Source organism: Pyrus communis, chromosome 8 (genome assembly GCF_963583255.1).
Source record: "Pyrus communis chromosome 8, drPyrComm1.1, whole genome shotgun sequence".
NCBI lineage: Eukaryota > Viridiplantae > Streptophyta > Magnoliopsida > Rosales > Rosaceae > Pyrus > Pyrus communis.
Window position 1 is genome coordinate 11749206 of NC_084810.1, and position 72089 is coordinate 11821294.

At 39.3% G+C, this 72089-nt stretch overlaps 4 protein-coding genes and 1 long non-coding RNA gene across 6 annotated transcripts; 3 read left to right on the forward strand and 2 right to left on the reverse strand.

The window, feature by feature from the left end:
• Positions 1-272: 272 nt before the first annotated feature.
• On the reverse strand, positions 273-719 carry LOC137742961 (serrate RNA effector molecule). The gene has a single exon (XM_068482891.1). The coding sequence runs from the start codon at positions 717-719 to the stop codon at positions 273-275; it is 447 nt and encodes a 148-aa protein (XP_068338992.1).
• Positions 720-26264: 25545 nt separating this feature from the next.
• On the forward strand, positions 26265-26978 carry LOC137741571 (uncharacterized). The gene is made up of 3 exons (XR_011069316.1): positions 26265-26472; positions 26556-26719; positions 26820-26978. It is a non-coding gene; the product is annotated as an uncharacterized lncRNA (long non-coding RNA).
• Positions 26979-31629: 4651 nt separating this feature from the next.
• On the forward strand, positions 31630-35155 carry LOC137742048 (uncharacterized). Of its 2 annotated transcripts, XM_068481788.1 has the most exons (4): positions 31630-32034; positions 33651-33695; positions 33816-33978; positions 34619-35155. In XM_068481788.1, exons 1-4 carry the CDS (start codon positions 31887-31889, stop codon positions 34824-34826), a joined length of 564 nt encoding a protein of 187 aa, XP_068337889.1. In that variant the 5' UTR covers positions 31630-31886; the 3' UTR covers positions 34827-35155. The 2 variants fall into 2 exon arrangements, with proteins under 2 accessions (XP_068337889.1, XP_068337888.1); XM_068481787.1 differs by having other exon boundaries at positions 31635-32034; positions 33651-33978.
• Positions 35156-37320: 2165 nt separating this feature from the next.
• Positions 37321-42040, forward strand: LOC137742313 (uncharacterized). Its single transcript, XM_068482154.1, has 6 exons — positions 37321-37627; positions 38147-38343; positions 40142-40222; positions 40860-41099; positions 41364-41441; positions 41516-42040. Exons 1-6 carry the CDS (start codon positions 37513-37515, stop codon positions 41756-41758), a joined length of 954 nt encoding a protein of 317 aa, XP_068338255.1. The 5' UTR covers positions 37321-37512; the 3' UTR covers positions 41759-42040.
• Positions 42041-42114: 74 nt separating this feature from the next.
• On the reverse strand, positions 42115-49520 carry LOC137742312 (probable apyrase 6). The gene is made up of 8 exons (XM_068482153.1): positions 48777-49520; positions 48581-48693; positions 48359-48472; positions 47749-47803; positions 46621-46779; positions 45871-45968; positions 43306-43502; positions 42115-43007 (listed from the first exon to the last, which is right to left on the reverse strand). Exons 1-8 carry the CDS (start codon positions 49342-49344, stop codon positions 42737-42739), a joined length of 1575 nt encoding a protein of 524 aa, XP_068338254.1. The 5' UTR covers positions 49345-49520; the 3' UTR covers positions 42115-42736.
• Positions 49521-72089: the final 22569 nt, after the last annotated feature.

The following is a 72089-nucleotide window of genomic DNA, read 5'->3' on the forward strand; positions in this document are numbered from 1 at the left end:
GCCAAAAACTATGTTCCTGTAACATTTTTGTATGATGCAGTCATCAAATGCAATTATGGGTCTTACAAATAGAAATAATTGGGGACAAAATTTGGTTTACATCCTCAAATCTCCCTCCATGTTCAAATTCGCGACGAGGTCAAAATGCAATGCTTCAACTTCTCCACCCACTAACTTATTCCCTCGTATTCTCTCAGAACACAATCAGAAAATAAAAGCACAAAATCATCTGCAACCAGTAGTAAAACTCAAGAAAAACCAACAAAACTCACTCACCTCCTATCCCCAGGTCCAAACCCTCCTCTGGGACTCCCTCTCCTGCCATCATACCCTCCATCTTCCCTCCTAGACCGCTTGAACGGAGGTGGAGGAGACCTCCGTGGCGGAGAGTGCCTGCGGTCCCTAAAAGGGGGTGGAGGACTGAGGCTGCCCCGGCGCTTATAGTCCCTCTCTCTATCTCTATCCCTCTCTCGAATAGCAGGAGGCGGAGGGGAGCGATTTCGATCGTAGTAATCGGGGCGGCGACTGGGAGGGCGGTCGAGGTCCCTATCGTCTCTGCCTCTGTCCCTTTCGTCCCTGTCGCGCCTTCGCGAGGGTGCGGCAGGCGGAGGCGGAGCTGGTGCTTCTTGCGGCGGGGATTGGGGATCTTCGGAGGACTTGTCTTTGCGATCAGAACGACGGTCTAAGGAGTCGACGGGCATGTTCATGATCTCGGCCATAGATTTTGGGGATTTGTAGAGCCCGAGAGTGAAGAAACAAACCCTAGAATAAAATGAAACGCCGGAAACGACTAATGACTCATGAGAGGGAGATGGGACTCAATTCCACTTTTTCTTTTTCTTTTTCTGTTTCTTTTTTTTTTTTTCACCCTGCCGAATGAGTCAAGGGTGTGAACAGATGATTTCAATATAAGGCTATCTCCAACCGAAGAGTTCAGATGGTCAGAAAATCGAAAATAGTCCGAAAACCATCTTCAACTAGGGGTTAGGGCAGAGGACTATGGAATCTGAGAAGGCCCCACAGAATCAGAGAGGGCTGGAGGGCTGGCTGCATGGCAGGCCAAAATTCAAACCAATCATGTCGATTAAAACTGACAGGAATACATGCATATTATTTAGATTTGTATTACTGTCGGTTCCAATATGCATGTATTCCTGTCGATTTTAACTTACAGGATTGATTTGAATTTTTTTTTTTTACAGTTTTATTATTATTTTTTATTTACAAAATTTTCCCTATAACTTCTATTTATTTTTTTTTAAATTCTATTTTTTTCCTATAACTTTTATTTTACAAAATTTGTAGTTTTTAACAACATATAACAGATTATTAAAAAAATTCTAGTTTTTCATATTTGTTAAAAAACATTTAACAACATTTAAGTTGTAGTTTTTAAAAAATAAATTATTTTTGGCCCTATGGTCCTCGGTTGGAGACGATTTTTTGTGGTAGGCTAGAACGAGCCCTCTGACCCTTTAGCCCTCGGTTGGAGACGGAAGTAAATATGGTCTTGTACTGTTCATTAAAATATTAATATCTTGGAGAATCTTGGAGGGCCAGAGAGCTAAAACGAGCCATCTAGCCAACCATCGATTGGAGATGGCCTAAGAGCATCTCTAACGCTTGGTACAGGGCAATAGCAATTAAAGAGGAAGGGCGATGAAATTCGGCTTATTATATTAACACCTTACATGTTGTTGGATACACCTTCATATACTAATGCACTTTACAATTGCTTTTTCAATTAAAAATTATCTTAAAACACGCCAAATAAACATTTTCTACATACGGTATGCACATTTTCTTTGAGTTCTTCGAGCAATCCTACACCAACTAAATTATGCAACATTGATTAGTTAGTAGTTGGTACCTATTGACAAGCTCAAAACCCTCTCTGAGCAACTGAGATGACCATCTCAGAGCCAAGGAAGACCATTTCAATTAGTTAGTAGTTAGTACCTATTGCAATTCCATATATTTCCAAAGTGCGGTTTAGACATATTTTCATTGTTGTGGTCTTAAAATAATGGTCATCTCAGAGCCAAGGAAGACCACTTCAAAGTCAAGTAATGGTGATCCACCGAGGAGGTGGAGCATCATAAAATGGCGACAAGAGAAGGGAACAGAAAACTACCACTTATAGCTTTAATAACAGAGGTATTTTGGGAAGCAAAAGTAGGCTTAAATAAATATTGATGTCGTTGAAGTCACTAAAATAATGAAATATGAAGTCTTACTTCATGTGAAGCTTCTGAAACATTGATCTTGTATTTCAATCAACGTATTTGTAGTTTCATTGGTTATGATTTTGTCCTACAATGGAGGTGATAGTGTTTTGAGAATTGAATAAACTAAATAATACGTTTGTTTGGGCCCAAAATAATATCGTTGGGCTGAGTATTTGTCTATGCTCGGCCCAAAGCCGTGTCAAAAGTACTATAGGCTGCCTGGTGATTCCGGGTCATTCAGCAGGGATGGTTGAGTCCTATCACAAGGAGTAGTTCAGATAAGCAAAGAGGGTCAAGGAAGTCCTGATGCAATTAGGATTCTCGACCAACAATGAATAAAGCCCCGAAAAGGGGTGAGTTCAAAGTCCTAATAGGAGTAGGATTTTTCGAAGCAAAGTTGGAACGAAACAAGAACTCCCAATCCAGATAGGAGTTTAATTTGATCTCAAAAAGGAGTTGGTGCTATAAATACAAGAAATCATACAACAATTAAGGACCTTGAATTCAACACACAATTGCCCTGCGCAAAACTTCTCAAACAACTTGAGATTTTTATTTTCTTTTTCTCGTCGACACACATTCAGTTTGGATAAACAGCACTGTGGAGGCAACCGGCGAACACCTTCAGTTTGGATAAACAGCACTGTTACCGTAGAATTAGCCGATCGAGGAGCACTTTCAGTTTGGATAAACAGCACTGCGTCGAGGCCGACTGGTTACCTATCCAAGTCTCGGCCGAGAAGGGTTTTCGAATCCTTGTTGGCAGAGGTCATCTTATTAGCCTTCTCGGCGAAGTAAGATGTTACTAGCTACGACATTCGGCGTACTGGACGCTGAGTGATTTTATGATTGAATACTCACAAGTGAGTTTCAGAGTTCGGCATTCTAACGGCCGAACCACATTCACCATCAAGACATACATCACCTTTGAATATTTGTGTCCATATAGTCTGGTGTCGATTCGACATGCTTATACTCTTACGAATATAATCATAGTGGCCGAATCGGGCCCCAACAATTTGTGAACTTCGCAGAACTAGCAGCCTTATCTTCAAGCTCAAGAACCCGAAGATTGAAAGTGTTCCTTCCTTGGTCGCAATCGCAAGGTAAAGAAGTGAGCAATGCACTTAACCCAACATCAACAAATTTTACTCCTCAGCCGAGCTTGGCCGACGAGTTGGCACACCCCGCATTCAACCGAATGACTTAGTTAGCTTATTAGTTGCTCGGCCTGCGCGCCGCGTAGGTTTTTGTAATTTTTAGGGTCAACATTTTGGCACGCCCGGTGGGACTTTGTGCTAGACCTTCGAAGTTCATGACCATTGAGACACGGTCCGTAAAAAAGAAAACAATCATGGGAAAGTCAACAACTGACTTACCAGTGCAAGGCATTGGGCAGGATTTGCCTCAAGCAAAAAATCAGATCATTGTTACGCCGCCCGAGGCTACAAGTGTGACACGCTATGATAATGAAATCTGTCTCGACGGACAGCCTTGCAACCCAGAAGTTCCCAACCAAACGGCAGGCATTTTTGTTGAAAGAATAGTGGAAGATACGACGAAGATGGTGGGGAGGGTTCAGATCCGCCAACTAGGTTATTTCTTCGAAGACAACTCGATGAACAATATCAACAGGTCGAGCAGACGATTGGCCAAAAAATGAATGATTTGCTAGACGCAATACGAAGCAACAGTGACACACAGACCATGATGCTTGAACTATTAGTCAGTAAAGCCTTCGAAGATGGCCATATTGGCCAACCTCGGCAGCCTTCTTTTACAAATATTCCAGTACAAGCCGAGAAAGGGTCCGCTCAACTACAACCAATTGACTTAGAGAAAAGAGGTGGATCAGGTAATAGATCTAACGGATCGAACCAAGAAGAAGAAACAGCGTCCGTCAATATGACCGAGGTCTAAAGAATGATCGACTCGGCCCTAAAAAAAGGGTCGAAGTTCCTAAAGTTCATCCACCCGTACCCAGCTTATGAAGAAAGGTTCGAATACCCTAGAGGCTTCAAGAGCCTTGATTTCAGTCTGTTCGCCGAAGAGTCGTCCTTGTCCTCGTTAGAACATGTGGCTCGATTCACGGCGCAATATGGATGCGTCAATAGTGACTTCCATAAACTACGGTTGTTCAACTTCTCACTGACAGGGTTAGCTTTCGCTTGGTACATTAATCTCCCACCAAACTCTGTCCAGAGTTGGGAGGAATTGGTCTAGAAATTCCATGAACAATTATATCGACCAGGGATGGAAATGTCCGTTTCATCATTGGTTAGGATGGCTCAAGCGTCCGACGAATCCCCAATGGAATACCTAACAAGGTTCGAGTCAGCCAGGAATTAGTGCCGAGTACCTCTTCCTAAAGTTGAATTCGTTAGAATCGCCCTAAACGATTTGGACATGGAATACAAAAAGAAGTTTCTGAGGGCAAATATTCGAGATGTGTACGAACTTGCTCAACACGTGGAGTAGTATGATTATTTGCTCCGAGAGGAAAAAAATATCAAAGTCACCATCCCAGGGAACATTATATAAAAATCCCACGATTAGCTACGCATTGGCCAAAAGCGAGGACTCCCAGTATGCCAGTGTGGACGCGGCTCAAATAGTGATAGATAAACCTTACGTTTGCAAGGCGTTAGCTCAAGTTAGTCCCAAAGACGCCAAGACCCGCTCGGCCACCAAGGAGATGAGTAAAACATTGAAAGTTTACACCTTCGATATCACCAAAGCCGATGCAATTTTCAACCAGTTGTTGTTAGCAAAGATCATCAAACTTCGGCCAAGACACAACATCCCTAAGGCCGAAGAATTAAAGGGCAAAACATATTGCAAGTATCATAATTCAAACAAGCATGCTACCAATAATTGCGTTGTGTTCCGAGACGCGATTCAAAATTGGATCGAGAAGGGTAAGCTAAAATTCCCGGAGAAACAGATAGCGGTCGACGTCAATCCCTTCCCCTCGACAACAATTGGTATGGTGGATGCTCATCTCCTTAAAAACAAGGGAAAAGGGAAGGCCGAATACGTCCGGTGCAGCATGTCCGTAAGTAGAATGGTCAACCAAGATTGAAGATTGATTTATTTTCAAATGCACCACCTATAAAGCCCTTAGGGCCGACCATCGATGAACCCATGACAGGTTCTAGTTCCGAAGAAACTCATGAATCAATGGTTTTATGCGACCACTGTAAAACACGAGTTGAACCTAAAAAGAGGGAATCTTCGACACCAACTTCAGGCTCACCATCCACGACCGCTACAAAACCGCCAAAGGAACTTGGCGCCGGTCCACGACACCAAATGTTTGAGAGACTCGGCCCACAGGTACAAGCAAAAAGCCCAGCCCCAGTCAGACGGCGTCTTGACTTTGAGGCACCATTTTATAATGAAGATTATTACTCGCGCAACTCCAGCAGTTCGAGTTCGTCAGTTGATCGAAAAACCTTCAAACCGCCCAGGCCACGAGTCCAACAGTGGTACAGTTACAATTCTCCAACTGGCCTATATACGGCGTTATCTAAGTCTTAAAAATGTTGTTGCCAGCGGATAGATTGCATGGTTGGACGACAAGAACCGCAGGCCAACTCGGCTACCCGGTAACAGCCAAAAGAGGCAGTAGGAAGCGGCGACGATCAGCCGACCCCGACTATTATGACCGAATTACTTTGAGGGAAAAAGGCAGCTGCTCACAACTTTGAAACCACCATTGAAGAGTCCGAGAAACGCATCAAGCTCCTTCTTCGGCCTGGGGAGACAAGAGCTCGTCTAGAGCATTTTAGATAAAGGGTCGAAAAAAAACTGTCTCCGCTACCGCTACCTAAACCGTTAGTCAAAATACGGCATAATCTGCACCTTCTATTCCTCAGTGAATCCCCTGAAGTACATGCGGGAATTTCATAAGAAATATTCCGCCAATGACTCATACGAACTACCCAAGGCATATCAGGAAGCCCTCAACCTAGCACTAACTTGCCCTGATGCCGAGCAAATTATCCAAAAAATTCCGATCCAGCAATGAAAGCTAGGTTCCAGCACATACGTGAGGCTCAGGTCCTCGGCTTTGAGGTCGACCCTTACACAGATATCGACACCGTCGAATTACCCTTTTTACTCGACGACCTTCAGCATTTGCGATACAATTTCGAGGTTTTCTCGACCGTATCTCTTTTCGGCCTTACGGCTGATGAGGAAAATCTAGTGGCGCGTTTAGACGCATACTTGGACACAAGGAACGCCCGCATCGCCTACGAAGAACGTGCCCGTAACGTACTACAAAAATGAAATAAATCTTCGGTAGTAAACGCGCTCGAGGAAGATAAGCAGGATAGGATAGATTCAGTCCATACGCCTCAGAAACAGGTCCATATTGAAGCTCTAAATAGTTCAATTGAAAACGTTCCAACGACCGATGCTACATCTACTAGTCTGGAAGACAACGACCAAGACCCAATGGACTCTTCGGTCCTCGAGCATATGGAGATCAGTATGGTCCATGTCCTACCAACTGAGTTTTAACCAAGCACCCATCAGTTGAATTTCTTGGATAGGGATGTCGTTGCCGAAGAAGCAACACAAGTGGATTTCATCGCTACTAACGACGATGGAGAAGTCAATAAAAGCGAAAACCTTAAGGCAGCCTTGGCTAAATTGTTTCCCTCTTCCCCCTGGGTTAATCTCCAACATCTAAAGTCGTTATACTTCACGGCTCATATTCAAGGATATCCTATTTCTAACGTGTTTGTCGATTGCGGAGCCACAGTCAACATTATGCCGATTTCCGTTATGAAGGCATTACGCCGTTCCAATGACGAGCTTATCCCATCAGGGATAATGATGAGCAGCTTCATCGGCAACAAGTCTCAAACCAAAGGAGTGCTCCCGTTAGTAGTCAACATTGCCGGTCGTCACCACATGACGACATTCTTTATAATTGACTCAAAGTTTGACTATAATGCATTGCTCGGCCGCGATTGGATCCACCAAACCAGTTGCATTCCTTCCTCACTATACCAAGTTCTCATCTTTTGGGACAGCAAATCGGTCATAATGCACCCAGTTAATAATCAGTCATTTGAGACCAACATGATTCAGGCTCGCTATTACGACGATCATGTCGGCTATATCACCCTTCAGGGTTTTAACGAAGATGGATGGCCGACCAGAATTTCGATACAAAAAGTTATCAAGGTAAGCGCCGAGACTGTATAACAGGATTCGACGAGACTCGGCTTGGCAGATCTAATTACCAATGTCGATGATTGATGCCACCAAACAAGAAAGGCGTCGAGCCACGGTTTCGTTGACCATGGAATGTCTGCTGGCCCATTGGTACGCCATTGCCAAGCAACCAAATTCCGGCATAAACTTAATCGAATTTCTAGCCGAAGCAGATAACGGCCCCGTTCTATCTTTCAACAAAGTTCAGGCCGCACTGGCCGAACTGGAAAACAATCTGCCCCAGGTAAAGGACCTATTGGAAGCAATCAATGTTGGCACAGCTGATGAGCTTCGACCACTATTTATCAGTGCGTTATTACCACCTTCTATGAAGAACGGGTTTTGCAAGTTGCTCCACGAATTTAAAGATTGTTTCGCGTGGAGTTATCATGAGATGCCAAACCTTGACCAAAACCTCGTCAAGCATGAATTACGCATTAAATAAAGGTGTAAGCCTTTCCGACAATCCCCACGACGGTTCTCAACCAAAGTATAACTCGGCATAAAGCACAAATTAGTTCGGCTTCTGAAAGCCGGGTTTATTCGGATTGCCCGGTACGTCGAATGGTTGGCCAATATCGTCCTCGTGTTAAAGAAAAGTGGAGCCCTCCGCATTTGCATCGATTTCCGTAACTTAAATTTGGCCACTCCCAAGGATGAGTACACAATACCAATCTCGGATTTACTAATTGATGCCATAGCCAATCATGAAGTGTTGTCCTTCATGGACAGCCATACCGGTTATAACCAGATTTTTATCGTTGAGGCTGACGTCCACAAGACCGTCTTCCATTGCCCGGGGGCACTCGGTACCTACGAATGGGTTGTCATGCCCTTCGGCCTCAAGAACGCCGGTGCCACATATCAGTGAGCCATGAATACGATATTCCACGACTTGATCGGTATGGTCGTAGAAGTTTATATCGATGATGTGGTAGTGAAATCAAAAAGTCGCCGAACACACCTGCATGATCTTCGGCAAGCATTCCTCCACATGCGCCAACATAATCTCAAAATGAACCCGGCCAAATACGCATTCGAAGTATCGGCCGGTAACTTTTTAGGGTTCTTGGTGCACCATCACGGCATTGAAGTCGACGAGAATAAAGTTCGCGCAATCATTAGCGCTCCACCCCTGACAACCAAGAAACAACTCCAGTCATTGCTCGGGAAGATAAATTTTCTCCACCATTTCATCGCCAATTCGGCAAGCAAAATGAAAGCATTCTCTACGTTCCTTAAACTTAAGGACTTCGACAAGTTTGAATGGCGCGAAGAACACCAAATGGCTTTTACGCAAACCAAGGTGTTCCTTTCCACGCCACCGGTACTAGTTCCACCTTGTCACGGTAAACCTCTCAAACTATACATTTTGGCAGCCGCTGAATCCATAGGTTGTCTTCTCGCGCAAGATAACGATGTCGGGCTTGAACAAACTATCTTTTACCTCAGCCGTAATCTGAATTCGTCGGAGCTCAATTATTCACCCGTCGAAAAACTTTGCTTAGCTCTGTTTTTTGCCGCATCAAAATTTCAGCACTACATGCTCCCATCCGTCACGCAGGTCATTGCCCAAACAGATGTTATTCGTTACATGCTCACTCGGCCTATCGTCAAAGGCCAAATTGGGAAATGGACAATGGCTTTATCAGAATTCAGTTTGCAGTACGTACCCTAGAAGACCGTTAAAGGCCAAGCTCTAGCCGATTTTTTGGCCCAACACCCTTCTCCTTATGGCTTTAGGGGCAGCGACGTCGACATCGGCTTAATCACAACACCCGACAGCCACTGGACGATGCATTTTGATGGTTCCAGTACCTCGACCTCGGCTAGTGTTAGTATTGTCATTCAATCGCTCGACTACTACTGCTGGTATTTTTCTCTCAAGTTAGATTTCAATTGTACGATTAATCAAGCCGAGTATGAAGCTCTTATCATCGGCTTTCACGTCCTACACGATTTAAGAGCAACCCGTGTTCTCGTCTTAGGTGATTCTGAACTGGTGATTAACCAACTCAACGGCATTTTCCGTTGCATGAGTTGTACTTTGGCGCCCTATCACATGGTCGCCACCTATTTGGCCGAGTCGTTTAAACGGATCATATTTGAGCACATTTCTCGTATTCGGAACACTAACGCCGACGAACTTGCCCAAATCGCCTCTGGAACACAACTCACGGGGGGCAAGCTAAGCCGGGTAACACCCACAGTCCTGCGATCGTACCCAGCCTTGGTCAATCAGCAAATTCTCCAGTGTAATCACGTGATACGCACGAGGGTGATGTCGTTACCATCATTACTAGAACGGGGAGACCCCGTAGAAGTATGTGCTGTCGAGACACTACCAGACGATTCTACGATATCTCGATAACCCCAACGGGAAACACGACCGAAGAACGAGAGTCCACGCCACGAATTACGTGTCATACCAAAATGAATTGTACCGAAATGGTGAGGATATGTTACTATTATTGTGCCTCAGCCCACAGAAGGTTATCCAAGCCATGGCCGAGGTACATGAAGGAATTTGTGGAGCTCACCAATCAGGATGCAAAATACGCTGGTTGCTCCGACGACACGGTTACTTCTGGCCAAATATATTAAAGGATTGCATCGAATACGCACGGGGATGCATATCGTGCCAGATTCAGGGACCAGTGCAGAGAGCCCCAGCCGAATTACTCCACTCGGTTACTAAACCATGGCCGTTCAGGGGATGAACAATGAACGTAATCGGCAAAATCACACCAACGTCGGGAGTGGCAAAACACGCGTGGATAATAGTAGCAACCGATTACTTCACTAAGTGGGTTGAGGCAAAATTATACGCTGAATTAACAGCCAAAAGAGTTTGCGATTTTGTAGAGGAAAATATTGTGACTAGGTTCAGCGTGCCAGAAACGATCATAACTGACAATGGCACAATCTTCATAGCCAACAGGTTTAGGGGATACACGGCAAATCTGAATATCTAACTTGAGCAGTCTACGCCGTATTACCCACAAGCGAACGGGTAAGCCGAAGCAAGCAATAAGGTATTAATCGGCGTTCTTGAAAAACGGTAAGAGAGAAGCCTGGGATGTGGCATTTAAAGTTAAACGAAGCATTATGGGCATACCGAACTTCACCTCGGTCCGGCACCGGAATAACTCCTTACGCGTTAACTTACGGACACGACTCTATGTTACCAGTCGAGCTAAGTATAAACTCATTACGAGTAATCGAGCAGAGTAGTCTGTTTAGTGTCGAATATAGCCAAGCTATGTGACAAGAATTAGAAGACTTGGAAGAAAATCGAATATAGCCAAGCTATGTGACGTGTTCAACTTTGTCAAAAGATTTCTTCTTTTCAGAAAACACGTGGATGCCATCATCGCAACTACACATCTTTAGCCGACAAGCGCAAAGTTCGGCGACGCTTTCTCTGCTTTTCAGAAAATGCTTGCAGCTTTGTCAAAAGGAGCCGCATCCGCACTACTACGTGTCGTTCAGAAAGCGAAGGGGCGCCTGCTCAGAAATCGAAGAGGCGTCTTCAAAGATCGAAGAGGCGCCACTATTTCAAAAAGCAGGATTTGCGGGATCAAAATGTTTGTCGACGAGGGTAAAAGAACAGTACCACCACTTGATATTATCTCTATATATGTCGACCTTCATCTTTTATGGCAAGGCAAATCTGAAGAAAATGCCCAACTCTTCCTCACCTCTGAGGGCGCACTCCCAGCAAAGCCTTTCGAAATACTCATTTTTTTCTTCTTCCCCAAAGATGATACCAGATGCCTGGAGTACAGATGACCCAGGAGGAAACAGCACAACAAATACATGTGCTGATTCATTCACCGCTTCTTCAAAAGCAAAGGTATCTCATATCATCAAGGTCAAAAGCAAAAGTATCTCATATCATGCTCTTTCCCTGTCTTTTTCTTTGTCCTTGTTCTTACTCGCATGGCAAAGTAAAAGAAGCAATCAGCCGGCACTTGGAGTCAGTCCTCCGATCTGGAGCCAACTGCCTAGAATCTATTCCTGATTGCTTACCTAGCGTTGCTCTCGAGTAGTCATCTTCAACGGTTGATACACTTCCAGAGAAGGGACCACTTCTGCAAAGGGGAGCGAGTAAGGTAAGTGAAAATGATACATTGAAGCATGTGGAGACAAACTTAGGCTGAGTTATCCTCCAACCCTTTTCAATACGAATTGGAAAGATTGAACAAAGAAACAGACCAAAGGAGTAAGCTCAGACCTTCGGGGGATACCAAAAGAATCCTGCTGCCCAGTTCAAGAGTAGCACAAAGGAAAATCAACGATGGGCGGAAACTAGTTCAAGAGTAAGCCTGTGGAATCACAAAGATCAAAGCCTCAATGCAATCACCAAGGAGAAGAGGGAATTTACACTCCATAACCAGATTTGCGTCCCTAAACTCTTCTCTTTGTTAATTACATTCTGCCATGTTTAGTATGTTTAAGTGCTTTTTGTGTGTTTACTTATGTTTTGTGTGAATCTATGCTTAAAACATTGAGGACAATGTTTGATTTAAGTGTGGGGGGGGGGGGGGGGTAACTAAGTATATTTGATGCAAATTCGTGGGATTTTATCACCCATAACTTCAAATGTTGTTCCTTGCTGTTTTAAGGTGTTTTTAAGTTGTTTTAGAGTGTTTTAGTATGTTTTGTTTTTATAACTCCGAAAATCACATAAAAATTTGAAAAACATGTTTTAAAAAGCCTAAAAAGAGTGTTTTGAGTCGTTTTTGTGTGTTTGTGTCTTAGGGTACCTTCCAACACAATGATAAGGATTTGGTTTGTAATTGCATGACTGTTAAAAAGAGTTATAAACATAGAGAAAAGTTTGATTTACTCTTGGTATATGCTTGGTTATGGTTATAATGTATGACTTCACATGCAATCATAAAAGAAAAAATTCGTTTTTGTAACATGCTTGAAGGAAGGAACTCAAACAAACGCTACAACCCTGTGAGACTCGAGCCATTACCTTCTTTGGAGAGTTATTTTCTGTGATTCTTTGTTTTCTAAAGTTGTTGCATGATCTCATTATTCCTTGCTTGGTTGCTACTTAGAATGCAATTGTATCATGATAGAACTAAATGCTAGAACTTATATCCGTTTCATTCAAAGCATGACATTGAATTGCATAACATATATCAAGATGAAGTTGTGTAGTTGCCACCATAACCAAATAGCCTTACTTCCCATATTTCGTATTTGTTGTAAGTTTTAACCCCGTTGAGCCTCGTTTAGCCTTTATTCTTTGTTAACCCACATCACCCCTTACCTAGCCTAGAGTAGGACTTTCCTATACCCTTGTTCTTAAAGTATAGTGAGCATGACTTAAATGAATTCCTTTTGAGTTACATTATGCAAGAAAATGAGTGTGGGGGAGTAAAAGTTTGTTCTTACGTTTATATGTATGTTTTGAGATTCAAAAGAAAAAGAAGAAGAAAAGAAAAGAAAAAAAAAGGAGTGAAAATAAGTAAGAATGAACTCACGAGCGTTGATGGTTGAAGAAAGGGTCCAAAAAGTTGAATATGGCCCTAAGTTTTGTGTGACTTTCCCTTGGGTGTTCAAAGTTGACTTCTGCATTCTTAAGGGAATTCTAAGTGCCTAATTCAATACTTTGCTCACTATTGCTTTAAGAATGTTTGTTTATCCTTCACCTTTCATTGGTAGCCAATACCCTAGCCCCGTTACAACCCTTTGACTTCTATCTTGAGTGTTATGTGTTTCAAAATGTGGAGTTTCGAATTGATATGAGCTTATGGTGTCACTGGTTCTCGCATCTAAGTAGTAGCATTCCATTCATGAGATCATATCTAAACATGCTTATTAACTCCAGAAATTGCTTCCTTTGAAATACATATATGTGAGTGTTCGTTTTTATGTTTACATCAATCTTCTCACATATAACTAGTTTAGGGTGTGTAGTCAGAAAATCTGAGTGAAAATTGAGTGCATATCTTGTAAGGAATTGAGCAAATTCTCTAAGGCATGTTACTACATTCAAAATATAGTTTTAAATGCTTAATTGTGAATTAGTATGTGGTGACTATGATTAAGTATGTACTTAAGTGTAAAGATAACCAAAATCTGTGGGAATAATGATTTTTAACATGTCATGTGCATTGGAAATCCCTGAGAAGATTGTTGGAAGGTGTAGGTTGTGTTTTGTTCGTTTTGTTTTGTTTTTGGTTTCTTTTGTTTTGTTTTGCTTGAGGACTAGCAAAAGCTAAGTGTGGGGGAATTTGATAGGAGCATATTTAGGCGACTTACTTAGCTTGTTTTCGTGCATTTATATTGTTAATTCATAGTTTTTTTTGGCGTTTAAGCCATTTTCGTGTGTTTTTAGGTTCATGTGGCTAAGGAAGCAAAAAGATGCATTTTGGAGCATTTTGGAGCAAAATTGGAATTGGAAGGGATAACTTATACTTGGAGCAAAAGGAATGGACGAAATTGAAGAGTTGATGTCACAAGGATTCCTACTTGAAGTAGCCACACACCTTCCACATTTCAGCCACATGCACTTGTTCCTCCATCATTGCACCAACAACAACATTGCACATGCACTCCCTTTAATTAATTAACCCACATGCACCCTTTATTCTTTCATCATTCCAGCCACTCCACATCCCTCACGAAGAAATCATTCAACACATGCATCCATAATCATTTCTCCACACCAAAACCGTGCACATGCATTCCCCTTGTGCAATTCCATCATTCCACACCTCCATGGCAGCCACCAACCAACCTAGCTGTCATGTTTCCCCTTTAATCATTCAAACATTCACCCACATGCATTTCTAACCCACATGCACCCTAGATTCTAATCAGCCATTCACATTTAATCATTCATTCCCATCAGATTTCTAGCATATTCACATGCATTCCATCCTTTAAAACATTGCACATGCACTCCACATGCATTCATCCTAGCTGTCATGTTTCCCCTTTCATCATTCCCTCACATTCTTTAAATCAACCAACACATGCATCCACCTTTCTCCCATCAGATTTCCAACATTGCACATGCATTCCCCTTACAATTTCAACCATCCTAGCTGTTTTGCACATGCATTCACTTAACCTAGCTGTCATGTTCCCTCTCCCATCCATTCATCTCCCTATAAAAACCATACACACTTCACACAACATTCATTCACACTCATTCACACCTCATTCACTCTTCCATATTCCAGAAATTCGTCAAAACCTCTCCACACCCTTGCAGCAGCCACCAAAACACTTTTCTCCTCCATTGCAGCCACTCCAACCACTCCCCAAACCATTCACACCATCAAACTATCCTTAGACCTTGTGCTACAACGAAGAGGAAGATAAGAGGGCCTAAACGTTCATACAATTCAAGTTTGAGTTGTTGGAATGTTTAGGTGTTTCTTTGATTTCAATGTTTAATTTCAATACTCTTTGTTTTGTACGAATGAGGAATGGAAGAGAAGAGGGCCTAAACGTTCATACAATTCAAGTTTGAGTTGTTGGAATGTTTAGGTGTTTCTTTGATTCCAATGTTTAAATTCAACTAAACCCCCCTTGGCTAGGGGGGAATTCGAAATATATGTTTATGCTTGCATTTTGATTTGATTACTTCTAATTGCGTTTCATAAGTTGTGGATTCAATTTGTTTAACCGTTTGATTGATAACTTATTTATGTATGTTTATTGAGAATGCGCGCTTAATTTTCATGCATGAATATGACGCTAGAATATAAGTGAGTTTCACCTAATAGTTACGAACTTATATTCACAAGTAGTGGAGGTTGCTTATAAACAATCGCGTTAAATGAATTCTTGGCATAAGTTTCATGCGTATTCCATAGTAACGAATGCCTCGTCGATGTTTATGATTTCCGTTGAACTTAATGATCTTTGTTGAATGTCTCTATCATGCGTATTCCATAGTTAGGGACTTTGATTAGGAATAATTTGGTTGTAATGCGTATTCCATTCAATCCAATGAATCTAGGGAAATCTGAAAGTTAATTTAAGCGGACCTAATTAACTTGGAGCGTTGAGAAGTCATGGTTTATTGAAATGCAATTGGAAATCATTTTATTATGCAAGTGTAACATGTGTGGAGATGAACCCCTTAGCTAGCATTCATCCATACTTTCATCATATTCATATTTACATTCTGCTTTAATTACAATTTGTTCATTTAGTTTAATTTCGTCAAAACTCAATCCCCCTTTACTTTATTGTCCAATTTAGTTAGAAAGTGTCTTAGTTTATGTTTCTAAGTGTTTTGATTCAATTTATTACATAATTTCGTCCAAATTCACCAAAGTGCTCAAAACTGCCCAGAAAGTGTTTTTAAGGCAGTTTTGAGTGTTTTGGGTGATGTTTGAGTCTTTTGGTTTGTTTTAGTGTTTTAAAGTTTAGTTTTGCATTCTTTGAGTCTAGTATAGAGTTTTATATTGTGTTTTTACGTTTTTAAGTCAAATCCAAGTGATTAACAATCCCTCCTAATCCCCGGTCCAGAACGATCCCTACTTATACTTATACTACAATTGTCAAAAAGAGGGTTTAATTTGTGTGTGTATAATTCACGCATCATTCTTGGCAAGGGGGCATATCATCTTAGAGACCGAATCGGGCTAATTCATAAATTACCAATCAATGGGAAGTTCTTAAAGAAGTATTATCCGGTCACATGGGAAATGCAAGAATAGTCTGCTTCATTAACAAGCTGGAAAAACGAGTATACAAGTACATATGATCGAACTATTTATAGCTGGATACCCTTAAGGTGAAGAGGGAATGAGAGTTTTGAGAACAGCCTTCAATTATAACCACCTCACTTCACCCATCGTAACCTCGACCTGCCGATTCCTCTTATCCACCTTCAGCTGCTCGACATGCCGCACATTAGCGTCATATTCGGTCAGGCAAGATTTGCCGCCCGACTTGAAGTCTTTTGCTAGCTCAGAAGCAACTGCCGACCTACGTTTCTGAAATTCCGCAATTTGACGGTTAAGGTCGACCAACATATCTTTTTTCGACTTCAGCGTATCGACCCGTGGACACAAAGCTTCTTGAATGACCATCACGGCTTTCAAGTCATCTTCCGTCAGGAGAGCTCTCTCGAAAATACCAAAATACTCTCGAGTTCGTTCCAGAGCAGAAGAAGCTCGAGTAATGGCTTCGTTACTTAGCTGACCATCAACCGTAAGATCGTTTAGATATACCTTTACGGAGTCGAGGCCTTGGCACTCAAGTATTTGCAACGTCGAAAGACAGCAATTCCTACAGCTTGATTAAGGCATTTGGTTCCGTTGTTGACGCGGAAGTTTTTGTTGCGGACGATGAAGAGCCAACCGCCCCGAAGTAGTTGCAATCAAGGCGTCAAGCTCGACCTCCCATGAGGGCTGCACAGGAAGGGAAAATATCAGCAGAAGGAAAGTTATATGGAATGCATAACAAAGGGAATATGGTTTTAAACCTGCCGGGATGAGACTTCAGCCATGCCCTCTGGTTCATTGCTCGAACCTAGAAAACTTAATGGCCGAGCCCAATGCCTAGGACTGCTTCTCAATTCATGCAGCCGATGGATGTTATCTAAATTTGATGGCCACTGCGTTGGCCAGGAAATATAGACAACACCTTTCGGCGCATAAAATTATCGGTGAAATGAATGTTCGGGCACCAGACATTTAAAATTTTTTCTGAGTTCAGATGAGTCATGATAAAATTAATAAAGAGAGAAGAGTAAGCTTTACAAAGGCCGAGGTAACTTCTTGTGGAGGAATGTTGAGGTCTTCATCCTGTGGATGGAACGGCGTTTCGACCGTCGCCTAAGGCTCGACCAGGGGTCTCTTCCCACAATCAACCATAGGAAGATCCGGTTGGACGACTGCCTCGACCACAGAGGGAGGATTAATGGGAGAAAGGTTGGCTGGTCGAGGGCAATGCTCCAGCGAGATCTCGTCATCCTCGTCGCTCTCATCATCCTGAAATAAAAAGCTTTCACGATTGGAAAATCGGATAAATGAAGGTCATTAACAATGGAATCATACCTCTTCCAGAATGACCGTCGGCCGCTGGATGGGGGAGGCCTCGACGGGTGCAGCCGTCTCCTCCAAGATAGGCACAATAACCGGCTCTGAAACCACAGTTGGAGCAGCGGTCGGTTCGGTCATAACCCTAGTTATTGATACGGCCCGGTGATGAGAGGGCAATGGTAGTTGGTCCACCAAAGCCTGGACAACCAGGACGGGATGAGAGGTGATAGGAGCGGTCGCTCCCGTGGACTGGCTGGAGATGACGTGAATCTTCTGTTCCCCCTTTTTCGCTAATTTCTTGATGCATTTCAAAGGTTGAGAACGTCATCTTCCATCTCGGCGTCCCGATAGGGCCGCTTAGTCGGCCGAATGCGACCGATAGTTGTGGTTTTCATCGAGAAGGGGACCAAATTTTTCTTGGCCACTGCCACAGCGACCACATCCACTCGTTTCAATACTCGACCACCTGAGATAGCAGAGTTGAGTCAGTAACATTGCACAAGTAGGTGAAGTACAAAGGGAGAACCGACAATATACCTTGGGTCGTTTCTTTGGATTGGGCTGCAGGAGTTTGGTTGGGTCGGTCATGGTGACCACGTCTACGGCCGAGACGCCAAAGAAGTCGCTGGTGTACTCTTCCCACCAGTCACCAAAGGTGTCAGTACCTAGAGATTCAGGATTGGTCGGTCGAAGCTGAAATTTTTTACACTTGTCCTAAAACCCTTGTTCTGTCGATTTACACTCCGTCTTGGAGGAACCAGAAAGACATCCTCGACTTAGGAGGAAGCGAGAAGCGAGCAGGGGTACTGGGCAACCCTGGAGGTAGCCGAGCTACCGAGCGACGAAATGGGGATGATAGACCTCCCAACTGGCTCAGCGGGCGTCGCAACTGAGGGAAAGGTCGCGTGTTAATACGAACGAACCTCAGTGTTAACGAAGATCGGCATCTTCGGTCTCATCCCATGCCGTCTTCAGAAGCTTGATTAAGGCGGGGTATTCCTGACGCCGACAGACTAAGAACTCATCGTTATAAAGGACATCCAGGTCGAAGAAGTGTTTAAGGACTTCGTCGGCCCGGTGAGGAGGCGCCGGTCAAGAGGCCAGTTGAGGACCAAGTGCTGTGGTAAGTTGGAAAATAGGGACTTCGAGCCGAAGAGTGGAGAAATAAACCTACAGCTAAATTTGGAATACCCAGAGAGGTCTGTTCTGGTACGGGTCGATTTTGTTGATGGTTGTTTCGGCCAAACAACGGAAGAGATTGGTGAGGATGGCCGGACTGAGCACCAAGAAGTGACCGCTAGCCAGGGCTTGAGCCACCGGCATATTCTCGACCAAACACTTGTTCGACCAGGTACAACAGATGAATTTGTTGTTCTAGTAGAATAGGAAGGCTTTATGTTCTCTCTTCTTAGAACTCTCATTGCCTCGGCCAGCGAAGTGAAGGATAAGGGTGTTGTAGTTGAAGAAGTTCTTATGTAGCTTCTGAACTTCTTCTTTCGAAAGCTCTCGATCTCCTCGGCTGAGTGTCTCAACAGCCCGTTCGTCGAACAGCGCTTTCAGGTCAAGGTTCGACAAGAACCCGGATAGGGCAGTATCTATCGGGAAACCAAATGGGGAAGTCCCGATGATAGCTGAAATATCAAGGACGGTGGGGCCGAGAGGGCCGAAAGGAATGATCATGGTGTTGGTGGCCGAACACCATAAACTCAGGGCCGCCATGAGCAGCTCCTTATCCATGGTGATCTCCATGGTCGAGAGCTTGATGGCGTCGTAAACGCCAATAGCTTCCCATTTTTTGCCAAAGAATGTTTCCATTCGTTCGACCCAGGTTGCCCAGGCTGCAGTGGTCGAAGGCCAAACTTCTTGGGGCCGCGCCAAGCACCATTTCGACCAGTTAAACCCTTGCAACAAGGGTGTTAGGCACTGTTCCTTGAGAAGATTGGTGATGCACGATAGCACTACATCTTTAAAAAGTGGCCCTAGAATTTGATGAGTGGTGCTCAGGTCGCTCTCGAAGCGTAGCGTTTTCATAGCGCTCCGGTCAATGAAACATTTGCATTTGCTGTACTCGTCGGACAACTTTGAGATGAAGGAAGCCGTTGGAGAGGATTCAAAGGTTCGTGTGGGTTTAAAAGGGGTTTGTGAGAGATAAGCTTGAGATCTTCTGGGTTGAGAAAGCAAGAATGGCGAAATGAGGTTTCAAAGTTTCTAGAGGCGTGGGATGCAAATGAAAGAAAGTCAGGTATTTATAGGCATTTCAAAAGGAAGATCAGACGATTGGTATTAGGAAATTTTTGAATTTAAGGGAAAATCAATCGGGAAATGGCCAATCATTTCGAATATCTCGGGAATCGTCAAGGGTAGGATCGAGGTTTTCAGGGATTTGGGACGCAAAATTGTGTGCGGCGACGGTTTTAATGCATTAATGAGAAAGAAGACGTTTCGACAGACGCACGTTTTCGAAGGCCATGATTGAGAGTTGTTAGGTCTATCAGAGAATCGACACGTGGTAGTACGTCGGGAGTAACGAGGATCGTGCAATCATATTCCATAAATGCGCATGGTAGTGGTTATCGAGAACAATTAAGTCTAAAGACAAAAGATGCTTTCGCTTCTTCAAGGTTGAGATCCGACCAAAGGTTGGGAGTCGACAACCTCAGAAGCAAGGGGGCAATGTTTAGGCCCAAAATAATATCGTTGGGCTGAGTATTTGTCTGTGCTCGGCCCAAAGCCGTGTCAAAAGTATTATAGGCTGCCTAGTGATTCCGGGTCATTCAGCAAGGATGGTCGAGTCCTATCACAAGGAGTAGTTCAGATAAGCAAAGAGGGTCGAAGAAGTCCTGGTGCAATTAGGATTCTCGACCAACAATGAATAAAGCCCCGAAAGGGGGGTGAGTTTAAAGTCCTAATAAGAGTAGGGTTGTTCGAAGCAAAGTTGGAACGAAACAAGAACTCCTGATGCAAACTAAGTAAGCACACAAATTAAAACCCTCTTGTGACAATTGTAGTAAAGATGCAAGTAGGGATCGTTCTAGACCGGGGATTAGGAGGGATTACTAAATCACTTGGAAACTGACTCAAAAACGTAAAACAAACGTTAAAAACACTAAACTAGACTCAAAGAATGTAAAACTAAACAATAAAATACTAAAACAAATCAAAAGACTCAAAGAATACAAAACACTTATAAACACAAACTAAGACACTTTCTAACTAAATTAGACACTAAGGTAAAGGGGGATTGGTTTTGGACGAGATTAAACTAAATACACAGATTGTAATTTAAAGGCAGAATATAAATATGAATGTGATGAAAATATGGATGAATGCTAGCTAGAAGGTTCTTCTCCACACATGTCACACTTGCATACAATTTGATTGTCAGTTGGTCTTTCGATAAATTATGAAACTCAAGACCCCGGGTTAATTAGGTCCGCTTAAAATAACCGTCAAGTTTTCCTTAAGTTAATGAATTGGATGGGTTAGCGCAACGCAATTCAAAACATTCTCCAAAAGTCCTTTACGTGAAAAGCACAATAAAGATACAATCAAAGATCATTAAGCATCATGAAAACTATAAGTGTTGACGAGGCATTCGTTACTATGATGAGCATGAAACTAGTGCCAAGAATTCATTTAACGCGATTGTTTATAAGCAACCTCCACTACTTGTGAATATAAATTCATAACTATTAGGTGAAACTCACTTATATTCTAGCGTCATATTCATGCATGAAAATTAAGCGTGCACTCTCAATAAACATACATAAATAAGTTATCGATCAAGCAGTTAAACAAATTGACTTCACCATTCATGAAATTCCAACCAAAAGTAATCAAATCATATTGCAAGCATAAACATGGTTTCGAATCACCCCCTAGCTAAATAGGGGTTTAGCCTCTCATGTTCACAACAAGAAAAATAAAATTGAATTTAAACATAAAGAACAAAGGATGGATTACACCTAGAACGCCCAACGAATCCACTTGAATTTCTGCACGTCTAAGTCCTCTTTCCTCTTCTCCTTGATGCGGCAGTGAGGTTAAATGGATGATTTGGATGTTATTTTGGGTTGGGGATGGATTTAAGGAGGTTGGGTGGTGCGGCAAGGTTATGGGGTGGTGTAGGAAGGTGGAGGAAGGCTGCGGCAAGATGGGGGAAAGCTGGAATGAATGGGAAAGCTGCGGCAAGGTTAAGGAAAAATGGGATGGTGCTGCCGCTGTTTGGTGGATAATTAGGGTGCAAAATTGATGGGGGGGGGGGGCCACGGCTTAGAAGAATGGGATGGTGGCTTTTGGGGAGTGACGGCTTAGGTGGTAGAAATTAGGGTTAACTTTGATAAATGGGGGGGGCCACGGCCTTGTAAGGCTAATGGGATTTTTGTGGCTGTTTTGTTTTATTATAAAAATGAAAATAAAATGGAAAGCTACGGATTAAAGGGGAGGATATGGAAAGGTGCAGCTAAGTATGTAAAACCTAGAGTTTTAAATATGTTTGGTTCCTAGCTTATTTTTATTAACGAAAGTAAATTCAAAGGCTTCTAGAATTTAGGAAATAAAATCAGAAATTAAAGAGGGAAAGATTAAAGGGTGCGGCTAGGGTTAGGTTAGGAGAGGGAAATAGGGTTTAATTACATAACATTAGACAAAAATGCCCCCCCTTGCACGGCAAGGAAAGGGAAGAAGGGTTAAGGCACGGCAAGGTTGTGTAATTGGGCTAGGGCCTTGGTTTTATGTCCTAAAGTGCTTACAAGGCCTTCAAAGTAGCTAGAAAATACGGACGTTTAAGTTTAGGAAAGGTTACCAAAACGGGAACTTAGGGTTAACTTTCCTACTTCAAATAGGAAACCTTGTTTGAGTAGGATTCCTCGTTTTGGTAAGAATTCATCGTTGGAGTAGGAATTCGTCGTTTCTTCAAATCTTCAACTCATTCATTCCTCTTTCACTCCAAAATACTCCAATTTGCATCTTCTTGCACACTTTGGCCTTATAATCTGAAAATACACAAAAGTAGCCTTAAACACTAAAATAGCTAAGTAAACACAACATAAATGCACGAGAACAAGCTAATTAAGTCGCATGAATATGCTCCTATCAACTCCCAATCCAGATATGAGTTTAATTCGATCTCAAGAAGGAGTTGGTGCTATAAATACAATAAATCATGTAACAATTGAGGACCTTGAATTCAACACACAATTGCCCTGTGCAAAACCTCTCAAACAGCTTGAGATTTTTATTTTCTTTTTCTCGCCGAGACACATTCAGTTTGGATAAACAGCACTGTGGAGGCAACCGGCGAACACCTTCAGTTTGGATAAACAGCACTGTTGCCGTAGAATCAGCCGATCGAGGAGCACCTTCAGTTTGGATAAACAGCACTGCGTCGAGGGCGACTAGTTACCTATCCAAGTCTCGGCCCAGAAGGGTTTTCGAATCCTTGTTGGCAAAGGTCATCTTATTAGCCTTTTTGGCGAAGTAAGGTGGTACTAGCTATGACATTCAGCGTACTAGACGCCGAGTGATTTTATGATTGGATACTCACAAGTGAGTTTCAGAGTTCGGCATTCTGATGGCCGAACCACATTCACAATCAAGACATACATCACCTTTGAATATTTGTGTCTGTATAGTCTGGTGTCAATTCGATGTCCTTATACTCTTACGAATATAATCACGGTGGCCGAATCAGGCACCAACGATTTGTGAACTTCGCAGAACTAGCAACCTTGTCTTCAGGCTCTAGAACCTGAAGACCGAGAGTGTTCCTTCCTCGATCATAATCGCAAGGTAAAGAAGTCAGCAACGCGCTCAACGCAACATCAACAAATTTTACTCCTCGGCCGATCTTGGCTGACGAGTTGGCACGCCCCGCATTCAACCGAATGACTTAGTTAGCTTATTAGTTGCTCGGCCTACGCGCCGCGTAGGTTTTTGTAATTCTTAGGGTCAACAACGTTAAAAGTAATTTGAGATGTATTTAGATTTTTTTTTTTTTAAACTTATAAAGTCGAAATTGTCATTGCGTAGTAAGGTCCATAAGTCATTTAAATTAAATTTTAATGTGGGATGTATTTAATATTATGTGGGGTGCTAATAAAAAAAAGCCTAAAATTACTCTTATTATTTACTCTAAACAATAATTATTTTTGTGCAAACCTACCAGTTTGGAAAAAGAAATAGTAAAGACAATTATTATTCATAAATATATTATTTTATGCTTTATGCTTTGTAAATGTGTACTTAGTAAGTTTGTTTTTGTTTTCTTATATAAAATATTCTATTTGTAAGTTTGTTAAATGTGTTTAATTTTTTTTTTTTTTTTTACCTTCAAATTTATCCAATCCGTTGGTTTATCATACTTTTGTTTATCCAATCCGTTTGTTCTAGATCATGACATATGGCAACAATCTATAATGTTCAACTTTTTTTAATGTTGGAAATCCAACGGTTCGGAACAAAGGATCGTTGGAAATCCAATGGTTGTGAAACATTCCAAGTTATTTAGAATTGCATTGCACATGGGGGGCTCTTGTTGTAGCTGCCAAGTGGCAAGTCCAATGAAAGATGAGGAAGTGGACGGCTTATTTTGGCTTTTGGGGGTGCACATAGGTGGGGCCACAAATTATGGTGGTTCTTGTAGCACAAGGGCGCAAGCCCAAGAGGTTGCTAAAGGGGCAGCAGCCAACCAATCGCCCTCCCGTTTGTTCACTGCTAGAGCAAAAAAATTTGGGTGGGGAGGCAATTCCACGCTGGTGGAGATGCTCTAAGGTATGGTTCACTTTAATTCAAGACGAATGCTACATACTTTTCTTATTTGTCTTCTGAGAGCATTTTTGCTCACAACAGTAGCTATGGTGTATGCTAACCATAGGTACAGGTGTCTTTTCACCTACTCTAGTTAACTTTCACACTAAATGTTACTCTTTCAATTCTGAAAAGAAAAATAAAAATTTAACCAAGGTTAAATGAAAGGACATGTGACAAATAATTAAGTGTATGGTGAACATAGATCATAGTTTATGATGGTGAGCAAAAATATTAGAAAAATAAGGCCTAATTGTTATATTAAATCACATTGAAAATTAAGAAATAAGTTATGCAATTATAAATCAAAGTAATGCATACACATGAGTAACCAATGTTAAATGAACACAACATAATGCATTAGAAAAACATGGAAATACTGTCAAGGCAAGTGTTAGACACTCTGTCCTTAAGACAAATTTACGCCCCATTACAATGCTCATAATTGATTAGCGCTTGTCTCCCAAAATACAACAACTACATACTTGTAATAGTAGCACTCCAAATCACAAGGCTTCATGAACTACGATTGTGTTGAAAACCCTCTCGTATGGACTCAATGAGACTCTAATATTTGGTGCACTCTATGTTTGATTATGTAAAACAATGAAAAGTTTATTTATATTTATAGGGGGCTTCCCTATTTATAGAATTTGAGATACCTCTTTGGAAAGCATGTAACCATTCATGAAGAATCAAAAGTTATAACTCTTCATTAGGATAGAAGCATATTTCTACCAAAAGGCATCACTTCTAATTTCCATTAAATTATTTAATTTAATTTAATAAAAATAATATTACATTTTCCAACAATTCCCCACATGAATGGAAATTGACTCAACACTATGCAAACGACAATGCAGACACTAGAGAGAGAATTCAGTAGGAAAAGTACTACATTGGGATAGGTAGGTTTTGGCTTTGAACCTTCCGTAGTGAATTACTATCAGATTACTTGACTAATCAATGCATGCGATGTCTTGAACTGCTCCGCCATTTGTATAAACCAAGACAATAGTAATCACACAATACCCTTTCAGACATCCCGTGGTTGCTCAGTTGTGTTCATTTTAGCCTTGAACAATTCTCGGTTTTTCATGAGTGCTTTTATAGAATTAAACCTTTCAAAAAATTCTCACAGGAACGGCCCTATTCCTCACTCAAGATAGGTGACTTCCCATTAAGAGTATCTTGCAATACTCCACTTTTTATTTTCAAGTACAGGAATATTAAAAGCAAAGCTTATCCTAAACACACTGTAGATAACACTATTTCATCATAGGACATGGGTTGGAGCAATATTAGAAAATATGAAAAAAATAAATAAAAAATTCAATGATAATACTTATAAAGAAAATCACAACATCAATAGTATGCAAGATTAATATAAATAACTAGAGAGAAAGTAAGAAAGATTGACAAATTTGAAGATTAAGGCTTCCATAAATACAATGTCCTATAGATAAAATTTTGCCCCTACTCTTGTGGTTGTAGTTTGGTAGGCGTCCGTCTCCCAAGATTCAAAAATCTATAATCCGAAGTTGAAGCACTTCAATCTTCGGACTCTGGCGAACTTTATGTATTCCGTACTCTCAAGACACGAATCGGAATTTGACAAATGAAGAACAAGAGAAACAGAGTGGGGAGCCCTATTTCTTAAGAGTAAGAATTAACTCTAATTTTCTATTTCTTAATGCCAATGGTTTCATGAGGTTAAATAAAACCAAAGTACTTCTTGTTAAAGAGATGCAACTTTTTATCTATAAGTATACATCATTTGACAAGGAAATGCACCTAAATAACATAATCTTTCTAAGAAATATGGTTAACACTATTTTTGTGACAGCCCGTCCCGAATTAACATTTTCATATGTGTAAAGTGTGTTTAATTACCCTAAATCTTTATTAAAGTTGGACGGTTTGTTTGATTGTGTGGAATGATTAAAGACAGGGCACTGTGCATACACGGGTTGCACGTTTCTTCTCCTTTTCCTTTTCCTTTCCGTGATTTCCTCAAACCTGTTTTTCATTCTTCCTCTCTCCCCGTCAAGCTCTCTCTCTCTCCCTCACTCTCAAACACACGGCAACAACACCAATTCTTCAAAACTTCACGGATCGACGAAAATAAAATCACCATCTTCTTCGTTTCGACGATACGAGTCCAACCATACCAATTTCAGGTAAGAACTATAACGTTTTCACGTCGAAAATACGAACTCCGGTTTAGGTACTGTTCATCAACTTTTTATTGGTTGATTTTTAGGACTTTTCAAGCTTATAGGAAGCTTCTTGAGGTCCTTAGGAGGCTTGGAGTAATTCGTTGGAAGTTTTTGGACGAAAAAACACGGAGAACGACAAGTTCAAAGTTTAGCCGGAGCTTTCGAGGCTTTTTCCGGCGAATCCACGGCGAGTTAGGGGTCGAGGCAGGTATGGATGTGTTCGTCTCGTCAATACCTTCATTTTGATATAAAGTACGTCGAAAATGGTTAAGAAATGAAGAAGTTATGACACTTTGAAGTTTACCCAGAAATTCCGGCAAAACACCCACCTCCGGCGAAACCAGTCCGGCGACGCGAGGAAGAAGACGCGCGCGTGGGCAGCGCGTATACATGGCGCGTGAGGGCGCGTGAGAGCTCCAAATTGAGTTCTAAAAATTGTCACGTGTTCGTGACGTCGTGTAGATCACCATGGTATATTCACACACCCAAATTGAGCAACGTATGAGAAAGTTATTGACGAATGTTTGTGTATGTGCGTTTAAATGATGATTTTATAATTATTCTTTTATAGGTGAAACTTGTACGGACGACGAATGTAACCAAACTAGGCGTGAGGGTTACGAACCGGCTACTTATCAGTGAGTGGGCAGTTATTTTTCAGTATATATATACGTATGCTTGACGTATTTCCCAGAAAACGTATTTTAAAAGAAATACGAATTAAATATCCTGTCATATATGCATCATATTTTAATATGTGCATTACCATAATTATGCATACTATTGCATGGTGCTGAGGAGGCCCAGGTAAGCTACATTTGACATACATTTTATATACATTTGATATACGTATGAAATACGTTTGGAATACGATTGAAATACTATGGAAATACAAATGAGATATGATTGAAATATGATGAATTATACGATTGTGATATGATTGAAATATGATTAAGATATAATTAAGATACGATTGAGATATTATGCTGATAACAATCATGAGATATGATTGAGATATGAAGAATGATATGATAGAGATGTGATTGAAAGCTCATAACCTGCACCCCCGGTGTTAGTGCTCCCGCCCTGAGCAGGGCACGGTCCTTCATGTGATGTTCACCTCCCGCACCACATGCTCAGCTTGGATCCAAGCTAGGTGCACAGTCCTGTCGTACAGACCACATTAGGTGGTTCCGACTCGTAGGTGACCCGCGATTATTCGCACAGCCTTCACGTGATCGTAGCACTAGAACGTACATATGTATTACACCCAGGCCTGTCGTACAGACCACTTTAGGTGGTTCCGACTCGTGGGCAGGTTCAGTTATTGAGTTTGAGATTTGAGCTCTATATGCAGCCGTCCAGGTCACGTTAGGTGACTCCGGCTGCCAGATGTTATGCTATTGATGTGATTTATACCTGAGCACTTGCATATCATTATGAGGCTTTGACATGGCACATTCTTGAGCATGATTGGTATACCCTTGAGCATGTTTGGCATATTTATACATATGTATATATGTTCATTTTCTGGGAGACTATACTTGTTTTACGGCGAGGGGTTAGTATATTCAAAGAAAAAAGAAGGTTCTGAATAAGTTTGTTTTGCTGACCCACTCAACTTTGTTTTGCACCCCTCCAGATTTAAGATATCAGAGCTTGGTGGCTACGAGGAATCCAACGGTGTTCTGACAGAATGGACAAAAATTAGGACTCACCTTTGGGTGTTTCATCTTAGAAATTGTATCTTTAAAGCTTTCGTACTGCGTAAATGGTTACGTCACTCTCACGTGACGGCCAGCATGCCCTCCTTCGGGACGGGGTGTGTCAATTTTTCATTCAATTATTAAAATTATATATTACGATATTTTTTATTATAATATACAATTTCCAACAAAAAATGCTCAAGTTTAATTATTTTAATTATTAACCTTATTCTTTATACAAGTTTCATTTTTTTAGTCTCTGATATTTTTTTTTTTTTGCCTTCTGGTTTTGGGCTCTCGTTACCTTCTTCCGTTGTTTTCTACGTCTATTTCCCATTATGTTTGCTCTATACCAGTCCAAGAAAACAATACGTTTGTGGTAGTAAAAATTTGTCATCTTCAACCTTAACGAATTTTTACGTACAAAATAATTTAACAACTTTGATCAAGGACAATGGATCAATGTCTAAGTCAGTATCTCTAAAAAGATTTGGTGTTAAGGGCTTGTATGCATAGCATAAAGTTTACCAACATATAATGGAGATGAGGTATTTCTACGAGGTGGCCGACCATGGGTTGTAGGGTTTTCCTTACACATGGTGGCTTTCGATTGGCCAAGGTGAGTCATCTAGATGGATGAGAAAGAAATAATCCTAAGATATTAATTAGGAGATAAAATATTAGAATTGTCAGGTAAGCATCATTGATTTATTATGATGAGGATTCCTTACTTGTTTGAGTTAATCTTCAATTAGGAATGTATGCAAGGAATAATTCTAAGATATTAATTAGGAGAGAATATCTTAGAATTATCATGTAAGTATCCTTTATTGATTGTAATGAGAATTTCTTACGTGTTTGAGTTGATCTTCAATAAAAATATGTATTAAAGATAGAATTTGGTGATTAATCATATCTTTAATGCCTTTGACTTTTCCATGCCAAGAGCAGGTGAGATTGATGGTGTCATAGGCAGCTGCTCGAGCCTCCAGAGATGTTGAGCTGCGCATGAGAATATTTGAGAGTTGTCCATTTAATAAGGGCAATCTGGTATTTTTTGAAAAATTCACGTGTCGTCTTCTGAATTTTTAGAATTATTTATTGTTTCACAACATTGGCCAAACGCTACAACATAAATTTCAAAAGGTTGTATCTCATATAAAAAGTGAACCTGATAAAAATCCAAAACTATACACATGTGAAATATTTGCAATTGTGCCACAAATAAAACTTGATCATCATTTCAACACTTAAGTACTTAACTTTTCACTCTAAAAAAATTAACCAAACATTTCCATTTGATGCAAAACCAACAAAATGTTGTTTTCTTCCACCCATTGCTCTAACCGATGTTTCCATCAACTAAATAAATGTTGGAGTAGTTTCATCCACATGTAGTGCACATCCACGCAAAATAGATTGAAAATGAATATTTGCTCCAATAAAATGAGCAAAAGGCATTTTGTATTTATTTGTGATATATGTTGTATCAAAAGAAATAATTGTTGAAATATATCAATATTCTAGTGTGACTCACTTGACATGGTCCATGTGTGATATATTCTTTCGTAATTAATTATGGGTTTCATTAAGAAACGGGTCATCTCTCTACTTATAATAGTGACATATTCATCTAATGTGTATAGTAATGATAAAAAACACGAATTATTGTTTTAACGTGCGAGGAAGGTTAGAAAGAGAAACCTAATTTTCTCCATGTTGATGGATCTTCTACGGAATAGCTCAAGATAGATATTGTATATGACATTTGATGGCTAATAGTTGTTGTGAAAGTTAAAGATTTTGGCTCATGGATTGGGTATGATGACCCCTACATTGAATAACCCTGGCAATAGGCAATAAAATATTAGTATTTTTTTTATTTATAAAATAATACAAAATAATTTTATTTGTAATGTCGGATAAGATTTTTAATCGTTCTCGTTGTGCTACGTGTCATTATCTGAAAAGACAATTATTGGTGATGGATTTCGGTAAGATTTTTATCCAATGTTGTTGTGCCACGTGACGTTACCTTTTTAGAATCGTTGACGATAGATTTTCGATAAGATTTTTATCCAATCACGTTGCGTCACGTGTCACAATCTATTTACAATCTTTGATGATAGATTTCGATCAGATTTTTAACGAATGACGGCATGCCACGTGACATTATCTATAACCTAATCCTTTCTGAATCCTCCATATAATCCACCATCCATCCTCAAAAAATCTCACACCAATTTTCTTAGGATCTCTATCATTATTCATAGTTTCTGCTTCATTCTTCACAAAAATCAAAATCTGTATCATTATTCATAATTTCTACTTCCTTCATACAATGTCTTCTTCTTCAAGGATGATGTGGGAAATCGATCAGCGTAGAAGGAGAGATAACGAAGCAAAAATGGCAATAGCCTCACATTCCCGTCAAGTCATCCAAGTTGTGGCTCAGATCTGCAGGCCCAGTCGTTCTATAAACCTTGATAGAAGCAGTCAATGTGGATCTCTTGGACGATTATTTTTTCCGTAACAGTGCATTTCCTGATACGTACTTTAGACGTCATTTTAGAATAAAACGACATTTGTTCAACAAAATCATGATTGCTGTTTGCATACTGAGATGGACTTGCAAAGGCTAGATGCGAGATTTTCCTGGGATGATTGGAAGCATCGACTATATGCACTGGACTTGGGAAAACTATGCAAGTGCATGACAAGGAGCTTATAGGGACAGAAAATGAGCAAAAAGTATTATTTTGGAGGTAGTGACATCTTTTGATACATGGATTTGACATGCCTTTTCGGGGTTCCGGGAGCTCAAAATGACCTCAATGTCCTTGCTTAATCCCCAATGTTCAACGATGTCGTGCAAGGAAATGCACCAAATGTCACGTAATGTGGTTGAAACTAGTTGACAAAATATGAAATTGTGGTGTAAGGTAGAAGATAATGAGAATGTATTTATAGAAAAGTAAAATCAATTTGTTTTTAATTTTTCATTTGTGGTGTAAGGTAGAAGATAATGATAATAAAAATAATATTTTAATACGAAATGTGTGATTATTCAATTTAAGAGTGGAGATGCACTTACGCAATTACTATTTGTTAAAAATAGTTACTAATTAGATATCAAATTAAATTGCCCATTGTGTGGCTTAAATGAACTCCTCATTCCTTAGTGTAAAAATATCGATGTGCTCAAAAGGAAAAAAAGAAAAAAAAAAAGAAAGACAGTTACTATTCGGAATTGAATTGCTTAATGCCCAGAAGGGCTTGGCAACACTGAAACTGCTCTAAGCTCGATTTGATTGATATATTTTAAAGCCGTTGAGATCAAATCCAAGGGCCTACATTTGTCCGCATAAATAGACGGCAAAACTCGGTCCGCAGAGTAGAAAACGCGAAGGAACAGAGTTCAAAGGCTGGAACATCGAATTCGGATTCAGCCCAAAGGGGATGTCCAAAATCTCAACGTTGTAAAAACTGCAATCGGCACAACAAGTCTCATGTCCGAAACTTTGTAATGTAAATGTAGCATCATCGATCTAGTTTGCAGCTGCAGCAGGAACCCAATCGATTCGATTTCCGTCCCAAAATCTCTAACCAAGTTCCACAGCTGAACCACCAAAAGCTCCTTTCATTCGGATTTTTGGGTTTTCGGGTGTGATGGAAAATTTCAGCGCCGAAGATCTGTCGACGATCGGAGGAATCGCAACCGTATCGCTTCTGCATTCCTTCATACCCACGCATTGGCTCCCGTTCTCCATCGTCGGCCGAGCCCAGAAATGGACTCTCTCCCGCACCCTCTTCGTCAGTATGTTCTCTCTGTCTCTCTCTCAGTTTCTGTGGTTGTTTGCTTTCCTGGGATTTTACTGGTTTAAACTGGGTAAAATTGCAGATCTGCCATTACCCTTTATCTTCTTGCTGTGGGAGCTTTAAGCATTTCACTTGTTTGAGTCAATGGTAGAAAATTAGTGGGTTAAACTAGATGGATGCTTTCAGGTTCAGCTGAAATGAACTACAACTTTAGGATATTGAGGTGTTATGCTTGATAGCTGATGTTGGTCTACTGGCATTACAAAGGCATAGTCTGCTTCGAGACCAAGCAGTCTGGACGAATGGTCGGAAATTGTAATTCAGTTTGCTTTCTCTAGTCCGGTTTTGTTTCCAAATCGTTTCCTATTACTTCATATGATATTACTGAGTTATAGCTGCTGCTTTGTCTTGTTGGATAATCTTGCAAATTGGGGGAAAAGGAACAAAACGTTGTTTTGTGCGGTCTTTGGTTCTCCAACTTAAATTCTTATTAGTGTTTATTTCATGAAGTTCGAGAATGTTTCATATTAGACCAGAATACTGAGTAATCTAGTCGTGGTCTCTTACTAAATAATTACTATAAAGCAGTAGATGTTCAACATTTTGTGAAATGAATATATGCTTTAGATGTATTTCCTATTCGTTTGATGAACTTTACCTACATGTTATGCTATCAATCTGTCTAATACACTTTGTACCCATTACCCAACATGAGATTCCTCACTTCTTTTGTCTACTTGTTATGCTATGATACGCAGCTGTGTAGCAGATCATTTATTTGCAAGCCTCAATGCACTTCATGACCCTTGAAAGCTTCTAGACAAGCTCCAGTTGGTTAGTTTGACTAAAATTTAACGGATTAAAAGCTATGACCATTTGAGCTTAAACCAATCCTGTAGATATGGTTCAAAAGCTGACTCGGGCACCTTTACTTTTCTTGAGGTGTGGCTTAATCAACCAATTATTAGATCTTAGGACCAATCTTTGGTGCAACAGTAATGTATTATTTTGTCAAGAACACTTTGTAATGGCATCCTACTAAGAACTACAGTCATATTTCTTTCCTGACCCCCGAGGACACGTTGTAATAACCTTGTCGTTTATATTTCTACAGCTTGAGTTTTTTAAATTTCTTTTTTCTGGGTTGGAGTTCAGAATTGTTAGGGTTTCAAGCTGTTTTGGGCTGGTAATGTATTAACTTATTTCGGAGCTAAAATGGCATTGTCATATATTTTTTATTAACACTAGTCAATTGGTCGTCATACATTGACTTCAGGCGGACCCTGACTTGACCATTGCATTCCTCTTATGTCTCAAATACATTATCTTCTTTCTTTTCAAATGGAAAATTTTAGTAACCATATCGTGAAGCGTTCGGTTGTTTTTGGGTCACCTGATTGAGGTTTAGAATAAATGGGAAGTTTGGACCTTGCATGAGTTTTTGATCAGGATGATTACCTAAATGTTTAAACCAAGCTATATCTCTGTATTTCATTTGTTTTTCGTTTTTCTTGGTCCTCTAATACACGATTAAAGATGCTGCGGGAAAGGCATAAGAAACAAGTCGTAAGTGCTTTCAGGACTTTTGATCACTTTTTCAATTTTCTTGTGCAGCTGCATTTGGAGCAGTCTTGCATGTAATATCCACTGCAATATTAGGTATAACAGCGGTCACAATGGCAAACACCATCGCCGGCGAGGAAACAGTACATAAACTTGCTTCACTTCTGCTTGTATTTCTCGGTGTCGGTTACATTTTGTTGTTTTTATCTGGAAAAGGCGGTCACAGTCATTCACACAACCAACCCATGGAAAAGATGGCTGTTGCTGGACTTGTCCTTGTTCCTGCATTGTCTCCTTGTGCAACTACACTTCCAGTATTTCTTGCTGTGGGGAATTCATCATCCATGCTGGTGCTTGCTATCATAGTGTTGCTATTCAGGTATCACTAAGTTAGGATTAAGTTTTGACTTTCTTGTTTGTTTCTATAATGAATTACCTAATTATGACTTGGCTGTTCGAACTTTCACGAGCACATGCGAGAAGTTTATTTGTAACTTCTTTAAGTAGTAAATTGGCACAAAACATTTTGAAGACTAGTGGGTCTTTTGCATCCTATGTCCCTCTAAAATTTTATAGATTAGTAACACAAAGTTAAATGTGCACATCCCCGTTCTTCTCCAGTAAACAGTGACTCCAGTCGATATTATCCTGTTCTATTCTCATATTCAGCTAGAATGCACATCAACACAATCTTTATTAACCCCCGGAAGCTTTTGCAATGTGAAACGTTTGGCAGCAATAATAAATTTAAGCATGAACCTGATATAATTCCATCCAAATTCTGTGTTGAGTAGACCTCGGGACCTGAAGTGCTTTCCTAACTAGTTTTTATGGTTTACGACACTGTTTAGCTTCTTGGGCATCCAGAATTGAATGTTATTACTTGGTTGCTGCTAGTTAGCTGCTTTCTGGCCGGCCTAGCAGTTAAATTTATAGGGGATTGAAATCATCTAAACACTAAAATGATGGTCTGAGTTGGAAATATGCTGTGTAATTTATGATGATTTGGAAATTTGCAGCACCATAACGGTGATGACTTCACTGGTGGCTCTGTCATTCTACGGTGCAAGCCAGCTCAAGTTTCACTGGGTGGAGCGATATGACAAACCTCTTGTAGGGTCGGTGCTTTGTATGGTAGGAATTCTGACGCTTATTTTCCATGACCATGATCATGATGGAGGAGGTAGCACTGGGGGGCATTTGCATAGGAAAATCAGTGGCCTTTGAAGATTCTTGTCATCCTTCAAATTGTGTTTTGTGCCTTTACGAGAAAACTTACGACAAGAGAATGTTGCTTCCGTCTGTAGTAAGCAGTGCGTGCAGTTGTTACAAACTTATGTCCTACTAATGAGTATTGTAATGTTTGCTCAATTTGTTCATTCCGATTCTGGTAACTTGTGTTTGCACTTTGTTTCCTTTTCGTAGATTTCATATCTTCCAGTTGTTGCTGCATGGATTTGTCAACCAAAGAGGTTCAGGTGCCGTTGTGGATTGTTTCTCTTCACTTCTCCTTCTAACAGTAAACAAGTTCATCTATATCAATTCCATTTGGCAATTCAGAATGTACTGACTACTTCAATCGGATAGGATAAATAACTGTCGGATACTATTGACTAAATTAGTCGGTTGTTTGGTGCAGTGTCGGATTAATATTTGCGTCAAATAATCCGTCGGACTATAATAATTATCTAAACATTTTACAAAATGATTGATGTTGAAATGAAAAAAAAAAAGTAAATAGAAGGAAAATAACAGGGAAATAGGCGAATGGAGTAGATAGACGGGAAAGGGGTGGGTCGACGATCAACGGGAAGGCAGGGTCGGCGAATGGACGAGGAGGGTTGGGTCTGTCAGATCAAACCCTCTCGGCGATGATGGGACTGGTCTCGCTAGAGGTGGAGAGCTCGCCGGAGTAGTTGGATGGAATCGAAAGGTGGAAACGAGAGAACTCAGATCGACATATCAAAAACTGGAATCACGGAATCGATGTTGAGCGAGTGGAGAACTAGATGCTCTGATATGGACTTCACAGAATGGGTTCGAATGGTGATGATGGGTTGGTGCCTGTGTAGAAGACGACGAGCCAACGGGCAGCACGAAGAGGAGGAGGAGGAGGATGATGCGAGGCTTGGCTTTGGATTGTGTTCAGTATATTTGAACCCGACTAAATTATACATGGCTTTTGGAATGGATTGTTAGTACGCCGTGGAGCGTACTAATAAAGATGGCCTGCTTATTTATCCGGTGGTTGTTTAATACGGAAGTAATAATCCTATCCGGTGTCTTATAGGGTGTGCTAAACGAGACTTTATACACCTATCAAGCTGTTAAGAACCCTAAACGGAACGGCCAATTGCCCAAATAATAAATGTAAGATTCAAAGCTATTGTATTAATTTTTTTCATCAACAAGACACTTTAGAGGGTAATATAATCTTTTTATACCTCATTAGCTTTTTTCTTTTTTTGTTTTGAATTAGCCTTACAATGGACTAGCAATAATATAGTTTAAATTCACCTTGGTGGGAATTGAACTTAAAACCTCTCACTCACAAGTGAAGAGGAATATCACTAGAGCGTAGTACTAAGTAACATCCCTCATTAGCTCTTAACATTGCATATAAGTTGTGAATCTAACCATCAAAAGTTAATTCCATAAGACTACTTTATCAAAAAAAAATGTTTCATTCAACTCTTGGCAATCTATCTTCTAAAGTGTGCCACATGCATGTCAGATGGCTTAGATTAACAAAAAATTGGATCGAATCTCATAGTAGCGGGAATTGGTAGTTGTTCATGAGTTTAAAGACTTATTTTTCTAAAAAAAATTATCTAGAACTCATATAATAATTCAAAGACCAAATACATGTGTTACTCATTCATTTAATAATTAGGGCAAAACAAATCCCTGAGTGGCCAATACTTTTGGTTTCTTTCCTCTTTTCTCTATTGTGTTTCTTTTCTAGTTGCGGTCACTCTCGCTTGTGAGAAGAGTCTTTATAGTTGTGGTTGCTCTCTCGCTTTGTCGATGAGAGCCTTTGTGGCGTCCATGACTTTACAAAATCTATAAGTGGCGACTATCATTCGCATTTTGTTTTGGTTTGGTTCGTGCACATAGCAAAGGATTATGAGGAGAAAAGATCATCGTCTGTAAAAGTGACTCATGTCAGTGCTTTTGTACTAACAGTTGCAAGATCATTAGATGGTGGTGTAGTTTTTTACTTGTGATGCCATCGTGGTGGTTCTATGATTTGCAAGGTTTTTTGTTGGTTAGATGTGAATAGTGTACTCATGATGAGTATATGAACTTGTGTGGTGTTTTTTTTTAACATGTGTGACCTCTTGGTTATATTGAGTATGCTTGCCAGATGTACGTTTTCAATGATTTATTCATAAATTCTTATTACCCTAAGATAATGCATCATGACTTCTTTGGAGTAATACTTATAAATTTAACTATAATACTAATCATATTAAATCGGGGGATAACTGGTAGCAAATTACGGTTATCCACTCCTTCCAAGGGTCGGGAAGACTCACACATGCATGTCAAATGGCATTTCAGCAACGAATTTCAAACCCGAAACCTCCAATTTTTAGTTTAAAAAAAAAAAAACCTCGTAATCTATTTTTTACCACTGGATCCCAGTTCGTGATTATGTATAAATATTGTTATCAACCCCGAAAATTACAGCACCTACTGATAAATTCCAGAATAATAATCCACAAAAGTTTGTTCATCTCCGCTCCCGCCCTGGGAGGAGCAAAAGCCCAAAACTATTTTCCGGGAAATCTTCTATTTTCTCTGCACACAAACGGAAACAGACGCCCATTTTCGTATCCTTTGTTAGGGTTAGGGTTTAGGGTTGTGCGAGCGAATCGATCAGAATTTGGAAGTTGAAGGGGAATTGAATATGACGGAACTGAACTCGAAACACCAGACTGTCATTCAAGCTCTGCTTTCACGCGGCCCGCTCAAGGAGGACCACTTCCACTCCCTCTTCACCGCCCTCACCGGCAAAACCCCAGGTCTTCTTTTCCTCTTCTTTTTTTGAATTTCCATTTTCAATAATTGTTGGGCTAAAATTAAGTATTATTATTTTTGTTTTAATCCGTTAACTTGTGTCAAAACGCTGAAAATTATAAATTAAAGAAACAATTTTAGCTTGGTTTTTAACATTTTTAGTTTGATTCATTGTTTAGGGTTGTTTGATAACCATTTCGTTTTTGTTTTCACCTTTTTGAAAACTGAAAATTGAAAGTAGTTACCAAACGAGTTCTGAAAACTGAGAACAAAATAGTTATCGAATGGCCCTTAGTTTTTGATTTTATAATTTCTTTTACAGCAGAAATGGTGGCTTCGTAGTTGTAGCGATTACATGCTCTGTATAGAGGTTGATGTTTTTACTCCATTTTCACTACCTGTTCACAGTCATGATACTGAATTAGGTAGTCACAGGCAGCAGTAAGGAGGGCTATCAAGAATTAATTGAGCACTTATCTTCTTCTGAAGATATCGAGAAGTCTAATCTGTTCATGTTGAAGCAGGTAGTGATCGGCAGAAGTTTGATGATTTTCTTCTCAAGATAAACAAGGCACTTTCTTATGTTCAGTTTGAGGTTAGGGGATGCAGAAACCAATATGACGGTCAAGTTTATTACGGAGTTGTCAATAATGTTTCCGACGAAGAATCCAAGCTTGGAACAAAATATTCAGTCGCCCAGATTGCTTTCTATAAGGCCATTGTAAGTCCGAAAACATTTGTGTGTTTTTTTTTTTTTTTTTTTTTTCTCTTTTTTTTCCGAGCGTTTTGAAAATGTAAATGCTATTATTACTGGCTTTTCATGGTCAATTGAGTTAATGAAGGGAAGAAATAACGCAGGTTGTCTGATACTCAGAATTTATCTTCCTATTCTAGAACAAAATGTTAATTCTTTGAGATATACCCTATTCATTGTACTATCTTGCTATGGGTTTCAGCAGAATGATCAGAGTCCCTTGTAGCCATTAATTACCATTTTATTGTGAATGCCATTTGGTCGAAGTAAACATTGTCGCACATGAGCAGTAAAGGTAGAGAATAAACCCATTGCATGAATGGAAAATGATGATTATGACTGCTTTTTAGAATGAAAAACAAGACTAAGGAGTAATCGAATATTGCTTTCCGTTGGTCTTGCAATATATAGTCTGCGAAGATTAGGTTTAGTTTTTAGTAGTTAAACCGGAAACTAATGATCATATGAAGCTAGAGTTCAAGTATCTAAACTATCAGAGAAGCTCTGAGAAAGACAAAGAACTAAGACTGTATTTGGTTTTACCCCTATGATGTAGAGGAAAATAAAAGAAAACAAACTACAAGACAAGAGAATCTTCTTGCATTGGTGGTGGCTAAGAATTGATTGGTAACTCTTGTTTTTGTTTACATTATAGTTTTGTGTGTAGAAGACTTCCAATAACCACAATTTTTTATGCGGACCATAAAAACTTTGTAAACAGCACATATTTCAATGACTAAGTTATTATTTCTTTTATAAGATTTTTCGTTTCCAACCAAAAGCAAGTCTGTACTTATGGTAATCTAGGGCATATCTCGCCATTATGAATTTCTAAACTGTCTTCTGTTTTGTTTAACGTGGCATTCTTCTGTCCTGTACTTGTATTTGTTATGGTGAATGGTGAATTAAGTTTTATCATGTTGTAATTCGTCCAGAATTTACTCCTTTCTTTCTCTCTGTAGCCAATTTTGAAGAATAATCAAGACTATTAAATTGTTCCTTTTTTATGTTGTAATATTAGGGATGTCATAATAGAAAATCGATGATGGTTAGACTATTTTCGAAACTCAAGAAAAAAGCACCTGGAGATCCTGTTGACCATTATCTTACCAGAGACAGCTTAATTACAAACACTCAGCAAGTATATGGAATTTTGTTAGGCCTCTTACTAATTAAATTTCTGTCTGTGTATAAGATTTAGTAACTTCAAAATCAGTGGTCTCTATTTAAAAAATAACAAATATTAATAAACACATAACCCTTTAAGTTCTAGTGGATTTGGCCTCAATGGCGTGTGATCATCTTTACTGCAAGTGGCATAGGAGCGGGGACAAATCAGCCCTAAAACTCTTAACCTTGAGTTCTATCACATACAGTACAGGAACGGGCGTATACAAAGACATGCTGAGCGTAATCTCTTTAGTTTCTATCTACATTAAGTGCAGAGTCACGTGCAAATTCAAATTTGTGTGTGTGGGGGCAAGCACATGCACATATGCATAGGTGTGAAAAAAAAAAAGACATTCAGGAATCACGAGAGTTTGTTCATTAAGGATGAACAAGAAGCTAGCCCGGTCAATATTGTCATTTGAGTGTATAAATGGTTGAACTCCAGTTTAGATGCTTGGTAATAGGTGGTCCTTGACTTTAAAGAAAAAGAAGAGAAGCTAGATTTCTTTTGAAGTTGTGTGGTTGTATACTTAAATAACTACATTCATATTATCTTGTTCTTTTCTTTTGATGTTATTTTGATATTAAATATCAGATAGAAGCAATAGTGCAGGATGCTGCTGCTCAAGGAACCATATCTAACATTGATGCTCTTAATCTAAGATTAGAGAATCAGGTATGTCTATTTTTTCTTAATAATAAAAGCTCTATTTCCTGCATGCCTAGTCTTTCTTGAAGAAGTTGGGGTTCCACCATAAGACCAATTGGCAATATAGGGGGTAGCCCAACTACTTATAAGCACATGCAAGGTCCCTCCTCTCATCAATGTGGGATTCTTTCTCAACGTTTCTTTGCATCAATCTTTTGTATACCACCACTGTAAACCAGTAACCAAATGACAGAGTTATACTTAATGGCTTTAGGCCTTCTCATTTATCCTCCAGATTCAATACGATAAAGGTCTTGTTTTATTTTCTTCAAACATCATTTGTTTTGCCCATTTTCAGAGAAAAAAATATAAGAGTACCCCTGGCATAGGTATGTTGTTAAGACTTAACCGATGTGAACATGCGAGTGACACTCACCATAGTTATTTAAAGAACGGACAGAAAGCAATCTTTGATGCTGAGAAATTTGAGCCAAAGGGTTATTCTATTCCACCTCTTAGAAAGAAAAGAAATTAAATCAAAATACTTAATAGCATGGCGATGCATTTATACAAAACTTGAATAGGAAAACACTTATTTTAGGAAAGGGTTATTCAACTCGTTCATGCACTTATTTACTTGATAATTTTTGTGGTCTATTTTTAGGTTCTCATGGGTTCAATGTCGCAATCAGAAGGAGGTCTACCTCATGTGCCTCCTGCACTAAAGAATTTCTCGATATCTCAGAAGGAGAAAACTCTTGATGAACTTGTACGGGACCAATGGCTTAGCTTAACTCCAGATAATTATATTGGACTTGGTATCAGATCCTTCCTTGACCTGCGAAGTTGGTTGCGTAATAATGAAGTTCCGCCATGTGAAGTGTGCAATGAAGCCGGGGTGAAGGTCGGCCTAAAGTTTCAAAAACTTCATCACTTTTTTAGTATTGCCAAATTGTTCATCCCACTGCATTGCTATTCCGCCTTCTTTCCTTTTATCAGCATTTTGTTTCTTGCTCTAGGATATCGAGTAACAAGAGGAAAAATAGAATTACATAACAAGATTACAGGACATGGGATACTTATGTTATTAAATAAATTGACTACTTTGATTTGTTAATCGTTTGCTGAAGCTGTTGAATCGGATAATTTGCTGGATTATGTTTGACAGGCAGTGTTGTGTGAAAAAGACGGATGTAGCGTTCGAATTCATCAGTATTGTGCGAAGAAAATGTCTCTGCAAAAGAAGGTATTGATTTACTTATTGCAAAGTAAATATGAAGAGAGTTGTAGTATCGAGTTAATCTAATCAATGAGTTTCAGGGCGGAAGAGTTTGTCCAAGTTGTGGTACTCAATGGCAATATACAGTAACCAAAGCAGAAGCTGTGGAAGAAGAGCCAGATTACCCTACCGAGAGCCAGCCACACGTTGGACCCAAGAAAAAGAGGCTGCGAAGAAATGAAATTGGCGATGGAGATGTAGCTGAATGCGGCTCCTCTCAAGCATCCTTACCTGGTGGTCCTACTCCGAGAAGATCCAGTCGAAACTCAATCCGCCTCAAGTAATTTGGTTTCAAGTTGCGGGTACAGTGGTATATATTGTATGTTCTGCTTCGAACAATCTTGAGTTATTTGAAAAGGTGATGGAAGTACAAACGTAGGATTGATTAGACTTAAGGCAATGCTGTAGAAATCCGGCATGATAAGAGTTAGTAGGATTGTTTCGTCTAGTGCATTGCCCTGGCCAAGTAACTTGCTTTCAAGGATGACCGAGTTCATCACAAGATATTCAATCACTTTGCGTTTTGGTTTCGGATGCTTAATAGTGAGTAAAATTATGATGATTATGATTTACATAGATTAAAGTAGTTTAAAATATCATTTTATTAAAATACGTGTATATTCGCGGTTCGGCTTTACAGCTAAATTTAGCCTACCATGCTCAATATGTGGTAGAAAAGCACATCAGAGAAGCAGAAGCAGAAGTTGCATCACATAGTTTATGGAGAAACGCTGTATGCCGATCCGTCTTCACAAAGTCAAGAGAACCATTCAGCGCATTTCCAAGAAAACAGACAGTTTCGGCATCATCGCCGGAATAAGTGCTGGGCCCGGTGGCCAAGCGATCATTACTGCGAATGAACGGTTGCGGTGGTGGAGATAACCGTTGCCCCGTGTTGAGGAGGCATTGCTAACACAACCGTCTACCATGGAGCCGAGGCGCCGTGTGGTTTCTGTTGTAGAAAGATTGCCGCACCTGAAGATGCTCATCTTGGGACTCCAAGTTCTACACCTTTCTTAAGTAAATTTGAATTCGCAGTCTTCGTGTTCACGATGTATGAAGCATCATCATGCTACACCCAATCAATATTTTGAGGCATAGAGATAGAAGGCAGGGTTTCAAGAAGTTGATGCAGAGTTGGTAACGTGCTCAAATTAATGTTCAGAATAAAAATACAGATTTCAAATTCATCATGAATATGAATGGACACATAGAAAACAAATGAGAAAGAAATAAAACAAAAAAACAGAAAGATGTGATGATTACCTAGGTACACGGGTGATTATATACCGTCCCTTCTCTAAATCGTATATAGTCTTTATTTGTGGTTTCCGGGATTGCAGTACAAAGAATACAGCAAACACAGCTATTAAAAGGAAAGCAAAGAAAGAGAAATAAGTGACTGACTCGTTTCCAACAATCTGGCCGATATTATCAAGTTCCCATTCAAGGGGCTCCAGCATTGTTTCAACAAGGAAAGCACCCAGTGTCCAATCAAGGAGAATGTTTCCGGTCTCATTTGCATATCCAACCCTGAAATGCGGTCCATCTTACAATTTTCAGTTCAAGGGAAGCTACATCATAATCTTTAATCTTAGTGTTGTATAGGGTAGAAAGTAGCATGGAATACGAATAGCTCTACAAAATGCAGTAAATCAAGTTGAAAGACATGCACAGTGCATATGAAAGTCTTCAACATTGTTATTGAAATACTCGTGTCGACACCAAAAATATTGGCTGTATAGCTCATAGCATTTCCGTCAGATTTTTAGTTGACTCATCTGATCTAATAGATATGTAAAGAGTATAGCACCAGATTTTCACCACATACCTTTTCTCATCCATGGGGATTCCTAGACTGTCATGCAATAGCGCCACCATATATGCAGATGAAAAACAATATTTCAACAGATCTGAATCAACAATGCTATGATGCTGATTTTTCTGTTTCTCCCAATCATCTTCGCAATAATGTTGACCTGCTGCCTCTAATTCAAACAAAGAAGCCGTTGGCACCAGCCCAAAAAGCTGTACAAGGTTGAAGAGGAAGTACCAGATTAACAACTGATAAGAGACAAGATTAACAAGTGATAGAGGCAAGACATCAAGCGAAAAATATGCAAGCTAAACAAAAACAAAAGTAGAACTAATATGTGAAATAAGAAGATTTTAGTTATCTGTACGTGTCCTTACTCCGTACACTTCAAGGTAGATTTAAGTGAAATCAAGTTTACAACATCCTTTGAACGTAACAATACCTTATAAGCATTATGAAAACAGGCACTTCATGAAAGAAAAATCCTTTGGGCCACACGCTCCTATAAATTGTCAATTCACATTTATCAACCTGGGTATGCTCAGTTGCCAATGTACTTGGGAGAAGGTAACCGTTGATATATTTAATGAATGTGCGCCGGTACCTAGGTGGAACATGTTTCTAGTATTTGGGTAATCCTTAACCAATTCTATAACATCAATACTTTCCTAGAACCTAGAGTGATAAGAACATTGAGGTTAGCTAAGCTAATCTCTGGAAAGGAAAAACGTTTCAGTAATTAAAATGCCCAAATACGTTTCAGTAATTTGATCCAAAATGTGAATACACCTGTACTAATACAACTGGAAAGACCATACTATTAGGCCTAATTACTATCTTACAACTAACACCTGCACTCAAAACAGAAGTGAGGGCATTGTGCTAAAATGTAAAAGCAGTAACCCACAAAGAACAACACTCAGGCACGTCAGAACGCCAAATCCCTCAGAGTCCCTAATATTTTACAGTTCGCACAGTACTTACTCCTAAATTTATAGGCCTTGATTGCTTGACAAGCTCCCTTGAGATTTAAACATTTCTTTTGAGTTTTCCCTTCTATTTACCATTAGAATTTAGGCTCCTTGACAACTTTAGAGATTTGCTGCATTTTAAGTGGAGTTCATAAGTTCAGGGACCAGAGATATCTGGCAGTGGGAAGCATTAGCATATGATTTGTGCAAGCAAGGTATCTAATTCTAATTCAAGGGAATTGTTTTTGCTAGCACTCTCACTGAAATCATTGACTTGCTGGAAGATAAGGCCTGAAGGGCATTGAAAACCTCACAAGTGACACTGATTATTCAAGTATCTTACTGTGATTTAGCAGCTCTTAAAATTTTAAATTCCTATTGTTTTTTTCCTTTTCTAGACCTAGTCAGAGTAACTTGACTAATTCCTGAGAAAGTGTAGTCCTTAGTGCCACTCCACATACTTACAAGATAAATATCTTGATTCCAGGGGGTGCACACAATGAGCTATGTTGCTTGCAAATGCTACACTCAGACCCGAGTTAGTTAGGCTTTTCTACAAACAGAACTTGCTTAGGCTCACTTGCCGGGGGCCTTCCTAGCTGCTGCATAACACGAACAGATGGAAGTATTGCCGAGGGGCCTTCCAAGCTCGGCCCAATTATGGCATCTAAAAGTAAATAGGTTGTGCATGTAATTTTCTAATAAGCTAGGTTCAAACTTGAGGGTCAACACTCAAGTTGAGGTCAACCTAGCAGGGTCAGATTAAATGGGCCATAAATTTGTACACAGGCCCAAACTTGGGCTAACGCTTCCTAAAGCATCTTGAAACTAAACCAGAGAAGCCCTCAAATAACCACTCTGATAGAAAATGAGCCTGTATTTGCTAAATTGCATATATGAAGTCTGTGCAACTTAGTTCCTGCATTTTCCGTTCAAACTATTGTACCCTTTTAGTTTTGGTATGTTGTGTTGTGTAAGTGGCTACAAAATCACATTTCCATCAAGTTAATTGACAGAAATGGTAAATATTCGTTAATCCCCATAATCTATAAAACATTTGAGAAAGTTCCATTTTCAATAATGAAATCCCTATCACCCTTTCTAAATATTGTTTGCAAAGTTCCCTATTGCCCTTTCTAAATGTTGTTTGCAAAGTTCAACACAAGTTGCTTGTAGAAAGATGTTACTTCTGATGGTCAGTTTCATTTGGGTCCAAAAGTATTTTCAATATTAGGATCCGATCAGTTTTTTATACTACTATGTATTGAAAAGTCAAACTAAAACACCCAAACAGACTGAAAAAATTACACTAAATGCCACACCACTTTGTTTTCTATCAAAGTGGGCAAAGGTTGGCTAATCCAAAAGGCACAAAACTGGTTGACTTGTGACGTAAAACTATAAAACATAAAGCAATATTGGTAGAAATAAAATAAGATCATTGCATTCCCAAATTTCACAAAAGTTTATCTGATCATAACAATTTTTTTATACGTATCTAAAGCTCTAACCAAGATTTATGGGTTGTTTAACACCAGATCTATAACTGAACACTCATGATAAACTAGATTTTAAAAAAGAAAATAAATTAATCTCTTTATTTACCAACCTCAGAAGTAAATAAGAAGTTCTGGGTAGAAACGGGCTTGCCTCGTAACTCAAAAGGAAAGGATGAGACAATTTTGCAAGGTGCACCAATGCATTTATCTGCATTTTATAAAGAGCAACTATTAATGATCATCTTTTATCCATACAATTAACTTAGAATCTCAAAAACCAAAGAGCTGTAACTTCACAGTATATCAAACAGACAGTCCCTAACACTAACAGAATGATTATGTAAACAAAAAAAGTCCTAATAAAATAAAACTGGTAAAAAAGCAGAATACCAAAGTTTATGTCTATGAATAACCTAGGTAGATATTACTATAAAACTTATCAATAAGCAGGAAGTAAAATCTCTTTCTAAAGCCTGATTACGTCATGTTGTCAACCCACGACATAGAGATGTATTCCTTTATTGTGTCAGTATTTTATTCCAATCCAATAGATCAATATCGTCATTTGCAATTGAATTCTGCATCAATCACGAATAGTTTTTTACATGCAACATCATATTGAAATTCTCTTTCTAGAAAAGAGTTCTTTCCTAGATCCTTGATGTTTATTTAACTTAACACTGAAGTCAAGCTTCCAACTTACTCCCTTTTGGGGAGACTTCGTTATCAAGACTTCTATTGTGGTATAACGGGCATTATTAGTTTATTTAAAAAATGGATACCAGCACAAGAAAATTGAATTTCAAATGGAAAGGAAAATTAGAAACGCATGACAATGAAGGAGCAGAAGATGATGCTACCTTGTCTTTTCTTTAATGATGCCAAAGCCTCAGATTTGCATGCAGAAAAGTTTCCACCCATTGAGGAAACTAGAAGTTGTGCATCACTAGCATTCACTGTCAGCTTATATCCTCTAGGAATACAAGGGTTACCAAGACTTCTCTCCATAGAATTTGAAACTGCATGACAGGTGAGTACAGTTTCCCACAATCAGCAACAGTTTTTAACTTTTTATAACAGAAAGTTTGAAAGTGCATGAGAGCATAGTTGTTTCAAATCCACCAAGATACTGCATTTTAAGATTTGCTTCATATCTAAGTACTTATACTAAACAACAATGCATAAGGAGGCATGGCCATAAAGATCAGCAGGAATCCCAGACAACAAAGCAATGGATGCAAGGTAGTCAACCCTACTAAGCATGGAGTGGACACGATGATTAGAGTCTTCAAACTTTAGGAGTGTGGATACAGTAATAATCCGAGTTTTTTAAAGTATTAACCAAAAGTTCTTTAGCATCGTAATCTAATAATGGTAAAAAATGACCTAAACCATTCCTACATATTCTTCTTCAAGTAACAACTGTCTTCAAGTCATGCTACATTGATTGTATTATAAGTTTATTCTATACTTTTAGTTAATCTTTATGTGAATTGTGCATTTATTTTTCGGTTCTCATTTATCAAAATGCTCCCATTTCTCAACCCAAGTTTTATTGCATATGAAATGCAAATCCAATAACCTTATATACCAGTCACATAAGAACTAAAAATCCGGGAAAATACGATAGAGATGTAGAATAACCCAGGCTTCTAGAAACCTCACTAAGCTCAATAAATTAAAAAACTAGTAAAAAATATTCTGCTTTGAACATTGAACTACTAGGAAATGGTGTGGGGAGCTTTAAAATAATGTCGAAACTAGAGTGTGCCACTGATACTTTAGTAACACTATATTTTTTATTGTAAAAAAAGTAAGAAAAATGCAAACCAATGGTGTGAATGGAACCAAAAACCACAACCAGTTGGAATTCATGCAACATATATAATAATAATAATATAACTATAGTTGTTCAAAGTACCATGAAATCAACTTTAATCAACTTTTATCACATGGTATCATAAAAGAGAAAGGCCAATAAATCGTACAAGGCGTCAACTCTCTGGACTTCTGCAACTCATATAGTGATTCCCAAGCTGCATCCTGTATCAAAAAATTAAAATAAAAAAAAGAGTTGTTGGAACATTTGATTGAGAATTTTCCACTGTATTCTCGAAACATTGCCGCCATGGTGAAGTAACTTAAGTTTAAGCTTGGAAAAATTCATAAAGCATTAGAAAAGTAAATACAGGGCATACTTCTGTTATGAAATTCTTTTGCTTTATGAAGAAAATAGAGTTTGATTATCCATTAGCCATCCTTCCCTATTTTCCGAGAAAAAAAAATTAATCAAAACTACAGGTAACTTTAATGTAATTGATATCCATAGTGAAAGTCACCCCATGTTTAACATATGATGTTTCAGATCAGAGTTAATTAATAGATAAAAATCACATGACCAGTGAATGAGAATCTACCTCGACTTTTAAAAGATAAACCAAGAACTGGTTAGACATAGATATAGATTAAGCATACAAAGTGCATAAAGTCGAAAACAGTATAAGTTGAGCTAATTCTGCTGACATTGATCCCAATTTTCATGCATAACTTCATCAACAGTAAAACAAACGACAAACAAACGGAGCTCAGATAAAAGACCTGGCCAAATAGCGGCAAGCCTTGACTGTAAAGGTGGTAAGTAACTCCAAACAACTTGATGATTCGAGATGGGGAGGAATTCACTTGTCGTGATTGTTTTGCAGCAAACGTAACCTGCACGGTCATACATTATTAACACAACAAAAATGAAATAAAAGTAGAAACACAGAAATGATGTAGTAGTTGGTTTCAAATCAAATCAAATGAACGTAAAGTGTAAACCTGCAAAGAAGTCCCACCAAGTTCAACAACCCCAGTGGTTTCCTGAGGCTCACTCGTCAAAGTTCCAAGGGCATAATTGGCACTCACCCAGGCATAAACACCTTGTTCCTCACCTGCCATTTGCACCAATTTTCAGTTCAATTTCAACCCCAAACTTCAATCTAAGTAACTAAATTACAGAGGATTCTATGGTAACCTGGAATGACTCGGGCCCACTCGTCTTTGAACCAAAACCCGGACGACCTGAGCGCCTTCCGGCACGACTCGAGAAGCTTCTCGGAGACGTCGGAGCCGAGGGAGTCAAGCTCAGAGCCCGAAAAGAAGAGGAGCTTGGTGTTGGGGCGCTCTTTCTTGGGCACCTGGAGGGTGGCGAAGCGGAGCAAGGGGCCGAGGGAGGGGCCGGCGCGGTCGGGGTGGGAGGCAAAGGCGGAGAGGGGTAGGCGGGAGGAGGAGGAGCTGGAGGGGGCGGTGCCGTCGAGGAAGTGGAAGACGCGGATGCGGATGGAGGAGGGGCGGGCGGAGATGACGATGCCGAAGAGGGTGGAGTGGGAGTGGGCGAATTTGGGGGAGAGGTGGAGTTTGTGGGCGGTGGAGAGGAGGTAGAAGAGGAAAGGGAGGGCGAGGAGGGAGAGGGAGGGGATGAGGCATTTGGAGGGAAGGCGATTGCTGCGGACGGAGGCGCTGCCAGTGCCAAACCCACTGGGCGGCGGTCTCTTTGATTGGGATTGTGATTTGATTTGGATTTGGAGGGTTGACAAATCCATCGGCAGCCACTTTTGATTCGAGTTTTGGCCCTTCCTTTCTTGCCTACCCTTACCTACATTTGCACCGGAAATGCACACAGACAGAGTGTGTCAGACTGTTTCAAAATTATTTCATATTTGCCAATTATTTAGGGATTTGCAAATGCAATTGGAAGATGATGGCTATATACACACACGCGCAAACACACAGGAGGCCTGGAAGTGATTCCCATTTAAAAAAACAACGTTAGATTTGATTTTAATGAAATTCTATGGTTGACATTCTGTGGTCTGTGATTTAATCTTAATTACAGAATTTCATTAAAATCAAATCTAATAGTCAAGAGGGTGTTCCTATTTTTTTTGAAAAATGGGGATCCCTTTCCTTAAAGGGCCTGTGTGTATATATATATATTTATTTATTTATGTTGCAGTCCTATTAGATTATAAATGTGATTGTGTAAATACTAGTGTATCTAAGATATCTTTTATATTCCCTTTGGTAGTCTAATTCCTATTAGAGTTGTAATTCTAAAAGGGTAAGGATTTTACTTATCCTACTACTATAAATAAAGACATAATGGGGTGGAATAGAACACACCTCACAATTACACATCTTTCTCTCTGGCCTCCATAATTGTTCAGTAAATTATGCCTATAACACGTTATTAGTACGCTCTTGACGCTGTGCTAAAGAGAGTTTGATCTTCAATCAGGGGAGTATTACATTTTAATCATTCTTTTTATGATTAATTTATTATTTTATTGAATTGATCTACATGCTATTGATTCAATTTAATTTTTTTTATTTGTTGAACGTGATATAACACATTTGAGATGCAATTTCGACTTTTAGAGAATGATCTTCTACAAATTCAAAGGCCCAACTGTTTTCTGCCAATTAGTTTCTTTTAAAATAAATTAAGATATTTGAAACACCCTTGATGCGTGAAAACATTCCCCATGATGCATGAACAGTTTATACTTTCCTTTCAATTATATATATTGTATATATGTTCATATATTTTGTCAATATATATACTTGTTCATGTAATATGCAATTATGCTATGTGGAATTTGTGAATCAAAGCATCGAAAATTCGAAAAAAAAAAATCTAGGATTTATTGCGACTAAGCCGCAGCTCCACACCGCACCGCCGAGCCGACATGGCTGGCTTGCAGCCATGCCATCACCAGGACAACATCGTTTTGACACCACTGCACAGCACCAGGCCTCGGCCTGGGTTGGTATCCATACGAGCCTGAAGCCCTGAGTCCACCAGTAGGCCCTAAAAGCTTTGCTGGGCTATGTCCTGCCTCAGCCTACCCTGCATGTAGCAAGTTTTGCTTGTTGGGCTTGCCACCTATCACGACCCGCGATCACCAAAGCCAGCCCAGATGGTTGGGCTTATTTCCCCACGGCCCAAATCGAAGCCAACCCGAGGCTGGGCTTCTCGCATACCATCTAGGCCAACTTCCATGCTGGACCTGTATCTCCCCGCACCCAATTTGGCCCACAACCAGTAGCTTGGGTTGCTGGGCCTATCCCAAAAACCTCGCCCCGTGGCTTGCAGCCAACCTGTGGCCCAATAACCCTTTTAGGGCCTTGCCCTGCACACGACACCCAAGCCCACCGATATTGGGGTATGGTTTTTCAAATCCAATGCTATTTTTAGCATCCTCTATAATTTAATCTGAATGTTATTATTATTTTTTGCTTCTATGATCGACTCTGTATGGTCAATTAAAGTGACCAACAGTCCATTAATTTGACAATTAATCCAAAATTATTGCCCTGAAGCTCACTTTTGGACATTACCGATTCAATAAATTATTTCGTTTTTTTTTTAACCGTTGACTCACTTTCGTAGTCCCGAAGCACTCACACACGAGTTCCTGAAGCAACCTAAATCCGCTACACTTAATTGTATATTGTATTCTGTGTTCTTACAGGTACCTCCTTTGTAAGAACTAGAAGTTCATAACTGATGTGATATAAACTAGCACTCAAATTAAACCCTCTTATTAACAATTGTAGTAAAGATGTAAGTAGGGATCGTTCTAGGCTAGGGATTATGACGGATTGCAAATCTACTCTAAACTGACTTTAAAACGTAAAACTAGGCTTAAAAACACTTAACTAGACTCAAAGACTCAAAACAAACTAAAAAGACTCAAAATAGCACAAAACAAGCAAATAGACTCAAAACATAAACTAAGAGTGATTTTGGACGAATTCTAACTTAACTTTAACTCAAAACACTAAAGGAAACAAACTAAAACAAGTTCTAACTAAGTAAAACACGAAATATTAAAGGGGGGATTGGTTTTGACGAATTTAAAGTAAAACAAACAGATTTAAAGACTTAAACAACTTTGGACGAAATTAGGTGAATTTATAGGTGATAAGCTAGCTATAGGGTCCTTCTCCACACATGACACACTTGCATACAAATTGATTTTCAGTTGCTTTTTCAATAAACCATGAACCACACCCCATATTAACCGTGAACAACACTAATTAATCCTCAGATTTTCCTTAAGTCATTGAATTGGATGGAATACGCATCGGCAATCAAATTATTCTTCAATAGTTCCCTACATGAACAACATAATAGAGATACAATCAAATCCATTCCAAGCCCAAAACTGCTCCAAAATGCACCAAAATGCACTTTCTTGCTACTTTAGTCAATTGGACCTACAAACACACGAAAATAGCTTAAATCACTATAATAAATAGAAACTAACTAAGTAAATGCAAGGAAATAGGCTAACAAAGATGCATAAATATGCTCCTATCAAATTCCCTCACACTTAGCTTTTGCTAGTCCTCGAGCAAAACAAAACAAACAAAACAAAACAAAACACAATCTAAACCTTCCAACATTTGCCTCAGGGATTTCCAATGAACATGACATATTAAAAATCACTGCTCCCACAGATTTTAGCTGTCTTTACACTTAAGCAAACATTTTTACCACTCATTAGTTCGCATTTAATCAATTAAAACAACATTTTGAAAGTAGTAACATGCCTTAGAGAATTCCCTCAATTCCTCACTAGATATACTCTTTATCCTCACTAGACTAATGCTCACATATGTTATAACAAAGAAAACATTTTCTGGAATTATAAATATGACATGTATATGATCTCATGACATTAATGCTACTACTTAGAAGCGAGAACCAGGGATTTCATATGCTCATACCAATTTCAAACTCCACATATTGAACCACATAACAATCAAGATAGAAGTCTAAGGGTTGTAACGGGGTTAAGGTATTGGCTAACAAAGAAAGGTTAGGGATAAACAAAAGTTCTTAAAGCAATAGGAAGCAAAGTAATGAAATAAACACTTAAAATTCACTTTTGAATGCAGAAATCAACTTTAAAAACCCATGGGAGGTTCACACAAAACTTAGAGTCAAATTCAAACTTTTGGACCCTTTGTTCAACAACCAATACTTATGAGTTTATTCTCACTTATTTCTCAACTCTTTTTCTTTCTTTTCACAACTTTTTCTTTTCTTCTTTTTTTTTTCCTTCAATTTCGTGCCCTTTTACCTTCCCCCACACTTGTTTTCTACAATATGTTGGTCAAAGGGAATCCTTCTAAGTCATGCTTCACTATTCTTTAAGAACAAGGGTATGGATAGCCCTATTCTAGGCTAGGTAAGGATAATGTGGCTAACAAAGAAAATAGGCTAGCTAAGGCTCAAAAGGCTTAAACCTACAATACATATGCAAAGGGTAAGGCTTTTTGGCTCTAGTTTAACTAAACAACTTCATCTTATTGTATGTTATGCAATCAATACCATGCTTTGAATGAAACAGACATGAGTTCTAGTATTTGGATCTATGATGACGAAAACGCATTCTAAGTAGCAACCAAGCAAAGAAACAATGAGATCATGCAATGACTTTAGAAAACAAGAAATCAAGATTAATAACTCTCCAAATAAAGTTTAGGCTCAAGTCTCTTAGGGTTGTAGTGTTAGTGAGTTCCTTCCTTTAAGCATGTTACAAAAACTGATTTTTTTTCTTTGTGATTACATGTGAATTCGTAAACGACAACTACAATTAAGCATAAACCAAAGAGCAAATCAAACTTCCATCCATGTTTGTAACTTTCTTTAACAGTCATGCAATTAAAAACCAAATCCTCATAATTGTGTTGGAAGGTACCCTAAGACACAAACAAACATAAAAAACGACTCTAAAAACAACTATTTTTGGGTTTTTCAAAACATTTTTGAATTTTTTTCAAAATTTTCGTATTTTCTGTTTAAAACACATTAAAACACTTCAAAACACACTTAAAAACAGTGAGTAACAACATTAGAAGTGATAGGTGATAAAATCCCACGAAAATCATGCAAAAACAACTTGTTTACCCTACCCCCCCACACTTAAATCAAACATTGTCCTCAATGTTTCAAACATAGACTCACACACAAACAAACAAACAACACAACTAACAAACACAACTATCATGGCAAAGTAAAAGCAATAAAGAGTAGGGTTTAGGAATGTAAATCTGGTTGTGGAGTGTTGGAGATTCCTAGGTCTTTATTCAAATGCATGGGTTGCCTCCCAAGAAGCGCTTGCTTTAACGTCTTCCAGCCGGACGATACCTCTCTTTAAGCTTCATTAGAGCCCACGGCATGGAGGGGTGCATCCTCCATAACATGCTCCTCAAAATACTTATAATAAGGCTCTTTGAATGGAAGGGGATAATGATCCTCCCTGATTGTGGTGTTGAGCTTCCTAAAGTCAATGTGAACTTTCTCACCACCTTGATTTCGATTGGGAACTTGCATTAAAGAAGGTAACAACCTATTAGTTGAAATGGGAATTGGAATTGGGATTGGAGACTTACAAACATATTGTGATGGAAGCTCAAAAGTGGCAGCACTGTCAACAATTTCACTATGGCTGCTCTCGGCCAGATTGGGTGTTTTTAGGGCAGCCAATCCAATTCCCTCTTCGATGGTGGTTCTAGATGCATCCTTCTTGATAGGTGTGGATTGTTTCTACCCTATATCTTTATTCACATCAATGGCAAAACAAGGGTGAACATCATTAGGATTCTTAATAGATTTAGAAACATTGAATTTAATTATATCATCACCAAACTCCATTGTTAATGCTCTATTGGCCACATCAATTTTGGTTTGGGCTATTTTCATGAATGGTCTTCCAAGTAGGAGTGGCAATGGTGAAGAATGGGCCGAATCTTCCATTTCAAGCACATAAAAATCAGCCGGAAAGATTAAATGATCAACCTGCACCAAAACATCTTCCAAAACTCCTTTTGGATATGCATTAGAATGATCGGCTAATTAAATAATAACTCCATTATTTTTAAGCTCTCCTTAGTTCATAGATGCATAAATATAGTAAAGCATGACATTAATGGATGCACCTAAGTCTAACATAGCATGTTCAAACCTTGTATTACCAATTACACAAAGGATTGTGAAACTACCTGGATCTTTGCATTTAGGAGGCAATTTCCTTTGTAACATTGCAGAGACATTTTCACTTACATGTACCACCTCCTTGTTCGAAATCCTTTTCCTTGTTGTGCAAAGTTCTTTCAAGAATTTTGCATACTTTGGAACTTGTTTGATTGCATCAAGGAGAGGGATGTTGACTTACACCTTTCTAAATGTCTCAAGAACATCCTTGTCACTCTCTTCTTTCTTAGATTGCATAAATCTGCAAGGGAAAGGCACATTTGGTGGAATAGGGTTAGAATTAAGTGAATTTGGACCTAACTTACCTATAGTGGATGATTTGGGATCCCTAGGAGGCTGCGGCAAGGGTTACTCCACCCTTGCCATGGCTTGGCCTTGGTCATCCTCTTCTTGCAGCCACTTTTCATCATCTTGTTGGCTTGATTTGGATGGTTGTGGGTTGGTTCCAACTTCCTTGCCATTTCTTAATGTAATGGCCTTTGCAGATTCAAATCTTCCCTTCAGGTTGACAATGGTTGAATTAGGCAATATGCCTTGCTCTCTAAATTGGCCCATGAATTCCGCCATTTGACCCATTTGCGTCTCTAATTCATCCACATTTTTGGCTTGATTTTGCATTCCCCACGCCACTGTGGTTAATAATTGAATAACTTTATCATTATCCAAAGATGTACCTGAAGTTGGTTGAACCGGAGGTGGTTGAGGTTGCATTGGTATGAATGGCCTTTGAAATATCCCAGGGGGTGGTGGACGAAATCCTCCTTGTTGTTGAGTTTGTTGAGGATCCCTTCACTTCATATTTGGATGATCTCTCTAATCCGGATTGTAAGTGTTGGCGTATGGATCATATTTGGGCTAATTGTGGCCTTGAAACCCAATGGCATTGGCAGATTCCCATCCTCCATTCTCAATCAATTAAGGGCATGTTTCGGATTGGTGTCCTTGAATAGAGCGCACGCCACATATTGTGTTTTCTTGCACTTTGGGGTTTTCAACAACCTGTGACACAAAAAGAGTAAGATTAGCTAATTGAGATTGAATTTCAGATATTACAGTTACCTTATTCACATGTTGCTACCATGGGGGGTCTCTTTGTCCAACGCCTTTGTATTGTTATGCATTCAAGGCTCGATTTGCAATTAAGGTGTTAGCATCAGTTGGTGTTTTGTCAACCAAAGCTCCTCTTGCTGATGCATCTAGCATTTGTCTTTCAATTGGAAGAAGTCCTTCGTAAAAATATTGAATTAGAAGCTCTTCTTTCATTTGATGTTGAGGGCATGATGCAACTAGAGTCTTGAAACGCTCATAATATGCTGGAAATGACTCCCTTTGATTTTGTTGAATTCCATTAATCTTCTTCCTCAAAAGAATGACTCTTGAAGTTGGGAAAATTTTCTCTAAGAATGCTCTTTTCATGTTTTCCCAAGAAGTGACGGTTCCAGGTGCCAATTCGTACAACCAATCCTTAGCTTTTTTCCAAAAGAGAGAACATGTTGGCATCCACGTTGATTGGGGTCATGCTTGAACATACCACTTCAAATTCCTTCAAGTGCTTGTTTGGATCTTCCATGGACAGCCCATGGTATTTGGGAATATGATGCAGCAAGCTAGACTTCAATTCAAACTCATCGGTCTTGTCTTGAGTTGCCCTAGGATATTGAATGCATAGGGGTGCGGCATTGTCCAATCTTGAGGCTGAAAGTTCCTTGATTGTTCGATTATCCACTGCCATGACTTGTGCTTCCTCTAATTCCCTTGCCGTGACCTCTTCTTCCTCTTCTAGTTCTTGTTCTTCAAGCTCAGGTTCAGGGATGGGTGGATTAGATTCTTGTTGATTCCTCTTCCTTCTCAAAGTCCGCTCAAAATTGTCATCAAAGTCCAAGATATTTGCACGAACAGGTTGAGAGCTTCGTGTCATAAACTAGTACCTAAAAACAAGAAAACAAAACAAGGTCAGCAACTAAAACAAAAACACACGAAAAAGAAACAAAATGAAACAATGGGGGATTAGCAAAGTTGCTAATCCCCGGCAACGGCACCAAAAATTTGATGTGATATAAACTAGCACTCAAATTAAACCCTCTTATTGACAATTGTAGTAAAGATGTAAGTAGGGATCGTTCTAGGCCGGGGATTCGGAGGGATTGCTAATCTACTCTAAACTGACTTTAAAACATAAAACTAGGCTTAAAAACACTTAACTAGACTCAAAGACTCAAAACAAACTAAAAAGACTCAAAACAGCACAAAACAAGCAAATAGACTCAAAACAGAAACTAAGAGTGATTTTGGACGAATTCTAACTTAACTTTAACTCAAAACACTAAAGGAAACAAACTAAAACAGGTTCTAACTAAGTAAAACACAAAATATTAAAGGGGGGGGGGATTGGTTTTGACGAATTCAAAATAAAACAAACAAATTTAAAGACTTAAACAACTTTAGACGAAATTATGTGAATTTATGGGTGATAAGCTAGCTAGAGGGTTCTTCTCCACACATGACACACTTGCATACAAATTGATTTCCAGTTGCTTTTTCAATAAACCATGAACCTTAACACCCCAGATTAATTGTGAACAGCACTAATTAACCCTCAGATTTTCCTTAAGTCATTGAATTGGATGGAATACGCATCGGCAACCAAATTATTCTTCAATAGTTCCCTACATGAATAGCATAATAGAGATACAATCAAAGATCATTAAGCTTTGTGAAAATCATAAGCATTGACAAGACATTTGTAACTATGAATATCATGATACTCCTGCCAGGAATTTACTTAACACGATTGTGACTAGCAACCTCCACTACTTGTGAATATAAGTTCATAACGATTATGTGAAACTCCCTTATATTCTAGCATCAAATTCATGCATACAAACTAAGTGTGCACCCTCAATCAACATACAAGAATAAGTTATCAATCAAGCAGTTAAGTAAATTGCATTCATGATTTATGAAATCACAACTGGAGGTAATCAATTCATATTGCAAATGTAATCATGGTTTCAAAGTCTCCTCTAGCTAAAACAAGTTTAGCCTCTTATGTTCACAGCAAAACAAAGAAAACTTAAATTAAACATTGAAAACAAAAGATTGAATACACCTAGAAACGCTCCAACAATCCAAGCTTGAATGGCAAGCACGTCCCAAGGGGTTTTCTTTCCTTCTTCTTTGCTGTGGCATAAGGGTTGGGTGAAGGTTCGAGTGATGAATTGTATGAAATAATGGCTGAAAGTATGAATAATAGTGAATGGCTCCCCTAAAAGCTGCGGCAAGGGCCTTTATTTATAGGTTTAAGAAAAACAAAGCCTAACTTAATTTGGTAAACAGGTTTGATCCCAAATCCACAAGGAAAAGGAGAAATAAATGTCAGAATCCTAGGGATAAAGGGAAAGGATATGCGGCAGGGAATTGGGAAAGGGCAAGGGAAAGCCTTGCACGGCAAGGAAAGGGAAAGGGAGAATTGGTGCGGCATCCCTCTTTGACTGGGATTAGGGCTTCTAGAACTTATATTTAAGTGTCCTAAATTAATTAGGAACCCCCCTTAACAGCTAGAAATTAAGTAGGAAAAGATTAGGACTAACTAAGTCAAAATAAGGAAGTTTGACTCATGTTTCCTTCTTTCTTGCTGATTCCTTATCTTCCAAGTCTTGAATTAATTTCTTCAACTCTTTAGCACATTCCTAGCCTCTCTTGAACTTCAATTTTGTCCATCCACCTTTCTCCATGCATGTGCTATCCATTCCAAGCCCAAAACTGCTCCAAAATGCACCAAAATGCACTTTCTTGCTATTTTAGTCAATTTGACCTACAAACACACGAAAATAGCTTAAATCACTATAATAAATAGAAACTAACTAAGTAAATGCAAGGAAATAGGCTAACAAAGATGCATAAATATGCTCCTATCAATAACTAAACTCAAACTTGTAGTTTCGAATTTAGTGCGTTTGAAACCCGAAATTTTCATAAAACAATACACCGATGAAAAATCGATTTTCATGTAAACCGTGTCTTAGAACTCAAATGTTCTAACTTTGATGCTTATGGATGATTAATTACCATAGCACTAATCATAATCTTGTTCCCTTCAATTCAGTGGATTGTCGAACCGTCACAAGTTCGATTTTCTTGATTTGGATGTTTCTAATAGAAGCCACTTTATGTGGGGTGCAAGACGTGAATCTTTACTTGACTATTAAGAAGCTGAGAAACCATTGTGGCCAATAATGGCATGGAAGAGCTGAATAAGCCTCCGCCATGATCTTTATTCGAAGACTTATGCCGAAGCAATACAAACGGAAGTACCTCTTGAACGAGGATTCCATGGCTCTTTGGCTGGCTCCTACGGACTGTCTAATTATGAAAGACATTGCCTGAAAGTACACCATGATTATGTCCATGAATGAGTACAATTTTGAAGTTTATAAATCCGATCGAATTTTGACTGGAGAATATTTTTCTCGTCATTCCATGTTTCTAACTCGCTCCTGAGGCAGCAATGTAGAGAATAGAAGTGTACCAAATTCTCGGATTTGAGTACTGCCACAAACTTGAGAGAAAGGTATAGACTTAGCTTTGGCTGGAGTCTACCAAATAGTATAGACCCAGTTTGGCTGGAGTCTACCGAATGGCTCAACCCAGTTTGGTCAAAGCTTACCAAACGATGATGCCCTGCTTTGGTAGGGATGCACTGAAGGGTATGCTCTGCCTCAGCATAGGTCACCAAATGGTACTACTCCGCTTTGGCAGAGACCTACCGAATAGACCCCTCTAGCTTCTGCTGGAGCCTACCGAACCCAATTTGGGGTCTGTCTCTCTCATAATCCAATTTAGTGTTTGTTTCTACAATATATGGGAGCCTGCTAAGGTGTGGCATCATGCCTAAAGCATGATCATTGGCATCTAAGACCTAAAAATTCAAGAATAAGGGATATTGTTCCCGAACCTCAACCCTGCAGAATCTACTTCCATCTTGATGGAATAGATCATTGGTTATGCACCTGTCTGTGCCCCTACCAATGTTGTTGAGGAGTACCATTCTCATAGTCAATATGTGAGACTAATTTTGCTCCACCAAACAACGTTGGAAGAGCAGAATTTTGACATGAATGGCCTTGTTGGCCAAATCCCCTTAGTAACTTTGGTTTACTTTGTGAACATTTTTCCATGTTCTTGGATTCAAGTTTGGTGTTTGTTTTTCGTTATGGATAATCTTATTGATATCAAAAGAATACAAGTTAATTGAATTGTGTTTCTTGTATACATGTGACCAAATTCAATTAAACACGTGATTAGTAAGGAATGTGGGAAAATTAGTTGTTTAGATGAATGCGATACTACGCACACTAACTTTACACGTAAATCATTTCTCTAGCAATGACTTCAGGTCTATCCAACTTGATTAAGAGCACTGGCATGCTCATCGTTGTATGAATGGTACTAAATTACCATGTTAGAGACCTTATACTCTATCCGTTCCAGAAGAACGTCGTTTAGTTTTCTTAAGGATATTCGAGATGACAATGATCAATGAAACCACCGAAGAAAATAAAGTGAAATATCTTTGCACCACTTCCAAAAATGAGCCTGAAACTTTGCCTTGGGGCCAATGGGCTGTCTCCCAACTGGGAACACACCACATGTGGCCGGCCTAGAACCTAGTGATTGAGCAATTTACTTGCCTTTGCACAACCTTTTGGGACACTTAGGTCGAATAATGATGCTACGACGCATTTCCTTACCCAAAGTAAGGATCTTGTGCCTACAAGCACACTTTGCCAAGCCTACTCATTGGGGAAATTGATTTTCTAAATCATCCCTTGCAAAGATACGAAATCACCCTTTTTCACAGTGGATTCAAGGGAATATATGTGAACTAATCCAACCAAAATGTGGACCATATAAATAGTTATGGTTTTGGTTGATGAATCGACAAACTAGTCACCTGTTTGTCCACACACATTGCTGCTAAACCTCTTGGCCGATTTTAAGGGTTCACCACCCTACTTATACCATAAAGTTTGGGAGACTGGATAATGCCGGAGAGTTTATATCGACGATTTTCGATAAAGTATTGCATGTATTTTGGGTTTATAATTGAACATCGAATTCCCATGTTTACCCCAAATAGCATCGCTTAGTGATGATAGAGCGCAATTTAAATGATCTCCCAGATTTTGGTGAACGTACCAAGTTTTTGGTTTCTGCCTAGGGCTATGCAATCTTGTACGTATTTATGTTGGTCCGCCTTGAGGCCCATTGCCAGCCAACCATTTTGATGTTACAGTTGTTTACTGGGTACGAACTTAACGTTTTTTGTATTTACGCATTTGGGTGTGCATTCCATGTGCCAAGTTGCACTGTCGCAATGTATCAACATGGGTCCTCAAAGAAGGATATGAATTTTTATCAATTATTATTCTCTTTCACACTAGCTCTTTTAGAACCCTTGCATGCGATCTCTTTACCGCTCATTTGCGGGTTGTCATTTTAATAAGACAGTCTTCTCGATGGAGATAAGAACGTTAACGCTCCTGTAGAACGTTGCGAATTTGCATGGATGTTGCTCACTATGTCTCATCTCGATCCCCGTACTGTACCAGTGTGATAAACAAATGTTCTTGGAGCAAGAAGCTACACTTTCTCAGCATCAAGATGAGAGTTCATGCCTAGAGCAATAGAAAGGCATGGCTATGGAGTTGCCCATCTTGTCTTCCACCGATGGGGAGACTTTCAAGACTTTGGAAGGTTTGCTTGAAGATCGTCGTCGTAGTTTTAGGGACATAGCTTTCAAGTAGCGTCTTCCGTTCTTTGTACTTTAAGCCTTTTTTTTTTTTTTTTTCTCTTTCTTTTCCTCTTGTAATAAGGCTTTGGAGCCAACTTCTTCCTTTAAAGAAATCAAGTATTCACATTTTAAATTTGCTCTTTATTCTTCAAAGTGTTTGCGTTTTGTTGGTGATGTGACTGTACTTGAAGTTTTGAAGTTTCAAGTTGCCTACGTATCCTCGGTTGAGGAGGGATCAAGTCATGATGTAGTTCAAAGGAATGCTGGATTGTTTTTTGATGGTGATTTTGATGATGATGATGATTTTGATTTTTTTTGTTTTGTTTTGTTTTGCCATACATAGTTTATGCTCTTGCAGGCCAGGAGCGTTAGGTGTCGCCTTTTAAGCTCGTGTGAACAAAGAGCATTGTGTGTCACCTTTTAAGCTCGTGTAAACAAGGAGCATTGTTGCCATGTCCAATTTAAGCTCATGCAGGTGAGGAGCTTTGTGCCATGTGCAGTTTAGGCTCATGCAGGCGAGGAGTTTTGTTTATTTGGTTTAGGGGTAGTAACGCTTCAAGAATTTTCTATTGATGAGGCTGATCTTTAAGCCGTCTTCCGCCATGATAAAGTAAGCGCCGTTGATGTATACCTCTTGTATTACGTAAGGTCCATCCCACTTTGATGTGAACTTACTTTTTGTCTTGTGAGTTGTGATGATAGGCATTCGTAATGCCAAGACAAGATCTCTAGTTTGGAAATACCTTAGGTGGACCTTCTTGTTGAATGCCTTGGATAGCCGTGCTTGGTAGCATTCCAGGTGTTGTTGAGCTTTGAGCATTCTTTCGTCGAGTGCTTCCAACTCTTGAAGTCATATCTTTGCATTTTCATATTCAGTCAAGCTTTCTAGTATAACCATCCTTAGTGAGGGGTTTAACTTTCGAGTGGCAGAACAACTTCCACGCCATATACAACATAATAAGGCATACCTTAAGTAGGAGTTTTATAAGGCGTACCTTGAGTAGGAGTTTTATGTGTCGTCCTATATGCCCAAAGTACTTCGCTTATTTTTTTCGTGCCAGTCTCTCTTTGTTTGGCCGATCACCTTCTTCAGGAGGTTGCACATCGTTTTGTTGAATGCTTCCGCAATACCGTTGGCCAGAGCATGATACATGGAAGACTTGTGATGCTTAAATTTGTATTTCTCGCTAAGCTCGTCCACGAGTGATAGTGCTTCGTGGCTGGTGGTCGCGTCCACCATGATTTCAATGATTGGCAAAGGAAAGTCATCCTTCAGGCAAGCATCGTTGAGGTTTTGGAAGTCTATGCAAAACGTATATGTCCAAATTTCTTAAGGACAAGGACGATGACGATGTTGGAGATCCATTTAGGGTATTGCACCTCTCGAATGAAGCCCACTTCAATTAGCTTGTCAATCTCAGCTTCAATTTGTAGGATGAGCTCGAATCGATAACGTCTTTAAGTTTGCTTTATCGGTCACGTTCTCAGCTTAACTGCAAGATGATGCACGACGATGGTAGGGCCAAGGCTAGGCATTTCCTTGTAGGTCCAAGCAAAGACGTCTTTGTATTCCAAGAGCAGTTGGTAGTACTCCTTGATCTCGTTCGCACTTAGTAGTGTACTTACTAAGATAGGTTTCAGCTCCTTGCTTGTGCCTAAGTTGAGCTCCTTGAGATCATCAACCGTTGTTTGGCCCCCATCCTCGAGTTGTGGTGGTGCAGCGGTGACGTCTTCCTCGGGGACTTCATCTTCTTTGTTTTCTTGGATCGTGACATGGAAGACATCTTGGACCTCTTTTTCAGTGCTGTCTTCTTGGACTTGTTGGCATGAAGATTAGCCAGTATGGATGATGGTACGCCTCTTCACCTTCAATTGTCCTTTCGTGTCAACTTCCAAAGTTGCTCGGCGTTTCATCCTTGAAGAAATCAAGCTTCGAACGTCGTTTTTTCTGCTAGACCATCAAGCTTTTCTTCATTTGGCGTTGTCTTCCTCTTTCTAGAAAGCTTTTTGGTTTCTTCAAGTCTTTCCAAGGTTGACTGTCGTGGTGGAGAGCTAGTCGTGTTGCTTTGCTTCTTAGGTTTTGACAACCTTTCAAAAACAGAGCTTTAGGGTGTTGGCATGTTAAGCTGCTTGAAGACGGTAGTTCGGTCTAAATCACCAATGCGATCAAGTGCCAAAATTCTGGGTTTTGAATGATTTAGCCTGTCAAAGACTGATGTTCGAGGGATAGGTTTAGGCGCATCTTGATTTTGTTCAATGCTCACGCTGATGTGTTGGGCGCTAACATTTTTGGCTTTGCTTGAAATCTTCACAGGTGCATTTGGTGTGAAGCTAAGTCCAACTTTGTTGTTGTTGTTAACTCTGTAACCTTGCTCTTTCAACTTTTTTTTAGTCTCGATGATGTCACGTTCTTTGTCGTTGACTGTGTTTGCATTCTTCTTTCCAAGATTTGAAGATGAGGTGAAATCATACCCAGCCTTTGACATGAGTTTGTAGGCATTTGGGTCGAAACTTTCTTCGGCTCTTTTGGTTAGAAGAGAGCTTGGTTTTGCCCCCTTTGGCAGGGGATTTACGAAACCTTGAGGTGGTTTTGAAACTTTAGCATCGCCTAGCTGTGTTAGAGGTAAAACTGCGTTTGTCTTGAGCAGCTTTACATCATCCTTGTGCAGTTGTGTGTTGGCTTTGCTTGTTCTAGTTTTGAATGGGGATTGCCCATTCTTTCTTCATGACATTGGGATGTATCAGAAGACGGGTGTTTTGGTTTTTTTTAAGATGTCACACTCCCTTTTGTTATTATGGGCTTCGTAGGCTCATCATCGTTGTCTTTGCTTGAAGATGACAATTTTGGAAATGTGCCCTAAAACCAATCATATGATGATACTTTACAGACATTTCACATGTTAAAGTAATTTACTAAAATATAAAAGGCAAAGATTATTGTTTTAAGCCATTTCATATAAATGTTATATGCTTAAACAATAAGTCCAAGGAATATGCAACTGGGAGAATGTGATCTAAAAAAGTTAGATACATGAGACCATTCTCTTTCGTATACATATCCTAAACGTTCATGATCATGGGATTGCTAATTGGGCATTGACAGTCCGTTAAGATCAATTGGAGCTATGTCTTCTGTTAGGGAGAGTGACTGGTCTCGATTCATTGGTGTGATTGACAACAAGACAAGCATGTAGGTGCTCAAGAAAGAATGAGTCCACTGAACACGATCAACGAGGAGTTCTCATACTCATGTCACATGAGAACTCATGGTTAGGATAATGCAAAGTAGTCCTTTGACCTGAGGCATCATAGTTGTCTTGTGATTAAGTCCTTGATCTTTGACTATGTCGAAGTCATTCCATCAGAGGGTGTCCACGACATAGTTGGGGTTAAACCATTTAGCAATGGAGGCAAGTGAATGCGCAACAATGGATCTCTAACCTTCAAACTGTTTGAGGGAGAATACTCTATGATATGATTAAGAATCTTTGGCCAGAGTATGAATGAGATTTAGGAAGTCGTTCCAAATCACATTTAAGGTAATCATATAAGTAAAAGAATCACATTTGATAGTAGACATGAATAAACTATCAAACTAAACAATGTGGTCAAGAGTATTGTATTAGAGAAAGACTGTATTGCATTGTAATCCTAAACTGAATAGGTTCTCCACCTCTTCTGATTAGCTTGGGTAACCATGAAATACTGCTAGGTGTCACTCATGGTTTGTGGAAGCCCTAAATGTGTATAATCACTAAAGGGAGAATTGAAAGTAAGTTTCAATTCACAATCGATATGAAGAGTTATAATCGCCCACTGCTTCGCTAAAAGGAACCTAATGGATCGTACACCGTGTAAGGTAGAGATTGAAGAAATAACGGAGATGAGTAAGGATAATTAAATGGTTTAACTATTTATGGCAATGATTAATTAATATGATGATTAATCAAACGAATAAGTTCGTTTTAGACCTCGGGTTAGTTTTGGGCCGCAAAGCCCAATTGAACTTGAATATCAAGTCCAATAACTCAAGTTGTATGACAACTTGAAAACACAAGGAGCTTGAAAGCCCTATAAACCCTTAAGGCCAACCATATAGAGAAAGGGTAGTGAACTTGCTGTAATTGCAAGTTTGCCACTACATTGTGAGGTGGTATAAAGGCAACTTTATAGCCATTTCATCCTTACGGTTTCTTTTGGAGAAAAGATGAGACCACAAGCTCCCTTTTCTCTCTAAGATGCCGGCCACCCTAGGAAGGTTTTACCAGCATCTAAATCTTCCTAGGTCACTTATCTCCTCATCAAAGCTCTCCTTGGTGTGGAAAAATTAGAGGTTCTCTATTTTGGGAACTTGGAGAATCCTTTCAACCATCCTCCTTCAAGAAATCCATGGAGCTAAGAAGTAAGGAATGAAGGCCCTATCTCTTGGGTGATTAGCCTTTGCTTATGCAAAGAGGAATCAACAAAGGTATAATATTTCTCAACTCACTTTGTTCTTGAGTTGAGTCTTGGTTCACCCAACTACTAGGCTTTAAATTTCATGGGTTAAGTTTTGTTTTTGGGTGCATACAAGCATGATTCCGCCTTTAATTGTTAATTGCATGCCATAGATATTGCTCAAATGAACTTGTTTTTACAAATATTTCCTTTAGGCACAGCTTTGCCTTTTTGCTTCTTGAGCATGGCTTGCCACTCCTGCTTTTTAGGTGTGGATTTTCCTATGGATTTGATTTCTTTTAGAAAAGCTTCGGGCACCATGTCTTCATCCATGTAGAACTTGGTGTCTGCGAAGTGTGATTCGGCTTTGGTGAATGGCTTGGTTATTGTGGGCTTAACAGGCTCATCATCGTCGTATTTGCTTGAAGATGGCACGGCTTTGCCTTCTTACTTCTTGGGCATAGCTTGGCACTCATACTTTTTAGGTGCAGATTTGCCTATGGATTTGATTTCTTTTATAAGAGCTTCGGGCACCATGTCTTCATTCATGTAGAACTTGGCGTCCGCGAAGTGTGATTAGGTTTCAGTGAATGGCTTGGTGTCGCCTTGTACCACCTTTACTCCTTCTTGGTAGAACTTTAAGCATTGATGAAGGGTGGATGACACTATTCCATTCTCGTGGATCTAAGGTCTTCCTAAGAGCAAGTTGTAGGAAGTTTTTGCCTCAATCGCGTGGAACAGCATGCTTGATTTAAGTTCACCAATGGTCATCTCCACTCGGATCATGCCCATCGCTTTTTGTTCTCCTTGGTTAAAACCTTGGATTAGGAGGCGGCTTCCAGATAGTTCATCCACCTTGATGTCGATTGTGGTCATTGTTAACTTTGGCATGATGTTTATGGCCAACTCGCCATCCACAAAAATGCGGTTGATTTTTCTCTTTCTCATGTACCCAAAGACGAAGATAGGGCGGTTGTGAAGCTTTGATCCCAGCAACAAGTTTTTGTCAGTGAAGTTGATTGTGTTATGGGCGGCACAACATGTGGCATACTTATGTGGTCGAAGTTTCAAGCCTTCATCCTTGTTTTCTTGCACTTCGTGGTCGTTGGGACTTACCAAGACCACTACTAGTGCTTTTCGTATCTCATTGGGCAATAATAATGCTCTCTCGATGCTAAATTATGTTGGCAAACCTTCTTTAGGTGTGAGGGTCTTCTCTTCCTCAATGGCAATAGCTTTGCCTTTTGAGGGCTCTTCTCTCTCTATTTCAACCATGTGACAGGCAATGGTAGTGCACTGTTGGAAGAAATCGTTCAGGAAGTACTTATGTAAAGAGACGGGAATGCATGGCTCTTTCTGTTATGTTCCTTTCAAGTGCAAATATAAGGATAGTATAATGGCATAAGTAAGGATGTTAAACCACAGGGACTGATTAGAACTCTACAAATTACTAGCTTTATGTGAACCCTAACTAAGCAATGAAAATGAAAACTGAATTTAGATTTTTGTTTTGAAAGTTAAAGTAACTTAAAATGCAAGACAAGATAAAGATGAATGATTGATTGATTCAGAAACGATGGGAATGGAACTAAGGATACCGATTTCACCATTACAAGTCAATTCCATGAAAATTAAGTCAAAACGCATTCAACCTTCCAATCTGCACTAGGGTTTGTTTTACTTATTTATGATCATCCATTTGATGTGTGGTTGTGATCAAGTACTCTTAATCTGCAACCTAGTTGTGATGTTTAACTTAGATTAGCAAGTAAGAATACATTAAGAACAAGAAAACTTCAAAGAACCAAAGAAATCACATGGCAGGATGTATGCATAGTAGTTTCTTCATTCATTCACATGTCCACCAAGATTAAGCATGATGTGTACTATAACCTTGATCAAGCAATTCATAAGTAGCCCTAATAGTGATCAAACATTAAGGTTAACTAACAAATTATACTATAAAATCAGTGAATGAAACAAGACCATAGATTGGTAATTTGAATACCTTAACTTAATAACATAGAGTACGCTTGCAAGGCTACATCGAATTCCCCAACAATGAACTTAATTACACAACATGATTACAAAATATATAAATACCAAGAACAACATGAGTGAAATTAAAGTTCATAGAAGAAACCCCCTTGAAGCAATTCTGATGTTAAACTTCTCCAAGAACAGCGCGGCTGCGTGGTTTCTTCGATGGCAGCAGAAGGTGAAGGAAAATAGGGTTTTGTTTCTGGAAATAAAGGCTAACAAAAGAGAAGAGAGAGAGAGCTCTGGGCACCCTCAAGGGGGAGCTTATGTAAAAGTGATATGAAACCCTAGTATTTATAGGCTAAATGAGGCTGTAGTTGATTGCAAGGCGATCACAACCAAAATTTTGAACGTTTTTCCTTATTTGGCTCCACCAAATCAGGCTAGATGTTCCAATTTCTTTCTTATTCTACTCTTGGTTTCTTAACCAGCCAAATTCACTTTGGATTCTTTATTTGGGCTTCAAAACAAGTAACAACTTTATTTGGGCTAAAAAATAGGCCACTAAAATTCTCTCCATGTTTGAATAAGGGTTAGCTCCAAAAATGGCATGTTTTCACTTCTTTTGCCTTCAAATTGATCCTAAAGTACATGTAACTGCACACCAACACAAAATAAGATAAAATGCAACCAGTTTAACTGAAAAACATCACAAAGAGGCTAGAAAATGGATGGTATAAATGCATGAAATATATGAGTTATCACTTGCTCCATAGGTTCCCCTATGTATGTTGGCCTAGCAGCTCTTACGCTCATTTTGGGCTTTTTATTATTGTTGCGGCGGTGTTTTCTCCCTTGTTCCACTTTTGGCCATATGGCTTGTGGTCTTGGCTTCCTTGCCTTTTTGTAGATTACCAATGTCCATCCTTCTTAGTTTTCGGTAAGTGCATTTTGGTCACTTGCCTTCATCGATGGTTGTGCAAAAAGTGTCGTGTGGCTTGAGCATTGACGAAAGTGGTCATGCGTCACTTGGAAAGGCATGGGATCGAAAGATCCAAACACAATCATAGTAGTGTGTGTTGCGGTCGTGTTTTCAAGGTCCAATTCAATTTGCCTTTGTTGTGCTAGCTTCATGATGAGCTCCTTGAGGACGAAGCACTTGCCAATAGGATGACAAATGATATGATGGTACCTGCAGTACCTAGGATCATTAACGCAATTCATCTCTTCGGAGCGCTTGCATTTGTTGAAAATGTGCCCTAAAACCAATCATATGATGATACTTTACAAACATTTCACATGATAAACTAATCTAGTTTAATATAAAGGGCAAATATTATTGTTTAAAGCCGTCTCATATAAATGTTATATGCTTAACGATAAGTCCAAGGAATATGTAATTGGGAGGATATGATCTAAAGAAGTTAGATTCATGAAACCATTCTCTTTCGAATACATATCTTAAACGTTCACGATCATAGGATTGTCAATTGGGCATTGATAGTCCGTTAAGATTAGTACGTGCTATGTCTTCTCTTAAAGAGAGAGACTGGTCTTGACTCATTGGTGTGACTGACACCAAGACAAGCATGTAGGTGCCCAATAGAGAATGAGTCCACTGAACGCGATCAACAAGGAGTTCTCATACTCATGTCACATGAGAACTCATGGTTAGGATAATGCAAAGTAGTCCTTTGACCTGAGGTATCATAGTTGTCTTGTGGTTAGGTCCTTAATCTTTGACTATGTCAAAGTCACTCCGTAAAAGCGTGTCCAAGACATAGTTGGGGTTAAGCCACTTAGTCATGGAGGCAGGTGAGTGCATAACAAGGGATCTCTAACCTTCAAATCGTTTGAGAGAGAATATTCTATGATATGATTAAGAATCTCTGGCCAGAGTATCAATGAGATTAAGGAAGTCGTTTGATAAGCTCATATTTATATATATTTTATATCAAATTCACTTGTCTTTTCTTAGTTAGTTCCTTATATTTTTGAGTTATTTACTTTGTTTTTGTGTTTTGTAGGATTTCTCAAGTAAAAAAAAGAAAAATAACACAAGTGGAATTTTAAGTAATAAATTCGTCAAAACTGCCTGTGCAGGTCAGATGACTTTGGAAACAAGTTGCGGACAGCTCAGAATGAACTAGAGAATGAGTCTTATATTCTTGGAAAGCTACGGATGTCTATTTTCTGGAGCATTTCGCGGATTGTTAATATCATTTTTCTAGAAGAAGTTATGGCCGTTTTAACACTGAAAGGTTCCCAGGAGGCTGAGCAGTTTGTAACTGACAAGAAAGCATTGAAAGCAATAAATCCCATAAAACTAACAGCCAAAACTGATGCAGCCAAGAACAATCCAGCTAACACCTATTCAAATATCAGAGGAAATGAAAAATTAAGTGAGAGTAATGGGCATAAAGGCTACCCAAAGAGTTACAATTGTTTTAGCATTTCCTCCCACTTATTGTCATCACTAAATGGCTGTTAGTGGGGGGAGTTATGGAGAAAAAAACTGGGCAGCAGAAAAGAAGAAGAGACCTACAAGTTGCAGCAACAAGGAGGGAGAAAAAGTGTGAAAAAAAATATAGAAAAACAAGGAAGGAAGCAAGGAAAAAAGGAAAGGCTGCTGCGTTGGGGAAGGAAGGAAAGGAAGGAGGAAATCTTGGCATTATCTTCTCTCGGTTTTATCTTCTCAAACTCATGTCTTTCTTTTGGTTTAATTTGAGAATTATGTGTAACTAATTTTTAGTAGTTAGGGGCTGTTTTGAAGCCCCGAATATGATTGCAAGTTTGTTATGACATTTCGTTTGAATTACTTTTACGAATGGATGAAAATTGGTTCACTACTTGTCTCATTGATGAATTCTTTTTGTGTTTTCTATGGATGCATACTTAGTAAGCATATCTAGGATTCTAATGCTATGAATATGTGTGTGCCTGCCCTTGTCAAATGAGGACCTACATATGTTCTAGAGTAGTACTTGTTAATTGCGATTAACATGTGAACCAATTTCTAGGATAAGTAAGACAACGCCAGTACTTACGGTGCCTTGTGATGACTCAAACTCTTTTCGTTCTTAATGATTTCTACTTGTTAAATCTATGAACATTCCATTCTAGATTGCATGTTAGGGACTAAGTTAAGTTGAAAACGCCATTCTCTTAACATACTACATAAGAAAGAGTAATAGGTTGAGTTCTAACATTGAGCCAACTTGAGCATCTTCATCCGAAAATGAAAGGAATTTGAATGAAACATAACATGTTTGCATGATTATTTGGTGGTGGATAGCAATTCCCCTAACTCGTTTTTCTTAATTTGTGAACTACTCAAAAATCTATCTCTGTTATGTTTTTGTTCGATTTAATTTAAATAGAAAATCAACTCCAAAAATCCCAAAAATTTGTGTGAGTGTAGCTCTGTGTGTCTAGTATCTGCATATAAAATTTCGTAGACTTTAGATAAGTGTAAGTCGGTCTAATAATTATTTTTCGGTAGCTGGTCAGTAGTGACAGCAGCCCAGTTTTTGTGACATTTTAAGTAGTTAGATAAAACAATCTTCTGCGGGAAAGACCCTTATTTTCATATGCTACAATTGACAAATCTTAGTGTTAATAAGGAAAATTAATAGGACATTTGTGTGCTACTTTGTGGTGTGTATTTAATCCTATCATCGTTCCAAATCACATTCAAGGTAATCATATAAGTAAGAGAATCACATTGGATAGTAGACATGAATAAACTATCAAACCAAACAATGCGGTCAAGAGTATTGTATTAGAGAAAGACCGTATTGCATTGTGATCCCAAACTGAATAGGTTCTCCAACCTCTTCTGATTAGCTTGGATAGCCATGATATATTGCTAGGTGTCACTCATGGTTTGTGGAAGCCCTAAAGGTGTATAATCACCAAAGGGAGAATTGAACGGAAGTTTCAATTCACAATCAATTTCAAAATATCTAATCGCCCACTGCCTTGCTAAAAGGAACCTAATGGATCACACATCATGTAAGGTAATGTTTAAAGGATTTGATGGAGATAAGTAAGGACAATTAAATGGTTTA

Bases quoted from the DNA above. Each gene is read 5' to 3' on its own strand.
- LOC137742961 (XM_068482891.1), bottom strand. From the start codon at position 719: ATGGCCGAGATCATGAACATGCCCGTCGACTCCTTAGACCGTCGTTCT.
- LOC137742313 (XM_068482154.1), top strand. From the start codon at position 37,513: ATGACGGAACTGAACTCGAAACACCAGACTGTCATTCAAGCTCTGCTT. The intron at 37,628-38,146 runs GTCTTCTTTTCC...ATGTTGAAGCAG, and splicing joins CCTCACCGGCAAAACCCCAG to GTAGTGATCGGCAGAAGTTT. The intron at 40,223-40,859 runs GTATGTCTATTT...GTCTATTTTTAG, and splicing joins ATCTAAGATTAGAGAATCAG to GTTCTCATGGGTTCAATGTC.
- LOC137742312 (XM_068482153.1), bottom strand. From the start codon at position 49,344: ATGGATTTGTCAACCCTCCAAATCCAAATCAAATCACAATCCCAATCA. The intron at 48,473-48,580 runs GTTTACACTTTA...ATGACCGTGCAG, and splicing joins TTGGTGGGACTTCTTTGCAG to GTTACGTTTGCTGCAAAACA. The intron at 46,780-47,748 runs GTACGATTTATT...CCTGTCATGCAG, and splicing joins GTCCAGAGAGTTGACGCCTT to TTTCAAATTCTATGGAGAGA.
- LOC137742048 (XM_068481787.1), top strand. From the start codon at position 31,887: ATGGAAAATTTCAGCGCCGAAGATCTGTCGACGATCGGAGGAATCGCA. The intron at 32,035-33,650 runs GTATGTTCTCTC...TTTCTTGTGCAG, and splicing joins CTCCCGCACCCTCTTCGTCA to CTGCATTTGGAGCAGTCTTG. The intron at 33,979-34,618 runs GTATCACTAAGT...GGAAATTTGCAG, and splicing joins ATCATAGTGTTGCTATTCAG to CACCATAACGGTGATGACTT.